This window comes from Peromyscus leucopus, chromosome 4, assembly GCF_004664715.2.
Source record: "Peromyscus leucopus breed LL Stock chromosome 4, UCI_PerLeu_2.1, whole genome shotgun sequence".
Classification (NCBI taxonomy): Eukaryota; Metazoa; Chordata; class Mammalia; order Rodentia; family Cricetidae; genus Peromyscus; species Peromyscus leucopus.
Window position 1 is genome coordinate 120,666,585 of NC_051066.1, and position 72,089 is coordinate 120,738,673.

At 44.5% G+C, this 72,089-nt stretch overlaps 2 protein-coding genes across 3 annotated transcripts in view; one reads left to right on the forward strand and one right to left on the reverse strand.

Moving 5' to 3' along the window:
• The first annotated feature begins 21,675 nt into the window (after positions 1 to 21,675).
• Znf133 (zinc finger protein 133) lies at positions 21,676 to 42,416 on the forward strand. Its single transcript, XM_028893262.2, is given in 6 exon segments — positions 21,676 to 21,988; positions 27,625 to 27,703; positions 35,202 to 35,328; positions 36,330 to 36,425; positions 39,285 to 39,446; positions 39,449 to 42,416. Coding segments are annotated over 4 exon segments (1,947 nt in total). The 5' UTR covers positions 21,676 to 21,988; positions 27,625 to 27,703; positions 35,202 to 35,207; the 3' UTR covers positions 41,017 to 42,416.
• A 6,959-nt stretch (positions 42,417 to 49,375) lies between these two features.
• Positions 49,376 to 72,089, reverse strand: part of Dzank1 (double zinc ribbon and ankyrin repeat domains 1) — a 52,430-nt gene continuing 29,716 nt past the window's right edge. For both annotated transcript variants that reach the window (XM_028893266.2, XM_028893265.2), the window contains exons 11-21: positions 65,861 to 65,986; positions 64,509 to 64,673; positions 63,169 to 63,376; positions 58,575 to 58,678; positions 58,000 to 58,074; positions 57,274 to 57,370; positions 56,741 to 56,838; positions 53,965 to 54,045; positions 53,374 to 53,501; positions 50,394 to 50,468; positions 49,376 to 49,999 (exon numbers count right to left, since the gene is read on the reverse strand). In XM_028893266.2, coding sequence (XP_028749099.1) covers positions 49,834 to 49,999; positions 50,394 to 50,468; positions 53,374 to 53,501; positions 53,965 to 54,045; positions 56,741 to 56,838; positions 57,274 to 57,370; positions 58,000 to 58,074; positions 58,575 to 58,678; positions 63,169 to 63,376; positions 64,509 to 64,673; positions 65,861 to 65,986 — 1,323 coding nt within the window. In that variant the 3' untranslated portion in view covers positions 49,376 to 49,833. The remainder of the gene's footprint in view (positions 50,000 to 50,393; positions 50,469 to 53,373; positions 53,502 to 53,964; positions 54,046 to 56,740; positions 56,839 to 57,273; positions 57,371 to 57,999; positions 58,075 to 58,574; positions 58,679 to 63,168; positions 63,377 to 64,508; positions 64,674 to 65,860; positions 65,987 to 72,089) is intronic.

Consider the following 72,089-nt stretch of genomic DNA (forward strand, 5'->3'; position numbering starts at 1 on the left):
CACGAGTGCAGCTGCCCTGCAGAGCCCCAGATTCCTCAGATTTCTTGGAAGCTGGAGTTACAGGCAGTGCTCTGAACCACTGGGCTGTCTCTCCAGCCCCATTTTAAAGTCCTTTAATTGGTCTCTAATAACTGTGCACACTTGTGGACTACATGTGATTGTAACACTGTATATGTAGTACTTCCAATGCCCTGTCATCAAATCATGGGAATCGGCATACCTAACGTTTTGTATGTTTATTATTGCTTTGCACTGAGAACTTTCCGAATCCCCTTTTCTGTAATATATAGTAAGTCGTTGTTAGTTATCGTCTCCTTCCTCGGTCTCCTATCCAGGCGAATCCTCGTACCCATCAACCACCTTGCCTCTCCATTTCTTGTCCCTGCTCCTCCCTTCTCGTCACTCATTACTGCTGTTTATTCATGTTCTGTGAGGTCAGCCTTTTATTTCCAGGGCGTGTTGGTGCATGCATGTGATCCCAGCGTTTGAAAGGTAGAGGCAGAAGGATTGAGAGTTTAAGGCCATCCTTGTCTCCGTAGCAAGTTTGAGTTTATCCTGGGCTATATGAGACCCCCATCTGAAAAAGAAGAAACTGGGCTGATGAGATGGTTCAGAAGGGACAAGCACTTGCTGCACAGGCCTCTTGACCCGCTTTAATCCCTTGGGTTCCCATGGTGGAAGGAGAGAACTGAGCCTGAAAGTTGTTCTCAGACCTCCATGTATGTGCTTGAGGCATGTACACTCAAGTACACACACACACACACACACACACACACACATACTCATGAAAACAAGTTGAGGGGCCTGGGGAGATGGTTCAGTGGTTAAGAGCACTGGCTGCTCTTGCAGAGGTCCAGGGTTTTGTTTCGAGTACCCACATGGCTTCTCACAACCATCTATAATTCTTGTTCAGGACGATGTCTTTTCTGGTTCCACAGCACAACACACACACACACACACACACACACACACACACAGAGTAAGTACATATACATCTAGGCAAAATACTCATGTACATAAAATAAAAGTAAATTAATATTTAAAATATTTAAGTAGAAAAAAACATTTAAAAATCTTCTACAGATGAGTGAGAATATGTTGTATATGTCTTTCTGTGCCTGGCTTATTTCACTTGACCTAATGATGTCTACCATGGTTAGCCATGTTCTAACAGGCTGACAGGATTCTATTCTTCTTAAATAATTGATTAATATCCTATTATGTGCATATACTACTTTAAAATGCATTCATTAGGGATGGAGAGATGGCTCTGTGGTTAAGAGCATTGGCTGATCTTCCAGAGAAACCAAGTTCAATCCTGAGCACCCACATATTGGCTCACAAACAATCCGTAACTCCACCAGTCTCAGGGGATCTAACACCATCTTCTGCCCTCTGAAGGCACTGCATGTATGAAGTACACATATACACATGCAGGGAGAGCACCCATGCCCACAAACAAATACATTTTAAAAATGCATTCATCTATGAGTGGATGCCTCATTTCCCCACCTCAGTTAATGCTGTACTGAATAGGGAAATACATACAGTAAGACTGTTGGGTAAAATGTTGGATCTACTTTTCGTTCAGTGAGGAGAACCATTTTTATGTTTTGAAACAAGGTCTCATGTAGCCAGGCCTTGAACTCCTGATCCTCCTGCCTCAGCTTCCCAAGCGCTGGGATTACAACCTGTCTTGCCATGCTTGCCTTTGGCTGGGAACATTCTGGAAAAAAAAAATCTCTGATAGGCACGCAGCCTCAGCGTGTGTAAGAGTGGATGGAATTGCTGGGTCAGAAATGAGGCGTGCTCAGCCTGAGGAAAGCATGCCCTGCAGGTTTCTAGGTGGCTGTACCAGTTTCATCGCTGCCTGGAGCTAAACTGAAGGGTATGGACCTGTGTGTCATACCTGAGTAACTGCGGCGTTTCAATCATTCAAATGAGGCAGTGCCCAGTAGCGATTTGAACCACCTTCAGTTTCAACAAAGATTCAAAAAATGCCACTGAGGACTATAATTTATTTCCCCTTTGCTTATAACGAAAGATAGAAATAAAGTTGTTCACCAAAGCCCCAGAGCTTGACGAAAACAGCACTCTTGAATACCTTCTTTAAAAATTTTAAACAATGATTTTATTATTTTATGTGTATGGGTGTTTTACATGCATGTTTGCCTGGTACCCTCAGAGGCCTGAAGAAGGTGATGGATCCCTTGGATCTGGAGTTATGGACAGTTGTGAGCTGCCATGCAGGGAGCTGAAAACTGGACTCAGGTCCTCTGGAAAAGCAGCCAGTGCTCTTAACCAGGGAGCCATCTCTCCAGCCTTTTTGAACATCTTCTCACTGTGTTATTAGTTCATTAACAGATGCCGATTAGGGCGTAGGGCTCTTCAGCCAAGTCACAGGGTGCAGGGCTGTCTGTCCTGCCAGCTTCTGGACACCCAGGGCAGGTCCTCACCTGTCTGGCTCCTCATTTGTAACAAAGGATGTGATTTTAAGAGTAGCTGCTTCCTAGTGTCCCTGTGGAATTGGTTGATACAATGTATATAGAATGACCTGAAGGGATATAGTGTCCCACAGATGCTCAATAAATCTCAACTACTGTTGTTCTGATGTTAAAAAAAAAAAAAAAAAAAAAAAAAAAAAGTGATGTGTGGTGGTGCATATCTTGGGAGGCAAAGGCAGGTGGATCTCTGTGAGTTCAAGACCAGTTTGGTCTACATAGCAAGTTTGAGACCAGCCAGGGCTACATATGTCTCTCCACCCCCACCCCCCACTCCACCCACTCCACCCATATCCCCCCAAAGAAAAGAAAGACCAATACTTAAAAACCTGACTTGTAGGGAGTATATTCCGACAATACTATTAATACTATGGTCTGTTTTCCTTGCCTCTACACCCATCTCCCCCTGCCAGCTCCAGTTCCCAGATGCACCATCCAGGAGACCTAAGGCTGGGAGGCCAGGAGACACCAACCAAGTTAGGAGTCAGGCTCAGGTTTAAGATCGGAGCAAAGCCTCTTATGTACGTTTGCCCAGCACACTGGGTCCCAAGTGAGCAGCTCCTGCCTGCCCACTGCTGGCTAGGAGAGGAGGGTCACTGCAGGCAGGCCACCAGAGGCAGAACACACAAAGACCAGCAAAACCTCAGGCGGTAGCCGCTGGGACCCTGGAAGAATTTCCTGCTTAGCAGAGGTGGGAAGGAACACCCAGAAGACACTGGTGATGGGGGTCTCTCTAAAAAGGCTTGGCCCTTTTTAGTCTCCTGATGGAGAATTTAGGTCTCTTCAGAACAAAAATTATTTGAAGAAGGTCAAGACTAAAGGCAAAACTTTAGGACGTTTACAAATCATATCACGGCCGGAAAAATGACTCAGCGGGTTAAAAGGTCTTAGCGGTGCAAGTCTGAGGACCAGATTCAAATCCCCAGCACCCTTCTGTATCTGCTCACAGTCGGATACAGGGGGAACTCGGTGGGAACAGCCAAGGAGGAGGCCCCGAGGGTCCTTCCCAGCTTCTCAGACAGGCGAGGTATCGTGTTTGTCTTCCAAGGCTTGGTTTCTTCATCCACGCTTCCTGATTATCTGTGACAAACCGTGGGAGAGCCCGGGGCCCACCGCTTCTCGCTGAGGACGTTGCTAAGGGCTTAGTCATCCGAGGAGCCTTGGCCCGTTTGCGCAATAACTTCAACAAAGAATGGATCCCCGCCAGCCCCTTCTTCGGGGCTGCTGACTCTGTCATCTCGGAAAGCCACAGCAAGCAGTTTTGAGTCAGAGCAAAGAGCCAGAAACCTGGGCGGCGACCGGCGCGGGGCACGGGGCTGCAGTTCCCGAAGGCCTGGCACCGCTCAAACCCTTGCTGCCGTCATGCCTAGATACTTGGCTGGCTTTCTCAGCTTTGCAGGGAAAGGCTCCTTTCTGTTAATTGGCTTGGCAAATACTTCTTGGCTGGTGTTCAGAGATGAATGTAAGAAGTGTGTGGAGAAGTCAGATGTAGACCCCGGAGTGGCTCCGGAAGTTTCCCAAAGGCCTCAGGATTGGGCAGAAAGGGTGTGCAGGGCTGGGGTGGGTGAGTTCCGGCCCAAAGACCTGGGAGTAGACAAGCTGAGGGTCAAGTCACGAATCCGTGCCCCCCACGCCCCAGCCCTAGGCAGCAGGCAGCAGGCCGACTGTGAACGGACCTGAGCCTTTGGGTGCCTGCTGGAGAACTCCCTGCTGGAGAGAACCCTGCCTCCCTGCTGAGGCCATCGGTTATCAGTTGTAAAATTTCCAGAAATCTCGTGTCAACACCTCATTGGAAGCACACCTAAACCGTAATACAGGCCCGAGGAAAGACTCACAACTGGTTATCAGCAAAATGCAAATCAAAAAACCGGTGGGACAGCTATCAAAACCAAACAAAATTACCAGAGCTGAGGAGGAGGCAGAGAAACGGGAACCCAGACCGTAGCCTGGTCTACGGGAACCGTGTGCTCTCTTGGTTGGAATGTCAAAGGACCCAGCTGCTACGGAAAAGTGTCCCTGTTCAAAACAAAACGAAGGGTAGCATTATCTGGGGTCCAACAATTCTACTTTTGGATCCATACCCAAAAGAGTAAAAAACAGATTTGAAGATATATTTGTCTACCCATTTTCTTTATTTTTATTTTTTATTTATATATCTTTGTGTATGTTCCCACAGAGGCCAGAAGAGGGGGTCACCTCGGGAGCTGGAGTTACTAGTGGTTGTGGTGTGTGTGTGTGTGTGTGTGTGTGTGTGTGTGTGTGCGTGTGTGTGTGTGTGTGTGTTTGTCCACTGTGGAATATTATTCAGCCTTAAAAAGGAAAAGGATTCCAACACATGCTGTAACTTGAGGATATTATGTTAAGTGAAATAAGCCAGTCACAGAAGGACAAATACTACACAATTCTTTTTAAATAGGCCGCTACAGTACTAAAATTCACAAAGACACAAAGTAGATAGTGGTTGCTAGAGGCTTGGGGGAGCAAGAAGGAGAATTAGAGTTTCAGTTTGGGCAGATGAAAAAGTTCTGGAAACAGGAACAGCAATGCATGCATTTAATACCCCTGAATTAGAGATAAAAAACGGCAACCCATCACTTCTGTATTAATGAAGCTTACAGCCGTAGCAAAAACGTAAGAAGGAAAAACAGCTTTAGTGAACATGACCCAAACTCTTAGCCCCAGTGTGGCCTCAGGATGCTGGCCGGTCCCCTCTGCTGTGCCTCCGCGCTGGTCCACTGGCTGTGCCCACTTCCTGTGCAGCCCACTCGGCAATGTCTCAGCCGTTGGGCGCTTGGAGGTTTGAGTCCCGGGTCTGCTTCTCTCTGGCCGTGGAGGTCGGCGGGTCAGGGGTGAAAAGGGCTTTGTCACCAACTGTGGTTCCCACACGGAGGTCTCAAGAGCTACTGACCCTGAGTGTCTCAGCCCAGCGGCCTTGGATTCACTGTCCTGCAACTTCTGGTGTGCTGTATGATGCCAAAGCCCCGCTCCCCAGCGGATGGCACCCACGATGGGAAGTAGTGTTCCACTGTGAGGCCGCAAGGCTTTTGCTAGGAAAATTTAGCTCATTCACATGAAGTTTATGCTTGTCATTTTGTTTTTTGTGTTTTGTCTTTTTCATTCCTCAGTTCCTCTCTTACCATCCTATTTATGTTGAACAAATCCGTGTAGTGAAGCGTTTCAACTAAACTATTTGTTTCCAGCTTTTTGAAAAAAGATTATACTACTGTTTGCTATAGCTATTAAATATATATATTTTTAAAGTTATCATAACTGATTTCCAGTTAGTATTGATTTTATTCCTCTAAAATGTATCAATTCCATTCCAGGATACATCCATTCTCTCCCAATCTTTATATTAATGTTTTATGTATTACATTTCCATATGTTTGTATCTGTCAGCTTTCTTCACTGTGATGAGATCCCTGAGACAGACTCACTTAGAAAGAAAAGAAGGTTTGCGTAGTTCACAGTTGGGTGGTTTACAGCTCAATACTGACAAGCCCTGGAGCCTCTGGTGAGGATGATGGATGACATCATGTTATGAAAGAGCGAGGTCACATCTTAAAAGGGAGGTAAGGAGGGAGGGGCAGATTTTATAGATATATGTATTTATATATAAAACATACATGTATATGTATATATGTGTATTATACATGAAATTACATATAATTTTTTAAAAAAGGGTCTGGAGAGATGGCTCAGTGGTATGCCTTCTCAGAAGGTAATATATATATATTTTTTGGTAACATATATTATTAAATATAGAGAATAATGCCTTCTTAGAAGGTAATATATATTATTTTAATATATTTTTATAAATTATATATAAATATTTGTTTATTCTATATTTAAAGAGAATATTTTATAACTTTTTATATTTTATAATAATACATGTGTATATATATGATATATATATATATAGAGAGAGAGAGACAGAGAGAGAGAAAGACAGACAGAGACAGAGAGAGAGAGACAGAGAGAGACAGAGAATAATGCTCTTGTGGCTAGAGAGAACACTGGCTGCTCTCCCAGAGGACCTGGATTCAATTCCCAGCTCTCAGATGTTGGTTCACAACCATTTGTAATTCCTATTCCAAAAGACTTTGTGGTGGTTTGAATAGGAATGGCCACCATAGTGCTTGGTCTCAGGGAGTACTACTACATGAGAAGGATTAGGAGGTGTGGCCTTGCTGGAGGAAGTGTGTCACCTGGGTGGGCTTTTGGCTTTCACAAGCTCAAGCCTGGCCCAGTGTCTCTCTTCCTGCTGTCTGCGGATCCAGATGTAGAACTGTCAGCTACTTCTCCAGCACCATGTCTTTCTGTGTGTGGCCATGCTTCCCACCATGATGATAATAGACTAAACCTCTGAAACTGAAAGCAAACCCCCTGTTAAATGTTTTCTTTTATACAAGTTGCCGTGGTCATGGTGTCTCTTCACAGCAACAAAACAGTAACCAAGACAGACCTTCTTCTGGCCTCTGCTAGCACTAGGCACACATGTGATACATAGGTGTACATTCAGACAAAACACTCATACACATAAAAGTTATATATATAATTAGTTTAGATACTAAAAATAATTATATATATCACCTTCTGAGAAGGCATACAATTGAGCCACCTCTCCAGCCCTCTTTTTAAAAAATGTGTTTTTGTTTTGCAACAGGGTTTCTCTGTGTAGCTCTGGCTGCCCTGGAGCTCCCTATGTAGACCAGGCTAGCCTCGAACTCACAGAGATCCACTTCACCTGCTCTGCTTCTTGAATGCTAAGATTAAAGGCCTGTGCCATTACACTTGGCTTTTAAAAATATTTTTCTATCCCTTTTTTCCTTTCCTTAGGGAACTGCACACGTGTGTCCCGGGATGTTTCTCATTGTCCCAGTCACCTCTGAAGCTCTGTTCCTGTTTTTTTTTTTTTTTTTAGTATTTTCAGGATTTTGTCTCTTCCTCGTGTTGGAAGATTTCTACTGCTCTATCTTTACATGATTTCTGTTGTCTCAGTGTCCTTTAGGAATGAACTAGTTGAATTTTCATTTTCAGTATTAGGCTTTTAACTGTAAAATTTCCAGTGGTTCTCTTTGTGGTCCCTGTTTTCTACTGAAGTTATCTTTTTATTGAATGCTCTTTTTCACATCTCTCTTTAAATGTTTTTGCCATGATTTTCTTAGCTCTTTGTATACATGTATAGCAGCTGTTTAGAAGGCTGCTGAGTCCAACATTTGGGCCCACATTCACCATAATCAAGATAATGGATACATTGAGTGTTCCATGTGCCCCGTGACCCTTTGCAGGCCACTTCCCAACTGCCACTACCACCTGCCCCTTCAAAGCCAGCATCCTCTCTGCCACTGTAGACTGGTTAGCATCTTCTGTGCTTTTACATAAGTGGAACCAGGTTGAACCAGCCAGTGCACATTATTTTTGGTCTTCTTTTATATAATATCATTTTTTTTTAGATATTTTCATGTGTCTTTCCACCTAAGTATTTCATAAAAATAGCATATACACAAATGCTAATCCCACTGGTCAAGAATAAGACCACTACCACAATTTAAAGCAAGCTTTAATTAAATACTTGCTGTGGGATGGTCTGTATGTCAAATTGCTCTGATTGGTCAATAAATAAAACACTGATTGGCCAGTGGCCAGGCAGGAAGTATAGGCGGGACTAACAGAGAGGAGAAAAGAAAGAACAGGAAGGTGGAAGGAGTCACTGCCAGCCACTGCCATGACAAGCAGCATGTGAAGATGCCGGTAAGCCACGAGCCACGTGGCAAGGTATAGATTTATGGAAATGGGTTAATTTAAGCTATAAGAACAGTTAGCAAGACCTGCCACGGCCATACAGTTTGTAAGCAATATAAGTCTCTGTGTTTACTTGGTTGGGTCTGAGCAGCTGTGGGACTGGCGGGTGATAGAGATTTGTCCTGACTGTGGGCAAGGCAGGAAAACTCAAGTTACAAATACTGGCCAGGTTGATGGGCTCTCTGGCTAGGTTCATCTCTAGTTTCCCAGAAAATGGCCCAGAGTCATGTTTTGCAGTGGCTTAAGAAGGCCAAACCCACAATTTACATTTCCCAACAGATCCAATCAGGGGCAAGCATACATCCTGATGTATTTCCTGTCCGTGAACCACCTGCCCACATGTGATCAATCACATCTGGTGTAGTTGGGTCAAACAAACTTGCTTATGGGAGTGAAAACACATGGCTTGTTATCTCCCATAAACAATAACCTCCAGCATTTATTATTAAATGCTGTTATTAAAATGTGATAGCTGAGGCCAGGCAGTGGTGGCACACACCTTTAATCCTAGCACTCAGGAGGCAAAGGCAGGTGGATCTCTGTGAGTTCAAGGCCAGCCTGGTCTACAGAGTGAGATCCAGGACAGGCACCAAAACAACACAGAGAAACCCTGTCTTGAAAAAACAAACCAAAACCAAACCAAAACAAAACAAAAAAAGTGATAGCTGCCCAGGTGTGGTGGCACATGTCTTTAATTCCAGAGTTCAGGAGACAGGGACTGGAAGTTCTCTGTTAGTTCCAGGCCTGCCTGGCCTTTAGTTAGAGAAGAGGACCTTGTCTCATTTAGACTTTTCCCTTCCACCTGAGGACAGTTTGTAGGCGGAGTTTTCCTGTCCTGCAGCCGCTCTCAAATAAACACACTGAGGCTTATATTACTTACAAATGCTCAGCCCATAGCTCAGGCTTGTTATCAGCTAATTCTTACATTTAAATTAACCCATATTTCTTATTTACCCTCTGCCACGTGTATGGTGATATTTTATTTGTGCTGAAATGTGATTTTATTTGTATGTTAATAAATAAAGTTGGTCAGAACTAGTAGCAAGCCATTTAGCAGAAGTCTGGCAGTGGTAGCACACGCACTTAATCCAATCACATGGCAGGCAGAGTCTGTGTGTACAAAGACACAGCCAGCTTGGTGACAACAGCCTTTAATCCAAGTACCAACCATAGAGACCTGGAGGTCTGTATAGACAGGCAGTGAGAAAGAAGGCATGTGGTTGGGTTTACAACCAATGAGAAGGCAGAACAGAAAGTCAATAAAAAGACAGGCACACAGGAAGTAGGTCTCTTTCTCCAGGGAAGCATGACAGCAACAGCGGAGGGGTAAAAAGGTGGTCTTAGCTCTTGGCTGCTGCTTGATCCCTGGGCTTTTAACTCTGCATTTGGCTCTGTGTTTCTTATTTAATAAGACCATTCAGAATTACATCTACACACGTGGCTCATGGCTTGTTACCTCATTTTCTACATTTCCTGCTTCCTCTGCATCTGGCTGGCGTCTCTCTGACTCTACCCTTCTTCCCAGCATTCTGAGTTTGGGTCTTTCATCTAACCTTCTCCTGTTTAGCTACTGGCCAGTCAGCTTCTTTATTAAACCAATCACAGTGAAACGTATTCACAGTGTAAAGGGATAATCCACAGCAACAGTTGAGTCTATGCACTTTTATTGTTTGTTTGTTGTTTATGCTTTAAATTATTTTGGGTGTCTGTGTGTCTGTGTGTCTGTGTGTCTGGCTGCGTGTATGTCTGTGCACCATTCTTCTACACTGCCCAAGGGGGCCAGAAGATCCTTGCCTCCCCTGAGACTGGGGTTACAGATCCTTACAAGCAACCATGTGGGTGTTGGGAGTTGAACTTGGGTCCTCTGGAAGGGCAGCTGGTTTCCTTAACTCTCCAGACCCCAGAAGTGCTTTTTAAATATTCAAATATTTCGCTTTCAGAATTCTGTTGTTGGTTGCAAATTTAACTCCAACATGACTTGAGAGCTCATACTGTGTAATTTCTACTTTTATTTAAAAAAAAAAATTCTTGAGACAGGGTTTTACTATGTAGCTTTGTCTGGCCTGGAACTTGCTATGTAGCTCAAGCTGGCCTCACACTCACATAGATTCACCTGCCTCTGCCTCCCTGGGATCAAAGTCATGTGCCACTACCCCCAGATTGTAAATTGGTTAAAGTGTGTTTTGTGACCTGGTATGTGATCTACCTTGCTTAATGAGTATGATCTTGAAAGGGATGTGTTTTGCTGTTGGATGAAGTAATTCTATGGCTTATCCCTTAATTCCTCTTTCTATATAATGTAATTCTAAAAAGTAACTCTATGACTTATCCCTTAGTTCCTCTTTCTATATAATGGCTATTAGGGCAGAACATGTTCCTGAGGCATGATAAGAGATAAAAGGTAGATGATAATGCATTGTGTAAAATATCTAGATGTTGTTTGAATCTTAGAAGGTCTTTAAAAAAAAAAAAAAAACCCAGAGCCAAATATCAGGGTGAACGCTGAAAGATCAGAGAACGGCCAGCCACTAATTCTTACCTCTACAAAATCCTCAGCCTAAAAAGAGTGAATTCCTGTTTCCTCATGCCTTATATACCATTCTCTGCCCTGCCATATTACTTCCTGGGACTAAAGGTGTGTGTACTTCCCAAGCAAAGGCATGAGATCTCAAGTGCTGGGATCAAGGGTGTGTGCCACCAGTGTCTGACCTCTATATCTAATCTAGTGGCTGGCTCTGTCCTCTGATCCCCAGGCAAGTTTATTAGGGTACACAATATATCACCACACCTAGATAAAGCACTTTATACAAAATGAGATGTTATGAGAGAAAAATGCTGTGCTGTCCCACAAAGGGCATGTTCTAGAAGCAAAGAAACAGTAGTTTCTAGAGTCCAGGGGGCAGGGTGGGGAACACCCAGAGATACTGGCCAATGAGGACAATGCTTCTGTTAGACAAGACAAGGACGTTCTGGAGGTCTACACACACACACACACACACACACACACACACACACACAGTTTCTCCGTGTAAGTCCTGGCTGTCCTGGAATACCCTTTGTGGACCAGACTGGCCTCAAACTCACAGGGACGTCTGCCTCTGCCTCCAGAGTGCTGGGATTAAAGGCGTGCGCCACCATTGCCCAGCTGCATAGCATATATTTTATATTTGAAAATTGTGAGATGTTCTTACTCATTCTGTCCTCAGCCTAAGTATATATGTGAGGTCATGAATATGTTAATTAGCTGAATATAATCATTTCACAGTATATATATTATAGCTATAACATATATAAATATATATCAGCATCACGGTAAATATGATTAATGTTATATCTTGATAAAATTGGAGAAAATTAAAACTCAGTAAAATACCTAAATTATTAGATTTTAAGCTTCATATTTAATATTTCATTTTCAAAATTTGAGTTGGGGAAGCAACAATATGGTTAAAAGAGCTGCTTTTACACAGAGCTCTGCATTTGGACCCAAATGCAGTCCCAGTTACTAGTAAGATGCCCTCAGTACAGTCTTTAGTCAGCGTGTGGAATGGCTTCTGCTGCTGGTGCAGACTTCTGCCCTAAGACCCCTGGAGGTGTCTGCTGTGGACAGGTAAAGAAAGGGTCCCACCTAGGAGTTTAGAAATGTGTCTAGGGCTCCCTGATGGGGAGATTTCATTTTAGGGGCACAAGGCTAAGATACTCCACCCACTCCACAGAGGAGAGCGCTCTGCTCCAGGACACCACCAAGAGAAAAGTCTTGGCTTGCCCTAGACGGCGTATCAGTTGTTGTTAGGAAGAATGGGTGGTGGGGTATAACAAGAGATACCTATTAGGTCACTGTCCCAGTGGCTCCTGGTCCCTAAATTTCTTGCACATAGAGACACTGGAGAAATCTTTTGTTCTAACATGTGGCCTTTGCTCCTGGCTCTTGAGACCATTGAGATTTCCTGAGTGATAACACTCCAAGCAGAGCTTCTAACCCCTTGGAATTTCCTGGGTGATAGGAGCAGCCTTTGTTCCAGAGCAGTGGCTCTGGGTGGACTCCTGCACAGCCCAAGGGTGGGGTCTGCTTGCCAGGGAAATCAATTAATTTGAAGACTGGGACTTCCAGCCAAATACCAGATATACACTGCTGGATACTGGAGGGAGATAGAGGATGAATTGCTCACCAGTGTCCACTGATTAGGGGCTTTGTAATGAAACTTCCATGAAAACCCAGAAGACACACACACGCTGGGGGTGAAGCCTTGAATTTAATCTCCAGGTCCCCAGCACTGCATAAATGGTGCATGTCGGCACACACCTGAGGTCCTAGCACTCAGGAGATGGGGCAGAAGTATCACCCTCTGCTGCATACTGAGTTGGAGGCCAGCATGGGATAGAATACACGAGACCCTGTCTCAGAAAACTAGAGCAGCTGGATGTGGTGGTGCACGCCTTTAATCCCAGAATCTGGGGGGGGGGGCACAGTGCAGAGAGGGCATGGTCTGAAGGTCTGATGAGTAAGTGGAGGCACCTGGAGGCCTGTGCCTCTTAAGACTACATGGATGCAGCACATCCCAACCTTCCCACAAGCCTCACTCAGCATCTCTTCATCTTCATCTGGCTGCTATTCTATACCCTTTGTGATGTTCCTTTTCCCCTTCCTTCCTTCCTTCCTTCCTTCCTTCCTTCCTTCCTTCCTTCCTTCCTTCCTCCTCCCTCCCTCCCTCCCTCCCTCCCTCCCTCCTTCCTTTCTTTTTTTTTTTTTTTATTTTGAGACACGGTTTCTCTGTGTAGCCTGGCCGTCCTGGAACTTGCTCTGTAGTCCAGGCTGGCCTTGAACTCACAGAGATCCACCTGCCTCTGCCTCCCCAGTGCTGAGACTAAAGGCGTGTGCCACCCCATCTGGGTTGTTGATGACGTTCTTTATAAGTGGATTCAACACGTGTGCTAGGAGCTTCCCTAGCAAACCCACAGAGGGGACAGTGGAAGCCTTATGTCTGCATCTGAGCCGGTTGATCAGAAGCCTAAGTGATCAAGCCACTGGCATCTGAAGTAGAAGCAGTTTTGGGGCTGGTGTCCTGAACCTGTGGGACTTGACACTGTCTGCTGGTAGACAATCTCAGAATGGATGAATAGCCAGCAAGAGTCTACTGGAGAACTGATTGTGTGGGGACCCACCACCTCCCATCTGAAGTACTGTGTTGGATAGTGTGTGGACAAACACTGGGTTTTTCCTTATTATATCTTTATAGGGCATCTCTTATGTTTATTCCCTTTACCTTTCTTCCCATCTCCTTACCAGTAAACTGCAGACAACTAACTTCACCTGTCAGGATGGGTCTGCAGATTTAAGAAGACAGGGCCTGGTGCACGGGAAGTACTTAATTAGGGGTTTTCATGGAGGTGAGTTCAAGATGACTGTCGTGTAACTTTATTACAGACACACAATCTGGTACGGTTGATTCAAGATGCTTGCTGAAGCACCCCACAACACACTTTCAGGCCAAGGTACAGTGTTGTCTTAGCAGTGAAGCTTTCCTGGAAAGCCAGGCCATGTATTAAGGTGTGTAACCACCGTCTGAAGGGGATTCCGCACAGACTATAGCTGAAATGAAAGCATTCTAGGGTGGAAGCTGACAATAATGTGGTTTCCTTGGTCCACACTGACTTTCTTTATGCTCTAATTTCAAGACACTGGAGATAAGCATAACCTAGACGACAGAGTGCTAGACAGGCTCGTGAGGCATCCTCTGCCAGTGGGGATTTGATTGCTAAATACAGGAATGCTCGGACTGAGGGTGAGGCTGAGCAGTTGACCACAGCCTTGGTTTCTACTTCTCTCCCCCTCAAACAAACAAACAAAGGAGTTGCCCTCCTTGGGACATTGCAGGACCTCCTGAAGAGCATCAGGATGCTAGAGCCGATGTAAGGAGAAGGCATTCCACTGGACATGCTCAGGAGTCACCAACCTTGTGTGTGTTACTTTAGTGAATTACTGTTGAATAATAGAGTGGTTCACCACCCTCCATGTTCGTCAGTAATATTTTTAGTTAGAATACAATTAAAAGTTTCCATTCACAAATATTTGGAAAGTTGAAATGTCAGCTGACTCCTTAGAGTTCTTGGCTACCCATACAGCCCAGGGTAAAGCTAGATAATTGGTTCCTAATGGTTGACAATCAGTGCTGGACCTAGTCAGAGAAGCAACCACTGTGTGTAGGGCGACCCCTGCTGTTCACAGGGCAGACGCAGGAAAGAGAACCAAGTCGGGCACCATATGGAGCAGTGGTTCTCAACCTTCCGAACACTGCCACACTTTCACACAGTTCCTCATGTTGTGGTGACCCCAACCATAAAAAATTGTTTTCGTTGCTACTTCATAACTGTAATTTTGCTACTGTTACGAATCATAATGTGAACATCTGTGTTTTCTGTTGGCCCTTGGCTACCTCTGTGATATGGTCATTCACAAGGGGGTTGTGACCCCCAGGTTGAGAAACACTGACTGGAGGCTCTCACCTCAAACTGCAAAGAATCATGCTTGAGGGCCGAGAGATGGCTCCGTGGGTGACGGCGCTTGCTGAGTTCAGTGCATATGGTGGGGGGAGAGAACTTACTCTTCCTGCAAGTTGTCCTCTGACCACCACGCAAAACAAATAAATGAATGAATGAATGTGTGAGCGTGGGAGAGGAGCGAGAGAGACCCTACTTGCTCAAAGTTACATGTTATAGTTCAGAAGCTGAGACCCAGAGGTGAACCCAAAGAAGTCAAATGTTCTGTCTGCTTTCTCTCAAATAGTTCAGTCTTGGAGGAGAAGCAGCTGCATGCCCTGATGTGGACCTTCTTTGAGTGTCTTTCATCTTTGTATAAACTAGCAAGCACATCATAATTCCACTCTGCCCGTGTCTCTGAAATTTTTTAAATAAGTATTTGTGTGTGTTGCCGTGGCCTGTGGAGGTCAGAGGACAACTTGTGGGAGTCGGTTCTCCTCTTCTACCATGTGGTCCAGTGGATCAACTCAGGTCATCAGGCTTGGCAGCAAGTGCCAGTACACAACGAACCATCTTGTTCCAACTTTTCTTGTTAGGCATGAGTGTGCACATGTGTGTGTGTGTGTGTGTGTGTGTGTGTATGAATATGAATGCTGAAGCTGGAGATTAACATTGGGTATCTTCCTTGATCATTTTCCACCTTGTGTACACAGGCAAGGTCTTTCAGTTAACACGGGGCTGGCTCATTCAGCCAGCCTAGCCAGCCAGCCTGTTCCATAGATCTCCTGTCTCCATCTCCTGAGTGCTGGGATTACAGGTGGCCGAGATGCCTGCCTGGCTCTTATGTGGATACTGGGGCTCTGAGCTCAGACCTTTGTGTTTGCACAGTGTCTTAGTTAGGGTTTTTATTGCTGTGAAGAGACACCATGACCACGGCAACTCTTATAAAGAAAACATTTCATTGGGGGGTGGCTCACTTACAGTTCAGAGGTTCACTCCATTATTATCATGGTGGGAAGCATGACAACATGCAGGCAGACATGGTGCTGGAGCTGAGAGTCTGACATCTTGTAGGCAACAGGAAGTAGACTCACCAGTCACACTGAGGGAACCTTGAGCAAAGGAGACCTCAAAGCCCGCCCCCACAGTGACACACTTCCTCCAACAAGGCCACACCTCCTAATAGTGCCATTTCCGCTGGCGGCCATTTTCTTTCAAACCACCACAAACAGCAAGTGCTTTTCCCACTGAGCCATCCCCCTAGTCCTGAAAAAAATCTATTATTACAAAAAGTTATTATCAGCCAGGCAGTGGTGGCACTTGCCTTTAATCCCAGCACTCAGGTGGATCTCTGAGTTTGAGGCCAGCCTGGTCTAGAGAGTGAGTTCCAGGACAGTCAAGGCTACACAGAGAAACTCTGTCTCATAAAACAAAAAGAAAATTTTTAAAAAGTTATTATCAAAGAGAGCACTCTCCCATGTAACTCTAACTACTCATTTCCGCTTGCCTCTGGCCACAATTATGAAATTTGTGCTTAAAATAAAATGTGAGTTTAGATATAAAAAGAGAGATATTAAACTACCAAAAGGGATTCGGTTCTAAAAAAAAAATGCCATCAGAGAAGTAAAATAAAACAGAGGAACATTTCATATAGGAGCTGGGAGTGTGATAACTCACCCTAACCCCGGGCTGGGGTCTGTACTAGAAAGTAGAGGATCTTATAAAACACACTGTCAAGTCAATTGTGAAAACGGAATATTGGATTAGGCTCAGTAAAGGTATCGTCAGTATTCAAGCTTCTGCCCTTGATTGCTGTGGTCATACAATAAAATTCTTATTTTTAGGAAATACTTACTTGATGCACACGTATACCTTAGGGTGTGCACGATTTACCCTCAAGCAGTTCAGGGAGAAGCGTGGTTGTGTGTGTAGAGAGAGCTGGTCCACCTGAGCACAGATGGAAGGCTCCGGGGCAGGCACTGTACGGGTTCTCTGTTCCACTTTGCAAGTTTTTGTTAAGCTTGAAATTACTTCCAAAGAAATGATCTAAAGTAGATGGATGCAGCAGGCCTATGTAGTCTCAGCACTCAGAAGGCTGAGGCAGGAAGATCTCAATTACAGTGTCAGCCTGGGCTGCATAGTGAGGCCCTGTCACAAACAAAACAATACAAAACAGATCTTGTAACTTAAGGAACTAAAGTTTATGAAAAAATACTTTTCCAATTAAAAATAACCATTTTGACATATAAAAATTGTGTGTGTGTGTGTGTGTGTGTGTGTGTGTGTGTGTGTCTCGTGTGCATGTACACACAGAGGTGTGTCACATTGTCCCGGAGCTGCAAGTGGTTGCCATCTGTCTGCTCTTGGTGCTATGGACCAAATTCCAGTCCTCTACAAGAACAGTACACACTTTTAAGTGCTGAGCCATCTCTCTAGCCCTATATATTATTGTAAAAATTTACCCACTTTGTGGCATATTTTTTAAGCAAAGCATGCACTATCAAAAGAGGTTATGGGGCCACGAGGGAGAGGTGAGCTGGGGGATAAGGTGAAGTTTCTGTAAGTCCTATCTAACCTATTCATGCTCTTATATTTATTTCTGCTATCTCCCCCCCAATTTGGGTTAAGGACCTCCTTAAATTTTTTTTATGAATTAATAAAACCATTTAATGCTGTGAATTTGATATAAGAATTCTGGCCCTTATGAAAAATATTCTTGTCTGTGTTTTTAATGTGAAACAAAAGCTACTGGAACTTAAGAAAGGGTTGAGTTTACCACACACAGCTCAAAAGGTTTCCTGTTTGTTTGTGTTGGTGTGTTAAACTTGAAGACTGTGTTCATGAAGAATTGAAAGCTAGCACTTGTTATAGAATAATCTCTTTGTACACTGTAAAGATGTGTCTTTGCCAAGGTGCCTTCTGATTGGATCAATAAAGAGCTGACTGGTCAATAGCTAGGCAAAAAGAGGTTAGGTGGGAGAGCCAAATTGAGAAGATGCTGGGAAGAAGAGGGGCAGAATCACATGGAGTCACCAGGAGACACAGAGAAAAGCAAGATGAACATGCCATGCTGAAAAAAGGTATTGGCACAAAGTAGAGATAAGAAATATGAGTTAATTTATGTTGGCCCAGCTAGCTAGTAACAAGGCTAAGCTATCAGCAATCATTTATAATTAAGTCTCTTCATGTTTATTGAGGAAGCTGCAGTCCCAATGAAAAACTCCACCTACAAGCACTAGTTCTATAGAACTGCTAATAAGATTAGTTAAAAGGAACTCCATTTTGGAGGCCAGAAAAATTATTGAATTAGATCCCAGAAAGTCTGGCTTCTGAGGTCATTCAAAGTTCCTGATTCTTAATAGATAACAGTGGAAGGGGATGGCATTGCTTAATTATTTGACAAGTAAGGACTGCTGTGACTGAAATAGTGCCTATTTACTTTCCCTTTTGGGGGGCTTTTCCTGAAATAATGGGATGAGCACATAACACTCAGACTGTCAGTCTTCATTTAATACTCCCTACTGGGTTTATTGTGGTTCTCACAGGAATTCTTTGTTTCTGTTATAGTCTCCTTTTGATGAAGAATCATTTGGGGTTTGAAGTAATGGGTTGGCAGCTCAGCCCAAGTGTTAATGCCCTAATAACAATATACTTGACAACAACAACAATTGGGAACAAGGAGAATTACAAAATACATGGATAAAATGTATTACAAAATGTATGGCCAGCCTGGGCTACCAAGTGAGTCCCAGGAAAGGCGCAAAGCTACACAGAGAAACCCTGTCTCGAAAAAACCAAAAAAAAAAAAAAAAAAAATGTATGAAAGAAAATTCAACAGTTGGGTTTATCCTCCTTTGAGAACCAAATGACTTGCTCTTAAACTTACTATTCAGAGACAGTTATCTAAATACACCAGAAAGTGACAGCCTGCATATACATGCCACTGCTCAGCCCATAAATATCTTCATATAATTCCTTTTCCAGCAACTTGGAACATGGGACTTAAAAGCTTTTCTGTTCCATTTGCATGTAGGTGCCAATTACATGTGCCATGATTGCCACATTTAGCAACATTTTAAACGTATCCTGTGGAGTTTGTGGGTACAGCTAAGTGGTTAAGCATGAGCTTAGCATGTGGAAGGAATCGCTGGGTTTGGTTTCTATCACCCACAAATGAAGCAAAACCTGTATCCTATTAAATTCATGCATTCATCGCTAAGGAAGAAACATGGGCATAGAACCACATAAACTGATACCTAACCCTGGGAAGTCTCCACTTCCATGGGAATCAATGAGAGAGAAATAAGTTATTTGAGGTCTCACCAAAAAACATAGACACACTCAACTAAATAATGACAAAACTGATTCCTCAGGGACAGACTCCATCCTCTCTCCAAGGATGACATTGTGTTGTGATCATAATTGACAATGATACATCAAGTAAGGAAGGGTAAAACCAAAGTAAATTTCATACATTCTAGAAGTATGTGTCTCAGATATCAATATGACAAAGCACACTTATATAATTAAAAGGTAACTGCAAGCAATTCAGCCAGCACAAGGACATGCATTAATTCAGTATAAAGAATATAAATATGTCTATAATTTAACACAATTATGTTAGAAAGCTTTACAGAGAAGATAAAATAATGATAACTGAAACATTCATGGTGTATTTCCAAGAAAATCAGTAATACCAACCACATACCATTAGTACTTTTAAATCACTGAACCAGGTTCTGCTGCCATGCCATGCCTTCCACCATGGAACCCTAAACCAAAGTAGTTCATTCTTCCTTATGTTGCTATTGGCCATGGTATTTTTATTACAGCAACAGAAAACTGATCTACTAGGCAAGGACCACTACCATTTGAGCTACATCTATAGCCCCTCAAGTTAACTTAATTTTTTTTTTTGTTTTCTTTTTCTTTTACAGGGTTTCTCTGTGTAGCCTTGGCTGTCCTGGGGCTCACTCTATAGATCAGTTTGGACTTGAACTCAGAGATTCACCTGCCTCTGCCTCCTCAGTGCTGGGATTAAAGGTGCACACCACTACTGCCTGAACTTAATTCTCTAGATGAATTTTAGCACATTGTGGCTACTTTCTTTTTTGTAGGATACTCTTTTTGAAGGTATCTCACTGGTTATTTGGAGGGAGTAGGGAAAGGATAACAAATCCAATTCATTTAAAGTTCTGTATCCCATCTATGACCTTATTGACCTCACAAACTAGTTGCTATATAAGGACTAGTCTGAGCATCAGGATCATGAGAAAATAAATAAAAATGTTGTGATTTAAAGAAATCAGCCTGCTTCCATTTTTGGCTCAAAAGCCATCCTATAGTAAAGAAAAATGAGATTCACTCTTGTTTATGATTAAATCTGTTTCTCATGGATTGGGCTGTGCTCCATCTGCAACCTTAACTACAAATAGTTCTGTACAGCCTGTTCCAGGACTAGCAATCATGCCTTTGTTTCAAAAGGTTATTATGACCATCTGTTGTTATGACAACCTTGCATACATGTCTTTGTCAGAAAGTTGTTATAACCAACTTGTTATGCTTAAGTTCTGCTTCTGTAACCCCTATTTTGCCTGCCAAGTCCCCCATTTGGAAACCTCCACTCCTGAGTGATAAAAACCTTTATCTTCTCCATGTCCAATGCTGACCTCTTGAACCCTGATTTTAGGGAGAGACAGCCAATGTACATGAATAAAAAAGCCTTGCTTTGACTAATTTGGCCATGATGATTTGGGTGGGTTGTCTTTCTCCTCTCATCTGTGGGACTAACATGTCCTGGTTAGTTTTTATTGTGAACTTGGCACAACTAGAGACACTTGGGAAGAGGGAACCTCAATCAAAGAATTTCCTCAATCAGTTTGGCCTGTGGGCATGTCTGTACGGCATTTTCTTGATTGCTAATTGATGACAAAATTCTTTTTAAAATGTTGTGTGTATGAGTATTTTGTCTGTAAGTATGTGTGTAGAGCACATGTGTGCCTGGTGTCTGTGCAGGCCAGGAGTGAGATCTCTTGGGACTAGTTACAGATGGTTGTAAGTCACCATATGGGTGGGGGCTTGGAATTGAACTGAGGTCATCTGTGCTCCAACATTACTTCTCTATACAGGTCCTTTTGAGGAAGACCCCATAGCCTTCATAGTTTCTAAATGAAATCCAGAGTCATGGCCATGAGCATAATGAAAACCTGCTATGCTATGAACAGCTCTGCCCATTCTGCTGCGATTGTCCAAGGCTCAGAATGAGAGCTGGTGGTGCAGGACTGTACTCACAGCTACTCAAGGCTGACGCAAGAGGACCACAAGTTTACAGCCAGCCTGAGGAATACGGGGGAGTGACCACCACCTGATCTAGCCAAATAAGCCCAGGTTTTATTGGGTGTGAAGCAGCCATGTTGACCCAATCTTAGGGTCTCAGTTTATTGTCTCCTGGGCTTTGGAGAGGAGGCAGTCAAGCTGGGACACACTTTTAAGTTTTTCAAAGCATCCAAAGATTTAGTAACTACAAGAATCTCAGGATTTAAAATTCCTGGATACACAAGCCCTTCTGTATTAGGGTTCTTCTAGGTCCTGCCTGGGCAACTTACATGTTTCAAAAGAAAAAAGTAAAATGAGAGCAGAGAATACAGCTCACTCTTAGAGCTTTTGCCTAAAATATGCATGGCCCTGGCTTCAAACCTTCGCAGGTTCCCAACCCCACAGCATGTACTGAGAGACACCAAAGAATTCTGCTCCTCCACTGAATTACCAAGAAGCATCTCTAGGGCGCCATTTCCCCTGGCGGGTGTATTTGTGTGTGTATGGGGCAGGGGCGTAGAGGGGTGGCAGATGGCACCGGATGCGGAAATCGCTGCAGGGATCACTGGGGAGTGTAGTTCCTCGGGCAGAGGCGCTGAGAGGAGAATGACTACGATTTAGGAACGTGGTCTTTGGAAGGAGGATAAGGCCTCCAGGTGCCGCAGCGCTCACACTCCAGCTAAGCGTAGCACTCTGCCAGAAATGGACCGATCGGAGGACAATGGGAACTGCGGGCGGTACAAGCTAGTGGGTGGCGCGGGGCATGCCGGGAGGCGTGGTTCCTGCGCCTGGAGGATCCTGGGTGATGTAGTCCGGGCGCCTGCTGGGGTGGGCTGGGGGTCGCTCCTCAGCTGGTGGCCGGAGCAGCACCTTGTTCTTTGGTGGCGTTGGTGAGTGCCTCTCCCGCGGGGCCCTGTTCTGGACCGAGAGGAAGATCCTGCAGGGCTGGTCTAGGGTCTAGCCTGGGCACTGGGCAGTAGTGCTGGAATCTGGGAGCTGAGGGGATGCGCAGGCACGGGTGTGTTATCTTGGGGGTGTGGGCACGCACCTCTGAGGAAGTGGTGTGAGCCTCAGCTGTGAACCCCAGTGTTATGTGGGTGCAAGGCTTTTCTATGTTAGGATTGTTGCGGGTGGGGACAGGTTCAGCGTTGGTTGAAATCGCGGTATTGTTAGGAGCTCGCTCATGCTCTAAGTGCCCACGAAGGTGTGGCTTAAGTGAGGAGACTTTTAGGGGTGTGATATTTACTAGGTGTTGGCGTGGGACTGTCTAGGTCTTTTTTTTTTTTTTTTTTTTTTTTTTTTTTTTTGTGTGTTTTGGGGAGCTGGTGGTCTTTGGGTCCTACCACTCCTCAACTTTGCTGGAATGTGGTCAGGGCCCCCTGCCCCAGCCAAGTAAGTCCAGGTTTCACTGAGTGTCAAGTGGCTGTGTTGACCCATTCTTAGGGTCTCAGTTTAGTGTTCCCCACTCCAAGTTAGGGCTTTGGAGAGGAGGCGGTCAAACTGGGACCCATTCCTCAAGTTTTTTAAAGCATCCAAAGACTTAGTGACTGCAAGCACTTTTAAATTGCATTTTACTGTTTTTTTAAGGAGAAATTTCAAACAGCTGGAAAGATAAAAACTCCAAAGACCTGTCACTCAGATCCAACACTTGCCACCTTGTGGCTAACCACGATTCATCTCAAAGTGAACACACTAAGAATCCTTACAACCCTAAAGACTGGTCTTCACAGCTGTTTCACAAGCTGTCACTTCACAGTTTTGTCACCTTGACGAGGGCCTCATCTCATCGAGTCTCCAGTCTCATGTGTAAAATGATAGGTAGCAGCTACCCTGAGTTGTTGTAAGGCTAGCATGAAGGCTGCCTGGAACAGTCTCTGGAATGTTCCAAGTGTCCAGTAAGTGTTGACTTTCATTACTACTGGCAGAGAGGATTATCTTACACCTCCCACCAGCAGCATGCCAGGGAAGGCTGAGTTCTTAGGCTCCATCCCAGCTTGCTTTCTAGGAAGTACCCACAATTCTCCTCATCTTGTCTTCTGAGGCAGGTCCATTTCCAATGCCTTTAAGGAAGAAGAGGTGCACTGCCCTACTGGAGCTTGAGGATTTCCAAGGACTTTGCTGAACCTTTTGTGTGTTTGTTTGCTTGTTTGTTTTGTTTTTGTGCTTCCTGTGACCCCTGGCTGCCTACAGTACCTCCTGCTGGGGAGAATGCTTTTGGGTTCCTGACTGCCCAGCGTCAGGTGAGTCTCATTCATTTTTGCATCCTGAACCAGAAGTACGTGTCTGTTGCTCTCTTTCAACATCTTGTATCTCATGGTATCCCGCTGGGGATTAGAACCCCAGCTGGTTCCTCCAGGAAGATCACCTTGTTCCAAGGGTGACAGTTTTCACAGGGAATATCCAGGCCTTGTGTGCTCACTTATTACACCCCCATTCATTTCCCCTGCATTCCACCTCAGCATTTGTTTAGCCTAGGGCTTGTCAGGAGCCAGCCTGGGTCTGTCCTCATTTACTGTTTGTCCCGCTGGAATAGTCTTCAGGAATTTTCAGTTATTTTCCTGGCACCTACTTTATCTCTAACACCTAGTGACATCTGCACACACACACACAATTTTATTTTAAAAGATGTACAACTCTAGTGTGTACGATTTCATTGTTACACCCAGCAACATTAGTAACTTGTTAATATGATTTAATATTCAGTCCATATGGATTTGATTTTTGTTGTTTCTTTTTCTCTCCAGTCATAACATCTGTGACGAAAGGCAGGTAAAGGAGAAGTATGTGGAATTCAGCAAGCTGGCTTTCTCTTTCTATGCCCTTCCTCCTGTTTCTCTGGGCCTTGCTGGTCTGGGTTTAACAGCTGTAACTTCTAGCTGGCTGTCTGAGTTTGCCTCGCTCCTTTGTTCTTTCCAGATTCACTTCCTCTGTGATTGGCTGTGGAATCCTCTAGTTCCACACATGCTCACCTAACTCTGAGGACTGTAATTGTACTTTCCGCCCGCTTGTCTCTTGCACACTGCAGTAAGGCCTTTCATTTCCACACACCGGGATCTGGTCGGACTCCATCCTGCTCTTCTCCAGATACGCTCCACCCTACTGTGTTCCGGTAATTCTTTAAAGGGGAGCAGAGACCTGGCGACTCCTTTTTAGGTTGCCCAGACTCACAACCTTGGGGACATCCTTGATTCTTGTTTTTGCTGTCTACAGTAGCCAAATCTGAAATCCGATGACCTCTAACCCCTGCCGCTCCCACTGTGGTCTGGGTCACCATTTTCCACAGAAGATTATGGTCTCTTGACCTCTTCACGTGGTCTTTTACCCTGCCCCAAGACACGTTGGTACAGAAACCACAAGGATCTTTTCAGCTAAAAATCAAATTATGTCATCCATTTACAAAACCCCTTCCCAGTGGCTTTTCCTCCTAATCAAAGTTAAAACCAGTGTCCTCCAGCACTAGGTCTCATTGCCCCATATTTACGTTTGGACTTCATCTCCACTCTTCTGTCCTGATATACCACATCAGTTACATCCATTGCTCCTTTACTCTGGCAGCCTTTGTTCAGACTGTTCTCTTGTCTGAGATATTTACTCCCTCATACCTTTCAGATCCTCTGTGACCTTATAGAGCTCTCTCTAATCACTCTATTTAAAATCCCAGAGCCCAGCTACTTCTGTTACTACTTTTCTTCTGTGCCTATCCATGTTTGTTAAACTGTAGTCTTATTCATTCATCTATTCACCCAGACTGTGGTCATTTATGTTGAGCCATACAAGACAATACTCTCGACACCTTTGGTGCTTTAGTGGGTTCACAGGAAGACTGGGGTCAGCAAGGACCCCTGGTCTCACCCTCTTCGTGTAGCATGTGGTACCTGGCCCCCTGTCTCGGTGTGTTCTCTCCAGGAGGGTAATACATGGTATCTTAGGATTCCCAAGAGTGAAAGCTGTCTAGTGTTCTTCAGATGTAAGCTCGTGGCACAGTGTTACCTGAATCACATTTATTAGTTAAAGCAGAGGCAACCCAAAACCAAGGTTTAAATTTGGGATAATTTGAACAGGAGAAAATGTAGTGATAATATATTATATTATAATCCCACAGATAAGATAAGAACCCATCTAGACATAAATAAAAACTGAATTCAATAAACAGGGAGATGGGACAGCGGTTCTTGCAGAGTTCTAATTAATGAATTTAGGATGGGCAGGGGAAAGAGAACATTGTCATTTTGTACATACCACAATAACAACTAGTGTGGTGAGCTTCACACATGTCTCGTCAAGTCAGTGAGTGGAGGTTTGAAGAGACACAGGTTATTGGTATAATCTCTAGCTGTCCCTCAGTAGTGTGACTGATACTGTTATACATACCAGGGAACCAATACTCCAATAGCTCAGGTTACTGCTCTCCACGCTTTGCGTATATGTTCAGAGTAGCATGGTGGACCACACTGTCTTTTTGTGAGGAGCCACTGTATAATTTTGTGGCTGTGCCATTTTCCATTCTTACCTGTAATGTGCAGGGACAGAGTTGTGATTTTGAAAACTTGATCGGAGGCTGGTTTCTTTTGCTTAATGTCCTCTGTGTTCTTCCAGACTCCTGGGTTCTCTAGTGGATGTCTTGGAGTTGAGGCAGCTTTTCTCACCTGTCTCATATTACTTTCATATTTGATTCAGGTCAGTCATCTGTTCGGTTTTGCTTTGGAGACAGGGTCTCTCTGCATGGCCCTGGCTGTCCTAGAACTCACTGTATAGACCAGGCTGTCCTTAAAATCACAGAGATTCACCTGCCTCTGCTTTCCAAGGGCTGGGGTTAAAGGCTTGTGCCACCACATTCAGCCCCAGTCATATGTCTTAGAAATGCTTTCTTCTATCATACTTTCTATATTTGTTCTGCTCACTGTTTTTGTTTTTGCTTTCAGAAAGAGTAATTATATGAATTTATACTTTTGTCCACTTTCCTTCCTCACCTTTCTCTCTGGTCCTTTTGCATCTTTATTTTTTTTAAAGATTTGTTTATTTATTATGTATACAGCATGTATGCTTGCAGGCCAGAAGAGGGCACCAGATCTCATTACAGATGGTTGTGAGCCACCATGTGGGTGCTGGGAATTGAACTCAGGACCTCTGGAAGAGCAGCCAGTGGTCCTTAACTGCTGAGCCATCTCTCCAGCCCTTTTTTATACTATGAGGTTTTTTTCTGGTCATTTTTAAATGCCTGTCATTTTTATTTCAATCTATTTTTTTTGGATATCTTGTAATTTAGTCTTCACTTTTCATAAGCAATCCTACAAATAGGTTTATCTGTGTTTTCTTTCAGAAGTCCAGTCAAATCTTCTTGGTGTCTAGATTTTACCTGCCCATTTCTCAGTTTCTTAGTTTTTGAATTTTTGATTCTAGATGTTTCAAGATACTTAATTCAAGCTGGAGTTAGGATTTTGTTTGGTTCTTTTCTTCCTCAATATCTTTGAATGAGGTCATTTTTAGCTGAATTGTTTGGATTCTCATTTTCTGCTTTACATTTTAATTTTAAATGATTTTTGAGATTTACTTGTATTTTACATGTATGGTGGTTTGCCTGTACGTATGTCTGTGCACCACATTTCTACAGTGCCTGTGGAGACCAGAAGAGGGCATTGGATCCCCTGAGCTGCAGATGGTTGTGAGCTGCCATATGAGTGCTGGGAATTGAACCCTGTCCTCTGGAAGTACAAACAGTGCTCTTAACCCCTCCGCTGTGCATTTTAATAGATTCCTATGTACATGTAACGGTCTTATTAACTAAGAAACACAGAGTCAAATGCAGAGTTAAAAGCCCAAGAGGTCAGAGCTGAGACTAAAAATCCTTTCTTACCCCTCGCTGCCACTGCCCTCCTTCCCCTGAGAAAGAGGCCTGCCTACTTCCTGTGTCTATCTTTTATTGACTTTCTGTTCTGCCTTCTTATTGGTTGTAAACCCAACCACATGACCTCCTCGTCACTGCCTGTCTATACAGACCTCTAGGTCTCTATGGTTGGTATTGAGATTAAAGGTGTGTGTCTCCATGCTGGCTGTATCCTTGAACACACAGAGATCTGCCTGTTATGTGATCGGGATTAAAGGCGTGCGTCACCACCGCCCAGCTTCTGCTATGGCTTGCTATTAGCTCTGACCCCTGGGCAACTTTATTTATTAACATACAAATAAAATCACATTTCAGCACAAATATCACCATATTCCTGTTTACATGTCTGCATTTCTGTAAAGTGAACTGCCACATCCTAGTGTGTTTGAGGCCATCTCCCCACCCTAGCTTGAGAAAATGCTTTTGTAAACTTAAATGTGATTTCCATATGTGGTTGCTGAGGAGGGAGAGGTTTTAAGTCCTCCGGTATTTGTTTTCATCTGCTTTGCTTTGCAGGAACCCAGATTCCCCTGGCTTGTCTCCCCTTTACCTTGCTGTTTCCCAGAAGGTACTTTTCTTCACACTCCTTCTAGAGAAAGCATTTTCACCTGACACCCTCTCCTTTTGGTTTTCCTTTCCCAGATGTACTTTCAAGATACTGTCCTCCTTCGGGGAGGCTGGGAAGGTGGCTCCAGGGTTCCAGAGAGCCGAGAGAATAGTGGTGAGTGCCTCCTGTCTTCATTACTGGCTGTCGTGGGATGCACAGACTCTTCTCTTGTCCTGACTGTCGTATGGTGCTTACCAGGGTCCAGGGTCCTGTTCCATCTGAGTGATCGCATCTGCAGGCACCACTGAGCGTTCCTTTGTGCTTAGCCTGTGTGTCCGGTATTTACCCAATGATTAACTCTGCACCACACAGTTCTTCAGTGTGAAACAGTGTGCACATTCCTTTGTTCATCTTCAAACCTCCTCTTGGCTGAGAGTGACCCCACTGTAAAGAACAGGAAGAAGCGGGCATCTCTCTCCCTCACAGACAACAATTGGATTGCTGGAATATGTCAGCATACCTATTTCGATAGAGTTTAGCTCCAGCCTACAGATTCCATTGGGAAGACGTGAATGACATGCCAATTGGTTTCAGCTCTTGGTAGAGTAGTCTGCCCTTTTGCCCCTCATGGCCAGCAGCCGTGTCCATGTTACTGCAGCAGCTGGCATACAGCTGCTGGGAGCCTTCTATCCAGGTGTCAAGGGTATATGTTCTGGTGGTTGTTACTGATCTCATCTCCGCCAGCTACAGTGGCTACGTAAGAACTGGGAAGTTAGAAAGATTTGGAAGGCAACAGGAATGAGTCACTGGAACTGCAGATAGGACCACTGAAATTAAGTTTGGGGACCATGAAAAATATTACAGAAAATAAACAGAGACTTAGGGATCTGTTGGGACACCAGGTAAACCAGTATACACTGGTGGGGTTATCATCAGCTCTTATGTTTGTTTTCTGTTTTTTTGAGACAGGGACTCACTATATATCCCTGACTCACCTGGAATTCTCTGTGTAGACCACATTGGCCTCAAACTCATAGAGATCCACTTGCCTCTGCCTCCAGGTGCTGGGTCCTAATGGTGTGTGCCACCACTCCTGGCCACTGTGGGATTATGAAAAGGGGAAGAGGAGAGACATTTGAGGAAATAGTGGCCTCACATTTGCTGGGTGGCATGAATATGAACAGACAAGGCGCTGAGCAGCACAAGGTGGGACAGGCTGGGACATCTACACCGGGACACAGGATAGTGAAAGGATTAAACCAGACTTCAGAGACTATTTGGAAAAGAGCAAGAAGAAAGCAACCCTGAGTACCTGGGATCCTAAATGAGACTATCAGCAATATCTCATCGTCCATCTCCGAGGGCAGGAAGCAACAGGTTGGTAGTTCTGCTTTGATCATAGTGCATAAAGATGAACAAGGGTAAACCAACTAGATCTAACAGACATCCCAATGAAACCAGATAATTGCCCTCTCAAGTGCATATGGATAGCTTTCAGCATCCATATGCATTACATTGCACCACAGATTACCAGTAATCTTAGAAAGGTATATATCATACACCACAGTGAAATAAAACTATAAACCAGCAGCAGAAGGAAAACCAAAAAATCCTCACATACCTGGAAATTAAATAGTATATCCAAACCAATGTGTGAAAGAGGAAATCAGAAACTTCTAGAGACAAGTGAAGACAAAAACACAAATTATATGGTGGAATCAATGTTGAGCAACAGTTTGAAGCATAGTGCTTAGATTTAAGGAGATGAGGAGGCCAGGCGTTGGTGGCGCATGCCTTTATCCCAGCACTCGGGAGGCAGAAGCAGGTGGATCTCTGTGAGTTGAGGCCAGCCTGGTCTACAAAGTGAGTTCCAGGACAGCCAGGGCTGTTACACAAACTAACCCTGTCTGGAAAAAAAACAAACAAGCAAAAGAAGAGAAGGGGGAGGGGGAGGAGGAGGAGGAGGAGAAGACGACAACTAGGGCCTTGAATGCCACTCAGTTGACACAATGTTTTTCTAGCCTGCAAGTAGCCCTGGGTTGATCCTCAGCACCACATAATCCAAGTATGGTGGCCCAAACCTGTAACTCCAGCCTGTGTGGCGATGCAGAGAGCTCAGAAGTTCAGTCATTCTCAAGTACGTAGCAGATTTGAAGCCAGCTTAGGCTACATGAGAACCTGTCCTTAAAGAGAGACAGGGAAAAAGAAGAGTCTAGGGGAACAACTTAGAGCTGAAACACAAATTAAACTATTAAACCAAAGGTAATAGATAACAAAAATAATAAATATTACAATAAAAGCAAATGAAATAGAGAAGCTGGATTTATTGGTGCATACCAATATTTCCAGTACTTGGAGGGCTGAGGCAGGAGGTTTGCTTTAAATTGTAGGCCAGCCTGGGCTACATAGCAAGTCTAAAAACAACCCCCCCCCAAAAAAAGGAAAATTAATCAAACTTAAAGTTCTCCAGAGGCATCAAAATTTATAACTATATTAAAATGTGAATTATTCAAATAAGAAATGAAAAATGAGGTAGAAATTAAGAGGATTATAAGAGTACTATAAACTGTGCACCACCAAATGAAACAGACTTTGAAGAGGGGGTGGCAAAGAAATGGACATCCCAACTAAGACTTGACTCAATCATTGAGCCCTGTTCACCAAGAAGGGCTTGTGACCTGGTGGCTTCACTGGGAAATTCTACCAAACACTTAAAGAAGAGCTAATGCCAGCCCTCAAACTTTCCCCCAAATATGGAAAATTGGATAAATTATTCTTTGAAGTCAGTATTACTCTTGGTGCCCAAACCAGACAAGGACACCAAAAGAAGACTACAGATTTGTTACAGTGAGAAAAAGGAAGGAAAAAAAACCCTTCAAGAAAATGCTAACGGAATTGAAAAGCACATTAAAAGAATGATGTATTCTAGGAAGGATCGATTCTTGGGATGTAAAGATGATGGTTTAACATTAAAAAAAATCAGTGTATCACGTCACATTGTTAGTTGAAGGAAAAGCCACATGATCATTCTGCTGGATACAGAAATGTACTTGACAAATTAAATACCTTTATATGAAAACTACTTAAAGGAGAGGCCATATGAGAAAGTCTCACAGTGTGTGTATGCCAAGATGAAAGGCTAGATAGCCATAACACAGGGACAGGATAAAGATGCCCACTTTTGCCAGGCGGTGGTGGCACACACCTTTAATCCCAGTACTTGGGAGGCAGAGGCAGGCAGATCTCTGAGTTCAAGGCTACTCTGGCCTACAGAGCTAGTTCGGGACAATCAGGGATACACAGAGAAACCCTGATTGAAAAAACAACAACAAAGGAAGACCACTTTTGCACTTGCATCAACAGAGTATCAGAAGTTCTAGCCAGTGAAAAAGAAACACAAAGCATTGATTTCAGAAGAAAACAGTAAAATTACCTCTTTAGAAATGGTGTAATCTTACATGTTGAAGATCCTATAGATTACATGCATGTACACACCTATTAGAACAAATTTATAGCAACAACACACAAAACCAATTTGATATCTATAGACTAACAATGAGCAACACTAAAAGAGAATTAGAAAAAAACTCTATATGCATCAAAAGGAGTAAAATACTCAGAACTAACCAAGGATATGAAAATGAAAGAACATCGCTGAAAGAATTAAAGAAACAGAGCTTGGGGTGTATCTCAGAAGTAGAGAAAAAAAAACCCTTCAAGAAAATGCTAACGGAATTGAAAAGCACATTAAAATAATGATGTAATCTAGGAAAGATCGATTCTTGGGATGTAAAGATGATGGTTCAACATTTAAAAAATTATAAGAATTTATAAGCGTTTATGAGAATCTGACTTCAATCTTCAGTACCACCAGAGTGAAAAAAGAAAAAAGAAACGAAAGAAGTCACAAATAAATGGAAAGGTGCCATGTGCTATTGGACTGAAAACTTAAATACCACTGAAACCATCATTCAGGCTCAATGTAAACATCTATCAAAAGCTCAGTGACTTTTGTTTTACAGAAATAGAGTTCACCCTAAAGTTCATGTGGGATCTGAGGGACTCTGAGTACCTGGAGCCATCATGAAAGAGAACAAGGCTGAAGGACTTCAGCTGTAGATTTCATGAATTTCCAGAAAGTAATTCTAATCCCAGCTTCAGTCCTGGTATAGATAGACCGATGGACAGAAGAGAAGACATCAAAGTCAACCCTGGCACATGTGGCCAAATGGTTTTCATTAAGAGGGCAAAAGCATCCAGTGTGGAAAAGACAAGGTCTGTCAGAAAAGAGAAGGTGAACACTTAGCTTGCACCATGTGCAGGGGAAGGGAGGGAGGGAGTCAGGACCCAGCATGAGAGCCCCACTGTATACCTCTGAAAGGAAACAGGTGCATGGGATACTGGACTTGGTGATTTCTTGGAAATGGTATCAAAAGCACAGACAACAAAAGGAAAAGAAGTAGAAATACTGGGCTTCATTAGAACTTTACATTTTTTCATCAAAAGGAAAGAATCCTATTTGTAAGTTACCTAACTGAGAAGGAATGTCAAGAATATAGAAAGGACATATAACAAAAGATTCAGTGTGTTCAAATGGTATGTGTCAGCATTTTTGTAAAGAAAATGCAGACGTGACCAACATATTATCATTCTGTCACTGTAGTGCAATACCTGAAGTAATCGGCTTACAAATAAAAGCTTCATTCTGGCTCAGGGTTTGGAAGGTTCTAGTCTATGGTGGCTTTGGGCTTGTAGTAAGGCAGCAAATGGCCATGGAGTGAAGGGGGGAACAAAACCACTTACATGGAGAACCAGGGACCAGAGAGAAGTGAAATGGGCCGTGGTCTCAGAGTTCTCTTTGAGGGCCTGCTCCCACTGACTCACTTCTTAAAGGTTCTGCTCCCTCCCAGTAGTACCTTTCTGGGGTCAAGTCTGTAACCCATGATCCTTTAAAGGATACCTAGTATACACACTTGCCAGCCAGTGAGCACATAAAAAGTACATAAGCACATAAAAATATAACCAGTATTGAGATACACGTAAAGACTTTATTCCCATGTCTATAATTTTTTAAAAGATTTATTTATTTATTATGTATACAGTGTTCTGCCTGTGTGTATGCCTGCAGGTCAGAAGAGGGCACAGATCTTATTACAGATGGTTGTGAGCCACCATGTGGTTGATGGGAATTGAACTCAGGACCTCTGGAAGAGCAGCCAGTGCTCTTAACTGCTGAGCCATCTCTCCAGCTCTCCCCCATGTCTGTTATTAAAAAGGGATGGGGGATGGGGGATGGGGAGATGGCTCAGTTGCCAAAGTGCCTGCTGCACAGGCATGAGAAGCTGAGCTTAGATGTCCAGCACCCATATAAAGAGCTAGGCATAGCAACATGCATCTGCAAGCACAGCACTGGTAGGGAGGTGAGGGCCTAGGTGGATCCCTGGAGCTCATGGTCATCCAGCCTAGTGGATGAATGAGCTCTAGGTTCATCAAGAGATCCTGACTCAAAAAATCGGAAGAGTAGGCTGGGAGTAATGGCATATGCCTATAATCCCAGTACTCAAGAGGTAGAGGCAGGTGAACTCTCTGAGTTCAAGGCTAACTTGGCCTTCATAGTGAGTTCCAGGCCAGCCAAGGTTATATAGTGAGATCTTGTCATATAAATAGATAAATATTTGTCTGGCCTCCGTACACACAAATGCATGCTCCCACACACACCAACATACATATAAACCACACAGTAATGGTTTTAGAGAGGGTATGGAAAAACTAGAGCCCTTTGTATATTGTTAATGAAATGGATGTGGCACTGTGGACACAGAATTACCATTTGATCCAGTTAAGTCCACTTTGGGGTATGCACTCAAAAGAATTGAAGGTGCCAGGTGGTGTTGGTACAAACCTTTAATCCTAGCACTTGAAAGGCAGAGGCAGGTGGAGCTATGTGAGTTTGAGGCCAGCCTGGTCTATGAAGTAAGTCTCAGGACAGCCAGAGATTTTACACAGAGAAACTCTGTCTTGAAAAAACAAACAAACAAAAAGACTAACAAAAAGAAGGTAAGAACCCAGATATTGGGTGTACATAGCAATTATTCACAGTAGCTAGAAGCTATGTCCATCAATTACAGAAGAGATGTAACATACAAATGCAGTGAAATATTGCTTAGCTTTACAGAGGAATGACAAGAGTGTGTGTGTCTATGTGGATGAGCCTTAAAGGTGCGCTAACTGAAATAAGCCACACATTGTGTGATTCCCTTTATATAAAGGGACAGAAATGGCCTTTACTAGAGTTGGGAAGTTACTTTTCAAGACAGAGTTTCTGCAGGGAAGTGCTGAGAATGTTGTGGAGAGAGAAGTGGCCATGGTTGGCAGCACCCTTGATGCTACTCAGCTGCTTGCTTACTGGTAAAACAGTGACTTTTGCATTGTGTATATTTTACCACAGTAAAAGTTAATCATCTCCAGGCTGCTTCACTCCACTTACTTGGTTCCATTCTGGATAGTGAGCTCTTCCTGCCCATGGTTTGGGCCTCCCTTTTCCCTCTGCCTGTGCCCAGGATGCCCTAGGCTCTGCTCCCCATAGCCTTATCTGGAATACTAGTGCCTTGTTTTTCCCCCAGTTCCTTTCTGTCCAAAGGACTGAGTACCTGGGCCCGGGGTTAGCAAACCTCTTCACAGCGTGTTCTCAGTCGAGGAGCCAAGGAGAATGAATCTGGGTACAGGAGAATGGGGTGGACATGAGTAGCAAGAGGTCCCACTGTGGCACCCAGTGTGTGTGGGTTTAATTGCCATTAGCCATGTTTTCCATGTGAGAAAGCTGAAGCATTGGTTTATGACAGAGTTGGGCCTGAAACTTGGGGACTGTGGCTCAGATACCTCACCACCCCTCTGTGCCTCTCAGCTCGGGCTGAGTTGTAGCTTATTTAGGCTTTGGTGTTATGAAACTGTATGAATTTCAGATGCTTCAACATGAATATCATGTGGTAGACTATTTGGTCTCTTACATTTTTAAAACTTAGAAGTCTGGGGACTGGAGGAGTGACTCCATGGTTAGGAGAGTGCACTGCTCTTGCAGAGGACCAGCACCTTTCGGGTGGTTTACACTGCCTGTAACTCTAAGTCCAGGAGACCAGATGCCCTTTGTGTGTATCCTCTCTGTACACCTATATGTATGTGCATACACATAGACATGCGTGCATCTACACAAATAAAAACTGAAAAACAAACCCAGTAACTCAGAAAGGCTCTTAGGCCTTACTGGTTTTTTTGTTTGTTTGTTTGTTTTTTTCCCCTGAGACAGGTTTGTCTGTGTAGCCCTGGCTGGCCTGGAACTTGCTCTGTAGACCAGGCTGGCCTCAAACTTACAGAGATGAGACTGGGATTAAAGACGTGCACCATCACCACCGCTTGTTGTTTTATTTTTATGTGTTGACTTTTCTGCTAGATTTAAAATTCTCAGGACTTACAGTTTTACTTTTTGCATGAACAAACTAGCCTGCCAGAACTTTCAATCTCTAGGGTTAGAGGTCTCAGATCATATGGCATCAGGGTGGCAGCCAGAGCAGATGCAGTCTTTCTCACTGCCTCTGCTGGGGTAGCCTCTCAGTGCCCTCACCCTGTGCCACATCAGGGCTGGCTTGGGGCCAAGCAGGACCGTTCTGTGTTACAGGTGCACATGGCATTCAGAGATGTGGCTGTGGATTTCTCCCAGGAGGAGTGGAGCCTGCTGAACCCTGCTCAGAGGTCCCTGTACAAAGAGGTGATGTTGGAGAACTACAGCAACCTGGTCTCTCTGGGTAAGCCGAGTGTCTCTCAGGACTGACGTTCTCAATTAGTGCATGTATACACAGAAGTTTAGGCTGTACTTGCAGCAGCCATCTTACTTTTTGGCTTGTTTGACATGAGTAAAGACATTTTGTTCTCTGCTTTTCTAGGGAAGTCTGATTTTGTAGAGTTGAACGTCAGTGTGTGTGTGTGTGTGTGTGTGTGTGTGTGTGTGTGTGTGTGTGTGTATGTACTCTGCATCTCTAGGCTTTTCCCTCCAGTCTGGGTTTAAATAAGACAGGTGTGTCAGACTTGTCATTTTTGTGACAAACACCCATGAAAACAACTTAAAGGAATTACTTTTCTTGTTTTTGTTTTTGAGGCAGGGTCTCACTATATACCACCGGCTGTCATAGAATTCACTACATACACTAGGTTGTCCTCAAACTTGTAGAGGTCCATCTGCCTCTGCCTCCCAAGTGTTGGGATTAAAGGCGTGTGTCACCATGCTCAGAAGGAGGACTTAGGTATTTCAGCTCACAGTTCCAGTGTGTTGTGGTAGTGGGGCTTGATAGATCATAGCGGTATACTTCATGGCAGCTAGGAAGCAGAGAGAGGGAGGAGGGTAAACCTGTATGTGTGGACTTTCCCCCATCTCTCTTCTATTCAGGCCCAGCCTAGGGTGATGCCACCCCCTTTCAAGGTAGGTCTTTCTTCCTAGTGAGTCCTCTCTGGAACCTCTCACAGACCGTCTGAACGGTGCACTTTACTGATCTAGACATTTCTCTACCCAATCAGGTTGAGAGTCAGGATTCACTTTAATAGAGTTTTGCCCCCCCCCCCCAGCATGGAGTAGAATCAGTGTATCCTCCTCGAGATCACTGTCCCGATAATCTCAAGTAACTGTTAACCCTTGGCACTGCCCCCTGAAGCTCCTCCCTCAGTCTTTGCTTTTGAGTCTATTCCAAAGGCCAAGTCAGAATTCCTTCTACACCTAACCTACAGCCATCCTGTTTTCTTTTCTGGTGAGCAGGAATTCCATTTTCAAAACCAAAACTCATCACCCAGCTAGAGCAAGGGAAAGACACATGGCAAGAGGAGAGAACATGTCCACAGGTGGCCTGCCAAGGTGAGTGGGAAAGGCCTGAGCATATGGGATACAGGGCTGATAGCGGCCCAGGATGCTGAAGAGAAGAGGCAGAGATGAGGAACTGAGGATTTGACCCATAGGGCCACCCTGTCTTCATGCAGGAGCATTCCTGGGGTCTCTTGTCTCTTTTTCCTTGAAGCCTTTTGGCCTCCTGCCTCTGCTTTCTGAGTACTGGGATTAAAGTCATGCACCACCATGCCTGACTGAGTTTTTTTTTAAACTTATATTTATATTTAAACTTATATCAGTATTGATTAAAATCTGTGTAAACTATAAATACAGGAGCACCTGTAGACTTAAGATACTTTATAAATTAATTCGTTGACCTGATCATATTTTGTGTTCCATTTGTCCTGAGACTAAATAGTCCAAAGTGTACACATAATGGCAGATTCACAGTCAGTGGAAAAGATCATCCAGTGGAAAATTGAAATTTGTCTTCCTGTCACTCCATATAGATGTTAAAATAATGTTGAACTTTCTTTGAAGGGGCCAGTTTAATTCTGAGTTGTGTTGACTACAAATAAAAGCCAGCCACTTTGTGTGTACCCACAGAAGTTAGAAGACCATAAATAGGGCCATAAATAGAAACCCAGACTCAGCTATGATGTGAGTTGTGTAACACCTTAGATTACACAAACCAAAGCTGGTAAAAGCAGCCAGGCTTCAGATACACCCAAGAAACAGGCCCGAGGCACTGCTGGCTGCCTAGGCGGGGTGTTCCATAGAAGTGGGGCTGGGGAGGGATGGGTATCGGGTTGGATCAGAGGCTCCCAGACTGTCAATCACACCTGTAGTGACAACCAGTGGAGCCGCTGATGGGAAAGAATTGCACCCAGGTGCTGGAGAGATGACGCAGCAGTTAGGAGTTGTCTTGCTAAGGACCCAGGTCAGTTCTCAGCACCCACATGGTGGCTCACCATCACTGAACTCTACAGGCACCAGGCACACATGTGGTGCACATACATACATATATGCAGACAAAGCATTCGGACACATAAAAAATTTCACTAAAAAAGAATTGTACCTAGTTACTTATGACATACTGAAAGATAAAAGGGAAGGTATTTCTTTAGTAGTCTGCCATGTAGAAAGAGTAAAAGACTTTCATGCTAGGAAAGGGTGGTTACTTTAATAATTAAGACAGTTGTTCTGATTGTGTTAATTCGTTTATGACTGAAAACTGCATTTGGTATAGGGTAGAATAGTGTAATTCTGATAACTGTGATTGTGCATTGGCTCAGGAAAAGAGTGTCTAGGCAGATTCGGTAAGATCTGTACTAATTGCTCAAATTGGTTGGTCATTGATTGCCTTCAGCTGACCAGAACCAGCACCGCTCACACAGTACAACAAGAGGTGTAGCATAGAGAATTGTTTTCTGGTTTTTGTTTTGGTTTCTTTTCAGCTTCAGTGGTCATTTGATGTTTGTTGCTGAGTCTTCTCGGGACCTAGCCCTTCTTTGTCACAAACTGTCTCTGCTGTTAGACCCGTGTCCAGGGTTGTCTTTGGTTCTGTTGACACCTAGGCAGTGTGTCCTGTAGTTTTGTTCTTATAAACATGCTCTTGCTATGTGGTCCAGCTGGCCTTAAACTCGATGTGTATATCAGGCCTCAAATTCCTGATCCTCCTGCCTCAGCCTACCAGTCTTTCCTCTCCCCGTCAGTATCCCCTCATGTTTTCTGCCTGCCTGCTTGCCTCTCTCTCTCTCTCTCCCTATGTTTCTAGGGATCAATCCAAGGCTTGTGAGAGCTAGGCAAGCACTCTTTCATTCAGCTATATTTCTTTCTTTTTTAAAAAATAACATTTATTTTATTTCATGTGCATTTATGTTTTGCCTGCATGTATGTCTCTGTGAGAATGTCAGGTCCCTTGGAACTGGAGCTACAGACAGTTATGAGCTGCCATGTGGGTGCTGGGAATTGAACCCAGGTCCTCTGGAAGAGCAGTCAGTGCTCTTAACCGCTGAGCCATCTCTCCAGCGCCATTCAGCTCTTATTTCTAACCCTCATGTTTATTGTTTTAACTGATTCTTGGGGACATTTTTATTTAAACTAATTCTGGAAATTAACAGGGCTGCGAGGTTGGTAAGGGGCATCTTTTACAGTGCTGGGCACCTGGACTATGGTTGTGCTGTTCCCTGCCTTGTAGAAATTCTCACAAAGTAGTCCACTGATCGGTGTCTGTCGAGTGGGGACACTCTAGTTCAAGTGTGTCATGCATTTCTGTTGAACCCTTCTTTCTCTTCTCTAAAACACTTGTTGGCTGGAGCGGGGCATTCACATGCTGTGGTGCCCGTACAGAGGCCAGAGGACAACTCGTGGACTAAGTTCTCTCCTAACACGTGTGCAGATTTGGTGGCAGGCACCTCGACCCACTAACACCATCTGGGCTACCCACTCATCTCCTGTGCTGTCTTGCACTCAAGTTGGGATGATGCTTTCTCAGCCTGCCTACTTCATCCTCCAGAACGTCAGGAGATGTTTCCACGTGGGTTTTGTTAATAGCTCTCTGTCAAAAGCACAGCTACACAGTACACAGCGGATGTAGTTTCTGTCTCGGTGTGGTTGTGAGTCAGGGGTATTGTAGTAGTAACTGTGTGGAGACTTGTGTATTGGCCTGATTCACATATCTGTTAACTGTGGTGCTTTTGGTAGCCTCGCGTCTGTAGTGCTTATCCGGATGGAGTAGGAGATGTGAGATGTGGTGATGGGCTGGGGAGGAAGTCGTGTAGAGGAAGTCTTGAGGTGGCACTGAAGGACAAGGTGCAGTCACCGTTAGGTTGGGTAGGATTGCTTGGGCCGTCCAGACTCCATTCTGACTCATTTTTGTCTCTGCAGCACAGGCAAAGCGGGAACTCTGCCCCGGTCCTGTCTGCCCTCCAGATCTCACCAATCAGAAACTCCCTGTGCAGCACGTGCTGAGTGATCGCGCCCCATGGATCTTCACACGCCTATGTGACCCAGGGGACTTCTGTGACGGGGCCCAGGAGAAGCGCAGGGAGTCTCTGATAAGAGCTCCTGCAGAGAGAAATCAGAAGGTGGAGAGAGAGAAGGTGCCAGGCCTCCATCTAGAAGGACAAAGAAAAGGGGTTTGGGAGCCCTCTGCAGGCCATCCCAAAGGCAGCCAGTCAGCTCTCGGAATGGCATCAGATGGGTAGGGGTGGAGGCCAGTTCAGCTCAAGCTGGGAGCACGGAAGAGCCCGAAAAGCTGCTGAAGCGGATAGAAGTCTTGGGATTTGGACCGGTCAACTGCGGAGAGTGTGGGCTGGGCTTCCGCAAGATGACGAACCTGCTTAGTCACCAGAGGGTCCATTCAGGAGAGAAGCCATATGTGTGTGGGGTGTGTGAGAAGGGCTTCAGTCTGAAGAAGAGCCTTGCCAGACACCAGAAGGCACACTCTGGGGAAAAACCCGTGGTGTGCAGGGAGTGTGGGCGGGGTTTTAACCGGAAGTCGACACTCATCATTCATGAGAGGACGCACTCGGGCGAGAAGCCTTACATGTGCCGTGAGTGTGGACGAGGCTTTAGCCAGAAGTCAAACCTCATCATCCATCAGAGGACACATTCAGGGGAGAAGCCGTATGTGTGCAGGGAGTGTGGCAAAGGCTTCAGCCAGAAGTCAGCTGTTGTGAGGCACCAGAGGACACACTTGGAGGAGAAGACCATTGTGTGCAGTGACTGTGGCCTTGGCTTCAGCGACAGGTCAAACCTCATCTCCCACCAACGGACGCACTCAGGGGAAAAGCCTTATGCCTGCCAGGAGTGCGGGCGGTGCTTCAGGCAGAGGACAACCCTTGTCAATCACCAGAGGACTCACTCAAAGGAGAAGCCTTACGTGTGTGGCGTCTGCGGGCACAGCTTTAGCCAGAATTCAACTCTCATTTCTCACAGGAGGACGCACACTGGGGAGAAGCCATACGTGTGTGGGGTGTGTGGACGAGGCTTTAGTTTGAAGTCGCACCTCAACAGACACCAGAACATCCACTCAGGGGAGAAGCCCATTGTGTGCAAGGATTGCGGCCGAGGCTTCAGCCAGCAGTCAAATCTCATCCGGCACCAGAGGACGCACTCCGGGGAGAAGCCCATGGTGTGTGAGGAATGTGGACGAGGCTTCAGCCAGAAGTCAAACCTCATCGCACACCAGAGGACACACTCGGGAGAAAAGCCGTACGTGTGCCGAGACTGTGGGCGAGGCTTCAGTCACCAGGCTGGGCTCATCAGACACAAGAGGAAGCATTCGAGGGAGAAGCCATACGTGTGCAGGCAGTGTGGCCTGGGTTTTGTCAACAAGTCGGCTCTGATCACACATAAGCGGGCCCACTTGGAAGAGAAGCTTCGTGGGTGCAGGGAGTGTGGTCAAAGCTTCGTCCAGAAGTCACACCTCACCCTGCATCAGATGGCACACAAGAGGGAGGAGACTCACACATGCAGGACCTGCGGGCAAGGCTCTAGGCAAAGGTCTCACCTTAGCAGACACAGGAAGATGAAATGTGCCCACCACCAACTGCCCCTGCAGCCTGACTCTGAAGCCTATTTGGGGCAGCCGTCTGACCCCTTCTGTTCCCTTTGAAAATGAAGATTTTCAAAGAAAGGATTCATTGTCCAAACTCTTACACTTCCATGAAGTAGGAAAATGGACTTCATAAGACCTGTGGACAGCAACTCAGCCTACTTCCTTTCCAGTCTCATGTTGTGTGGCCTTTTGTCTAGTAAACTCGGCTTCTTTACAGATTTGCAACCTGATCTGTGATTCTCATTCTCTTGGGAAGGTGGACCTTTCAGGTATCGTGAACTCACTGTTCACAAAAGATCCATTGCTTGGATGATAAAGGCACAGTTGCAAGGCTGTTAAGGCTTCGGAAAGATTAAATGTGTGGCTCAGCAACCACGCCAGGTGCTTTCAGGGAATATCAAGGCAGTCATTCCACAACATTTTGATACTTCAATCCACTTTGTGGATGTGGTTTTATCTAATAGAATGCAATTCCATTAAAAGTATTGGAAACCCAATAGAAATACCAACTGAGAAATGTGATTTTCTTTTTCATCCAAATTCACTCCAAAAGTTGTTTTTATACCTAAATGTGCATACCCGATTTTTATAAGATGGCCCAGAAATGCAGTTAGGTTTTTCTTTTTCGTTTTGATTTCATGTAGTTAGGTGGTTTGCCTGCATGTATCACATGCATGCTTGAGCCTCTGGAGGCCGGAACTTAAAGCAACATCAGCTGCCTTATAACTGGAGTTGCAGATGGTTGTGCACCACCACGTGGGTGCTGGGAACTGAACCTGGTTCTCTGCAGGAGCAGCCATTGATTGCACTTTGCCTCCAAGACATCGCCTCAGTCCCCAAGCGCAGTTTTTCATCCAAATTTGCATACTAGGATTATCTGGATACAACAGCTTATTATAGTTTCCTTTCAAAATGCTCCTGAAACTAGGATTTTTTTCATCCAAATCCATTAGTTCTTGTAGTCTTTAGGAAATAATTGTGCCAGATTTAAAGAAAGTGACTCAGGTATGTGATTTTTTTCCTTAGGTTTTTCAAGTGTTCATAAATGATGTGCTACATTATTTACAAACTATCAAGAAGTAAATGGTTCATATCCTTCCACTCAAGTGTAGGGTTTTGGGGGACACAAGTGTGTTGTCAGGCTTCCCTCTGGGTGATCAAGAAACAAATTAAAAACCAAATTTATGTAAATAGTGTGGACTTGGGGGAGGGAAAAACCATACTTCTTCCCAGATTTCCTAGAAATGTGGTATTTTCATTTACATCTGCTCAAGTGTGGAGGTTTATAGAAACTAAATCTTTTAAGATATGCAGAAAATGTAACTTCTTACCAAATTCACTGAAATAGTGGAGGTTTTTTTTTTGTTACATATCCTTTGCAAGAGTTTTCTTCTAAATGGCATTGAAGTATGATTTTCTAGTCAAACTGGCTCAAATAGAGAAGCTGTGAGAAATAATTTTTATGCCAGAATTTTCTTCCAGTGTGGCTTAAAGACTTTATATTTCATCCAAACTTCTTGACTTGATGGGTACTGGGGTGGGGTGCGGGAAATAAGCCCTGTTACACACAAATAGTAAGAAAATACTTGTTAAATTTTGTAACTTCCTAACTGTTAGACATGAAATCTGTGCTATATTTCTCCACAATGGTTCCTAAACATGATTTTTAAGTAATCAAATTCAGAGCCGGGCAGTATTGGCGCATGCCTTTAATCCTAGCACTCAGGAGGCAGAGCCAGGCGGATCTCTGTGAGTTCTAGGCCAGCCTGGTCTACAGAGTGAGATCCAGGACAGGCCCCAAAACTACAAGGAGAAACCCTGTCTGAAAAATAAAACAAAACAAAACAACAATAGCAAAATCAAATTCAGAGCAGTGTACATGTTTGTTTTGTTTTTTCCATATCGGCCCTTTGCTAGGTTTGCTAGCTAGTGAGTTTTTTTGTTCAAAGCATTTTGGGGTGGGGGTCCAAAGTGATGAAAAAAGGTTACCTTTTACCCAAACTTGCCCGAAGTGAAACTGTGGACACAGGTGCATGCCGTATCGTCCCCACGAATGATGTAAGTTTATGTCCAAATTTGCATAACATTAGGTTGAGGCAGTCAACGTGAGTTATTTACCACAATTTTATCCCAAACAGCATGCAAATGCATCTTTTTAATTTTTATTTTTATTTTAGTTTTTCAAGACAAGGTTTCTTTATATAGCCCCAGCAGTCCTGGAACTAGCTCTGTAGACCAGGCTGGCCTCAAACTCACAGAGATCTATCTGCCTGCCTCTGCCTCCTGAGCGCTGGGATTAAAGGTGTGCACCACCACCGCCTGGCACAAATGCCTTTTTTTTGGATCCATATTCATTCAGATTGTGGTTTTCTTTATGTTTTTTTTTTTTTTTAACCCAATTCTTACAGCAGTTTCTTTGTCCTAGACTAGCCCAGAAACATGATTATTCACTCACATTGGCTTGGGCTATGGATTATTTTGGATATACTTCTGTGCCAGACCTTCAAAAATGGCCCTGAACTAGGGTTTTTAAAAATCCAAATTGAGCAAGGTGTGGTGGCACACACCTTGAATTCCAGCGCTGGAGAGGCAGAGGCCAAAAAAAAAAACTGGAGATGTCCAGTGAAGAGATCTGTGTCATGGAATAAGATGAAAGAATGATACACAGATCAGGATGCCTGATGTATCCTCCTCTGGCTTCTGCACAGCCATACCTACATACACTACACACACACCCTCAGATCCTCATGCTTAGGCAGCCAGTGCTCTCACCCACTGAGTCATTCCCCGGCACCACCCCCATTTCACAACTTTTAAATATGAAATATGAGAAACATGAGAAGCAACTATTAGCCCGAAGCTTGTCCATGATGCAAACAAGTCTCGTGTCTGGGTGCCATTTATCCAGGTCTCATTTTAAAAACATCTTTGGGGTTGGGGATTTAGCTCAGTGGTAGAGCACCTGCCTAGCAAGTGCAAGGCCCTGGATTCGGTCCTCAGCTCCGGAAAAAAACAATCTTTGAAAGGCCAATGATGTAGCTCAGTGGTAGAGCACTTGCCTCCCACAAGAAGGGCCCTGAATTTGATCCCTAGTACCACTAAGTTGATACATTAATATTTTTGTGATCTGAATATTTGTGTTGTAACTTAACCCTTCATAGAGTAGTGTTCAAATTCGCTTCAAAGGAAGGGAGTGATGGTCAAAGTCACAGGCAGTTCAGTCAAGGCTGAAATTCCAAAGGTACATGAAGCTGGCTGTCATTTTAAGTTGGGTATCCTAGAGAGGCCTCACAGTCCACTAGACAGCAAACACAGGTCGACTGGTATTTGCTTAGTTCCCTCTTTCTCTTCCAAGATCACAGCAAATCCTCACATGCTGAGATCACATTTTATTCTATTCTTTATTTTTAGGCATGTATTAAAAATAAAGATTGTTTTTATTTCCTTGATTTTAAGGAATTCAAGGAAGGAAGAACATAGAAGCAGGTGGTATAATCTTTTTTTTTTTTTGGTATAATCCTTTTTTAAAACAGCAAGTAGCATTATTTCTTAGTAGATTATGATGGTTAGTTTTAACTGTTAACCTGGGAAGCGTCTCAGTGAGGCTCTGTCTACATCAGGTTGGACTGTGGGCATGCGATGGTGGGGATTGTCTAGATTATGCTAATTTGAGGTGGAAAGACAAACCCACTGTGGGTGGCACTATTCCCTAAGCAGGGATCCTGGACTACAGAAGAGTGGACAAAGTGAGCTGAGCACTAGCATGCAGGCATCCACTGCTCTTTGTTCCTGATTATGGGTGTGCCATGACCCATTCCCTCAAGCTCTTGCCACATATGAGCTAAACTGGCTTTGTCAGGATATTTTATCGCAGCAACCAGAAAAGAAACCAAAACACATACCAATCAAAACCAGAATATTAGGGTTGGAGGGGTGTTTCAGGGGTTAAGAGAGTCTGCTCTGTAATCAGGAAGAATGGAGTTCTGATTGCAGCATCGTTTAACAAGCCAGGAGTTTCCCAAAAACATCTGTAACCCCAGCTGAGGCTCAAGTTTGCTTGCTTCCAGCTTAGCTGAGACATGAGCCCTGAAGTCAAGAAGAGGCCCTGTTTCAGAGGAAGAGGCAGAGTGATGGAGGACACCTGGTGCCCTCTGCTGGTCTTCGTGAGCATACACAGGAATGTGAACCACCCCACACACCTGCATACACTCAGATACCACAAGCGCGCACGCACGCACGCACACACACACACACACACACACACACACACACACACACACACACCTTTTTTTTTAAATCATAATATTTTATAAGGAAATAGATATTATCTAACAAAACTAGTTACTTAAAATAGTCCATGCACAGAAACCTTGAAAAAACTGACACTCTAAGAATGTGATAGTTCAGGAATTTTTCCTTTATTTAGATTTTCTGTTGCTTTAATTTCTTATAACACACATGAAATGTTTTATGAAGTAGTTACTTGTCTGCACAGGATAGGCAGTGAGTCATTCTGCTGAGTCCTGAATGTCCATCTTGACTGTACACATGTCTAGAAGGCAAAACCCGCACCAGCATTTCTAATCTCACAGCATATAAACCCATACAACCAAGATATCAGCTCATTCTAGAAATTTGCTGACATACATATTTGCATTTTGAGCACAACCTTTTATCAGAAAATAAGTGTTTTCCAAACTTAATAGCCAAGATATCTATTTTGCAAAGCTGTCCTTTAGGCTCATTGACCATTCAAAAAACCATAAAGTGAATTTTCACAACTTTCCTAAGAACCCACCTGTGCCAGGAACTATAATTAAACATAAGACTTACAGTCTCAGGCATGGACGTTGGGTGTGTAGGCATGCAGGTACAACACTGTGCTGGTCAGCTTTTTATCACTATAACACATCACCAAGACAATCAACTTATAAACAAAAAGGTTTGTGTTGGCTCACAGTTTTGAACTTTTGAGTTCATGATCATTTGGTTCCATGCCATTGGGCACATGGCAAGACAATACATCATACCAAGACAAAATCATTCACTGCATCACCAGGAAGCAAAAGAGAATGTGATCCTGCAAGTCCCTTCAAAGACCTGCCTTCAACCACTGAAAGACATCTTACTAACCCAACCCACACTTCTTACAGGTTTATTTTGGGGACTCCCCTATTCTCACCCATTCTCTTAGGTGAACTTCAAGACTTGTTCAACTCTGTGGTCAAACCACTTTGAAATGAAAAGACACATCCAGGACTTTGGCCATCAGGAACATAACACAGAAACAACCCATATGGTCACATCACTGAAGAAGCTTCCTGAAGGGAAACAGACTACTTATACTGACACATCACAGGATAAGACACAACCAAAAATCCTCTTTCAACATGCTAACCTTGAGGATATGCAAGGGATCACCAACTCTGCTGTCTGTCATGCAGATGACCCAGGTAGGCAGGAAGGTGCAGCCTCATTCCCAACAGGGTACCAATGAATGGTACATGGCGGATGAGCTGGTCTAAGTGCTGCCTACACTTTAAAAAGATTTGCATTCAATGGATCTAGAGCACAGGGAAGGCTTGTGGTCACTGCTGTTGATCTATGTACAAAAGCTGGACTGACTGCCTAGACAGTTTTCAGACTCTCAGACTTGAAAATTTTTTTGTGGATATTATTTTGGCCCATCACTTTGGGTGAATCTAATTCAAACCTACAGACTGCATGCTGCCAACCAAGATAACCTACAGCTCCTCCTGGGTTCTTTTTTTTTTTTTTTTTTTTTTTTTTTTTTTTTTGGTTTTTCGAGACAGGGTTTCTCTGTGTAGCTTTGTGCCTTTCCTGGGACTCACTTGGTAGCCCAGGCTGGCCTCGAACTCACAGAGATCCGCCTGCCTCTGCCTCCCGAGTGCTGGGATTAAAGGCGTGCGCCACCACCGCCCGGCTTTGGGTTCTTATAATAGATACAGAGACCTGGAGATGGCAAGATCCAGACTGGGGCAAATAGGAACAGATTAAAAACAACGAAGTGCTTTACTTTAGTGGGTGCAGGAGACAATTGCTGTCATCTGCTGTTAGTGAGTGCCAACTTGGTAAAGATGGAGGACTCTGGGAGTGGTCAAGGGTATCAGCCCCTGAAGCTTGCTGAGGCCTTCAGGGACTTTTTGTAGGGAAAGGGCTGCATTCTGTCTTCCAGCAGGAGCCAGCTCACTGCACCATGAATTTACATGACATCAGACAGTGTAGGCTGTGGAGAATGTCCTATCAGTTGGCCTGCCCTCACCAATCAGTGAAGAACTCGAGACTCCTCTGAGTGCACTAATGCCCTAGACAGACACCAGTCGGGGGGAGTTTCCTGCTGGACAGAGGCTCCTCTCTTGAACTATGCAAGTCCATCCTTCAGATGATCACTCCACAAGAGAACATTCCATCCCATCAACTGGCCTCCACTATCTTCCACTCACGAATGGCTACCGAACCTCTCTCTGCTAGACTGGACTTATCATTCTCTGCCCACATACCCTCTTTTGTATGTACCAAGAATCATATCCATGCCATTACCATAACATTCCAACACCTTCAGCGAACCTAATTTCTCGGTCTTCTCTTGCCACTCTCTGCCCATGCTCCCCGAGTGCTGTATCTAAGTTATGCCAACTCCATGAGTGTGCCAGCATGTGTGTCTGAGCGGGAAGAGTTCCCCGGTGTTTAGACATGCTTTCTTACAGAACCTCTGCAAAAGATCGGGGACTTTAAACCACCCCCGTGTGTTTTCCAGGGACATACGCAGAACAGATATCTTGGCAGAACATTTTGGTTTCAAGTTGGTCATCAGGATTTGTAGAGTGACTGCTGGCAAAAGTAGCTCTGAGGACTGTGGGGTCATAATTACTATTGGGACACTGATTGTGACCAACTGTGTCACCTGTTATACAGAGAAGCAGGCAAGATGGCAGCCACCCTCTCTGTCCAAGCAGACTCATATACTATCCTTAAATAAAAAGGAGAGCTAGAGCGGCTGGAGGCCCACGCACAATGCTCCGATACAATGAAAAGTTTCCTCCAAAGGAGGGGCTGAGTGCTACTCTTTTTGCCCAGGAAGGTAGAAAACCAAACACCTGTAAGACTGCAGTCACAGAAGCATCTGATGCCACTTCCCAGATGCCCACATAGCTGTAGGAAGTGCCCCAGGTCTCCTACAGACAGGGGCTCTCCTCCCCTGATGGATGTCCTGAACATCACATCAAGGGTGAGGACATGAGCTGAGGGAAGAGGAACAGCCAGTAACACAATGTCATGCTGAGTAAGTGTAGTTTTGCTTTCAGCAGACTTAGTAGAATCTAAGATACACTGATATGGAACCCATTCCTAGGAGCATACTTCTGCGAAGTCCCCTTTGTAGGAAGGAAAGAGCCATCTGTAAAGCTCACATCCAAATACAATTGTTTTCAGGCACCTCTCTGCTGTGGGTGAGGGGTCACCAGCATGCAGGGAGAACTGCGGGGTGGAGGGAGAAGAGCCTGGATGGACTGAGTCCAGCCTGAGGGACTATGAGACAGGGTCATCTAGTTCTGAATCCTGGGAAGAGGCCTTTCAGACACACTGTGTTTTCTGCTAAGATAAGGACAGTCATTCCACTATGAGTTCTTATAAACTATTTGATTAAGCTGTATATATATACGTCCAATAAAAGCAGGGGAGGATATATACGTGCTATACTCCTTGTGTACACATACACATGTGATTACATAATGTATCACCCTACAGAGACATGGCTGACTCTAAGCGTGAAGCAGTGGCTGAAGAATCTGGATGAGAAGAGCTTTACTATGTAGCACTTTATACTTTCTGACTTTGAACTACATGTAACTACTATCTATTGAAAAATTAGTAACTGGGTTGGGAGCACACTTCAGTTGGTAGAGTATTTGGTTAGCATGCATGAAGCCCTGGGTTCAATCCCCTGTACCACATAAAATCTAATGTAGTGGTACAAGTCTGTGATCCCAGTACTCAGGAGGTGGAGGGAGCGGGATCAGAAGTTCAAGGTCAAACTCAACTACATAGCAAGTTCAAGGACAGGACACATGAGACCCTGTCTCAAAAACAACAATAAAGAAGAAAAACAAAAATTAAAAACCAAACTTCAAAATTATCAATAAAACATCAAAAGGTATCTGGACATAGTGGCACATGCCTTTAATTTCAGCATTTGGGAGACAGAGACAGCTCTCCGTGAGTTCAAGGACAGCCTGGTCTACATAGCAAATTCTAGTCTGGCCATGGCTGTATAGTGAGAACCTGTCTCAAAAAAACAAAAAACAATAACAAAACAGAAAATAAAACATTAAAAAGCATATGTTAATTTTACCATAACCAAGGGACATGTGGTATTGGGTAGTTATACCACTTTAAAAAAAAAAAAGGAAAGAAAAAAAGGAAAGAAAAAAAGCTGGGTCTGCTGGTCCCAGCCTGTATGTACTCTCAGCTACTTGGGAGGCTGAGGTGGGAAGATCCCAAGTTATTCAAGGCCTTTCTATGTTACAGAGTGAGTTCAAGGCCAGACTGAGCAACTTTATGAGTTCAAAATAAAGAAGGCTAGGAATATAGCACAGTGGTACAACACTTGCCTAGCCTTGCCTAGGTTCAATCCCTTCTACCACAGTACATGCGTGCACGCACGCGCATACACACACACACACATAGACACACACACACAGACACACACAGACACAGACACACAGACACACACACACACACTCACAAATCTTATAAGTTCCTTTCAACCCTAATTCTTACATTTAAATACACATTCCAAAAGTAAGACCAGTTATAGCTGGGTAGTCTGTCTGCAGCCTTGTGAATACCTCAGATCTAATTGTCACCTAGGGTGTGGTTCCCAGATGGGGAAAGTTGGTCTTCAAGACCTTGGCTGAATTTAGCGGCCAAGAGCGAAATGGTGGGGTCATCTCCAATCTCAAGAGCGATGTCATATGCTGTCTGGCCTCTTGTGTTCTTCTTCTGGATGTTTGCATTGCACCTGTGAAGTGTGAGGTGGAGAAACAGTCACTCAAGGCCCTCAGGCACATGACTCTCAGGGCTTGACTATTCCTTGCCACAGAGGCCAATGTAGGTACATCCTGGTCCTACCTCCCCAAACATGTCCCCAAAAGACCACTATGGCTTCAACTCTCAGAGTGACTCTACCTTTTAAGGGACCATGTGATTTCAAATACTCAATTGCCTGTCCTGGTCATTGGTTCCAACTGTATCAAAGACCTATAACCATGTTCAATGAGGGTAACACTCATTGTGTGATAGTGGCCTTCCCTGACACTATGGGTAGCAGTTCAGAAGGTAGGGCCTGTCTAACACCACTGAATGTCAGTAGAGATGTCACTGGGATCCTCAGTGGTGTAAGCCTTTGAACATACCCCAGTAAAATGGCGATGCTCTCCCTTCCTTCCAGGCCAAGTAGAGATGCTTCATGAAGAGCTGTATTTCTGAACCTATTTGTGGGGGGAAAAATTCTGGGTAAATCTTTAGTGTTATCAGGAAAATGAAAAGGGACTAAACTCAGGTCCTCGGGTTTGGTGACAGGTACCTTTACCTGCTGGGTCATCTTGCTGGCCCTAACTCTGGTTGGCTAAGGAACAACTTGCCAAGCCTCTCTGTGCAGGAAAGCAGGGGTCTGAATGGCTGATGTCTAAGAGTAGAAAAATGGAGGGAACGTGACATGGTTCCTTGGAGGCACTGAGCCCAGCTGCACGGCAGAGGCCATGTTGAAAGGGCTACACTTTTTAGATGAACATATTTGAGCTAGATTTAGTAGCATCTGGCTCTCTGGGGGCAAGTCTGCTTCCCTTTCCTGGAAACTACTAGAAAGGTGGCCTCCAGCCTGGCTGGCTTTCTCTCCCCAAGTTTCCCACCTATAAGTTAAACACTGTTCAGGACAACCTTGATAATGCAGTGGAGTGGCATGTCACACCGTTCAGATGGACAGGCACAACCACAATGCTGGGATTCGGTGGACCTGCAGTGGCATGTCACACCATTCAGATGGACAGGCACAACCACAATGCTGGGATTCTGTGGACCTGCAGTGGTACTATTGCAGCAGTCAGCTGGACGGACATAACCAAGCGCAGGCCTTAGTATACCGGCAGTGAAATCCCATGTGCCCCGTGGCGCTGTGGCACTGTGGCACTGTAGCACTGTGGCACTGTGGCACTGTGGCATGCTGATGAAGTATATAAGGAAACTAAGGAAGGCCACATTAAAATGGCAACTGCTCTATGTCCAGAGTAGCTTCAGACTCTCAGTTGGACTGAGAGTTCATGAATCCAGGACTTACTTTATTAAAGAATCATTCAAAAAGTGGCTTGCATATCAACCACAAGGCATCATGCTTAAATGCTATGAAAAGCTTGCCTGAACTATAAAAATATAAAATATATTATAAAGCAAATAGCATCACAGGGTACGGTGGTACACCACCTTGGATCCCAATACTCAATGCAGGGGCAGGTGGATCTTTGTGAATTCAAGGTCAGCCAGGACTATACAGTGAGTCCTTATTAAAAAAACATGCATAAGCAAATAGCATCATTTCACCATCAAGAAAACGATACAAAGGTGTGAGAAAATGAAGAGGGTGGTAGCATAGTCAATGTAAACCTTAAAAAAACTCAAGAAAGTCAACAGTGTTTTATAACTATATATCAAATATTCTGCTACAAAACAAAACTGAAAGGGAGCAGTGTCTTCTGATATAGTGTCTTATGGGAAATATTATAAAAATGCACCCAGAAAACAGGCTCCTGTTGTTATAGCTCTGTCCGGCCTCAAACTTCGGCTCCCCCTGCCATAGCCCCCTAAGTGCTGAGACTGCAGGTGTGTGCACCAACAGTCCTGGTGACAAATTCTACAAGCACACACGACTATTTGAAAGAATAAAAAACCAAAATGAGCGGTAGTCATAAGGAATATATTTTGAATAAAAACAGAGGGAACTTGGAACAGATAATAGAGGTAAAGCTATGGGAATTCTGCTCCCTCCTCCGCAGTGGCCGGAATATCCAACAACACATCTCACTAAGCCAGGTCTTGAACTTGTCTGTGAGAGTCCAGGAGGCAAGAGATCTAGATACCTGTAGCATCTTTGGAGATTTCTACTTGGACATCTCATCCAGAGATGAGCATTGCCACAAATGATACATACTCCGGGAACTTCTGAACCCAGTTTCCAAATTTGGAGGCAGACAACAGAATTGCAGATAGGGATTAGGGTGTGAGTCAAGATGGCATTCAGGTTGGACAGAAAGTAATTTCACATAGAACCTCTCCATCCTCAGATGGGGAAGCCAAGGGACCAAGAGACTATGTGGTGAACTCGCCAGCTCCTCCCCACCAGGGTCAGCACCCGCAGGCAGCTTGTAATGCTCTCTTTCTGCATTAACTTCATAGATTTTCACAAGGATACTCTGAGACCTCGCTTTACGTGGTATAGGTCTTAACAGTTTGGATCATGACAAAAACTTTGCCCAATATCCTAAGAGTTAAAGATTCACTAGATCCAGAAAAGTACAAGTTCACATTGGATGTGGTAGCATACACCTATAATCCCAGCACTCAGGAAGCAAAGACAGAAGGATTGCAAATTCAAGGCCAGATGGTCTACATTAGCAAGTTTTAGGTTGGCCATGCCTAAATAAAAAGTACACAAAAAGAACAAATTAATAGGTTAGCAAAAGCATTACCATCTATAAAGCACATGCTTTTAATCTCAGCTCTTGGGAGGCAGATGGATCTCCGAGTTTGAGGCCAGCCTGATCTACAGAGTTTCAGGACAGCTAGGGCTACACAGAGAAACCCTGATTAAAAAAAAAAATTAAGTTAGGCAACCCAAGAGAGTATCTTAAAATTTGTTTCACTCAGTGTTGTGATTTCAATAAGAACTGTCCCTTGAGTCATTGTTCTAGAAGGTTGTAGAACTTTTAGGAGGTGGAGATTCACTAGGGGAAGGTCCCTGGGGATGGGCTTGGATGTTTTATAGCCCTGTCCCACTTCTTATTCCTGAGTGCAGATACAACGTGAGCAGTGAACCTCCTGGTCCTGACCATGCCTTCCCTGCCTGCTGCCATTTTGGACTGCATCCCTCCAGAACCGTAAGCCCAGTCAGACCCTTTCTCCCTTAAGTTGCTTTTTATTACAGGAATAACAAAGTAAGTAAGGCACCCAGCTTTGGAAAACACCCCAGTAAGCCTCTTACTAAGGCTGAAATAGAGTAAAACAGTTCTACGGAGTTCTCATTGAACAGGGCACTTGCATGGACTGATTCTACCATGACAGAATCCCGTGAGCTATACCGAGTCACAACAGGGTGCCCTGCTGTCCCTTCAACGTTTCACTTACGGTCCCCACTGCTGGTCGAGGTCTGCTCCTCTCTGAGCGAGAACTGGAATGGCTTCATGATGTCTATTCACAACAGCCACGGTAATAGCAGGTCGACCTTGACTATCACAACAGTTAGGGTCTGCTCCCTGTGGGTCACGGAAAGGGACAAACTTGCCACAAACTCCTGAACTCAACATTGCCCAACTGCCATCCCACCATGAATGACAAATGTCCTAGACAGGGATGATGGCATGAAGTTGAGTATAAATCAATGGGAAGGAGAATGAGCAATCTCATGAACACAGCTGTCAAGCCCCCAGATGTTTAAGACATTTCCCCACATGGGGAAGGGCAAGCACCCAGCCACCTTGCTTTGTTAGGAAAGCAGGCGGAAAGTAAACGTGGCCACATTCTGTGCAGCTCGTGGACATCACTTGGGTCCACATGTGCTTGTCTATATGATTCCTTGCCATCAAAACCGGCAGAGGAACATCGAGTCTAAATCCCTTGACCAGTCACTGACCCCATTTGCATGCAGTGTTTAGTTAACAGGCAGCAGGCACAAACCAGGCTGATCCCTGCAGAGAGGCCCGTTCTGCAGGCACTCACTTCATCTAGCAGCTGCTCCAGCACAGACAGTCTTCCTTTCCCTGTGGGGCCAACTTCCTCCAGCAGGAGTCTGTTTTCAGGCTGTGGAATGACAGAACGTGGTCATCTTCAGCGCTGCTGTGTGTCTGTGTTGCAGGGTCCCAGCCCCATGCTCGAGACACAAGCCTTCTCCCAGTTTAGTAGTGAACAACAAGGATGAGTGTGAGTGTGTGTGCGAGTGTGTGTGTGTGTGTGTTTCTCCGAGTGTTTTTGTGTGCACACAGTCTTCCATATGCAGTAGTACAGGCATACATACATGTGTAACTGTAACGTGTAATCTGTGCTCAACTCCCAAGCCCTGTTGTAGGTAAGGACACTGCCTTGACATTATTTTATACAATCAAGGGCAAGGAGGCACACAAGAGACCTCATGAAACCTCAGAAACTTTGCTAGTTTTGTAATGAATATCTCCAGGAAGAGCAGCTAGGGTGTGAAACCTAGAATCCACTCTGCATGCTTACTAAAGCGCTTGAGGCCACCCAATAAGACAGACCACACATTCACCCAAGCAATGGAGCCTGTCTCTTGCATAGGAAAAAAATACTTTCATCGGTCCATAGACATCTGAAGAATTTATGTTTTCAAGATGCTATGAAATTTACCTTTTTCTGTCTTCAGTATCATTTTCTATAAAAAGGACTTCCAATACTAGGAGACTGAAGGAAGTAGGCCCCAAGCACGCACTTTGCTTATCATGCTTCTGCCACCGGTCCTCAGGCACGCCTTGGGTGATCACAGAGACCCCGCTGCCCTTTGTAAAAGTGTTTACAAAACCTACTCCCCCTGCCTTCCTGGGCTGCTAAGCCTTTCAGAAGATATGGGGTTCAGGCTACGTCACCCCTCATTTGCCACCCCACCTCTCTGGTGAGCTTCTTGGAACAAGGTACTGTATCCTAGATAGAAAACCCCAGCATGGTCTTGGGTATGGTACCTAGTCACAGTGAATTCTGTTCCTTATGGGAAAATGAATTAGAACGTCAGCTTCCTGAACTCTGGAGCCACATCCGGGTATGCTCAAAATAATCACTACATAGCGAATGAATGCTGGAGCTGGTAAGTGCAAATGAGAAAGCAGAGGCACACAGCAGCGGGAGATTTGGGTCACACACAGACTAACAAGGCACTGTGAACTATTAATTTGGGGAACTCTATTCTTCTCTTATACTCACTAGTTCAAACTGGGGGACGGTGGGGAGCACACGCAACAATCATAAAATCTTCCCCCCAAATTGACTAGTGCATGTGAGGCCGGTGCTGCAGGAGTCACATGCAAATGCAAAGAACAGTCCCTGCCTTCAGAGCAACTGAGAGGCAAGCAAGGGCGTTAGAGCATGCCCACCGTGGAAGCCCAAGGACCTGGCAGAACCCAGGGAGGAGGGGAGCACCACACACGCCCATCTCTATGTCTGGCTTGCTGTTCCTCACAGTTGTCCTCTGTGCTGCAGCCCAAGAGGGCCAGGGACAGGCAGGCTGGGGAGGGCAGTGGGGCACTCGGTCCCTCTCTCCAAAGCTCCCTTCGGGATTATTCATGGCATGTATTTTAAAAGAGAAAACCTTAAAGCTGAAGGAAATCCTGAAGAGGTGCCCACTGTTGGCGGACTAGTGATTTTGAGGGATTTCAAAGAAGACTAAAGTAGACGAAAGCAAAGCAAAACAAACAAACAAACAAACAGAAAACAACCTGAGACCCAGAGATCTGAGTGTTTTCTCTCTAGCTGAACGCTCGGATTCTAAGTAAGGAGGGTAGCTACTGGGTTCAGGCTGCAGGCAAGACTGTGAATGGCCGAGACAGCTGGCACCCGCCCCCTCCGCTCCTCTGCGAGGGTAGAGAAACCATGCTTTCTGTCTAAACCCGTTACTATTTTCTAGAAATCACATGATCTACCCAGCAAAGGCTTCTGATGGGTGAAGGGCAGAGCACAGTCACAAGGGAGGGTAGAAGAGGAAGAGAACAAACACAGCTTCACGCAGAACTGAAATATACACGAGCACATCACACCATTAACACCCTTGCCCCCAGAGGAAAGACCCTAACGATTCTCCTGCCCAGTAACTCTGGGGAATCCCACTGTGGTGGTTTGAAAGAGAATGTCCCCCATAGGCTCCCATGGCAGGTCCAGTGTCTTTCTCTCTGTCTGCAATGTGCAGATCAGATGTGTGAACTCTTACTTATTTCTCCAGTACCATGCCTGCCTGCCACCATGCTCTCTGACATGATGATCATGGACTAGCCCTCTACAATTGTAAGCAAGCCCCCAGTTAAATTCTTTCTTTTATAAGCTGCCTGGGTCACGTTGTATCTTCACAGCAGTACAACAGTAACAAAGAAACCCATCCATAAGCACCCACCCACAAAGGGACTTCAACTCACAAACCTATTCATGCTTGGCGCTCACACTGGACACCCTTGCCAGGCACCAGTGCTGATCCGACTAAGCCCTTCATTTGTTAAGTGATGAGACAATGAAGGATCATCATGTATCCAGCCAAACCAAATACAAGACAGAGAAAGATGAGCACTCAGAACTGACCCCAGAGGAAACAGAGATGATCCAGGAAATTGATGGACTTTAAAAATAGTCCTAGTTCGCCATCTTGAGAAATTTGCCACAAAATAAACAACACTATTGTTTAAAAAGGAGGAGAAAATGAGAAAGCATTCCATTACAAAATGTCCAAATAAACATTGATGCAACAGGCTGCAGAGGAGCTAGGGAGACCAAGAAGTGCACCTACCGTAGGCATCTCTGGGTTTCTGTAGAAGCTTTTGGCCTTGAGATTCTTCATCTTGACACTTTCGGGGGTGTCTGAGGCGCTCTGGCTATAGGCACTCACTGAAGTGACAAAGAGTTGGAGACCAAAATGACCCTGCCTTACTTCCCACACGTGAGGAGGCACTTGGGTCATGTGCCTCAAAAGCCATAAAGGACAAAATGGATTTTCTAGAAATCTTTATTAAACCTGGCAGGTGGGACCCTTGACCACCCCTCCGGGAACCAGAAAATGTGGAGCAGTGAAAATAAGGGATTTTAATTTAGGTTATAAAGAACGTGCATACCTCCCGCCAGCTACAGCAAATAAACCTCCCAAGCCCTGTGAAGGACTTCAAAAGTCATATCCCAACTCCAGAGAAACCAGACAAATAAACTGCCTGGAACATGTTGAGATTTGTGACTTAGCTTCAAATTTTATACAAGTCTTATCAATCTTTGCCCACTCTATGTGTTCTTGGTTAATTATCAAAAACTCACCAGAAGGGTATAACTCACCCAAGCTGGACCTGCTGTCATACAGCCCATTGCCACCTTCGGTGACACTGCTCAGAAAGTGGTCACTGAGACTCACCGACTTGTTGATGTACAGGTTCTGGCCAATGAAAACATTCCAAGCATCACTAATGAAGGGGCTTCCATGTCTCAACAGAGAGACCTACTGCTAGCCTGTTCCTCAGGAGGGACACTAACAGTGCAGCCTGAGGCTGGGAACCCTGCACACGGTAGGCAAGCCCTCTACCACTCAGCTATATCCCCAGGGCGCTTTCTACTTTTAAGACAGTGTCTCACAAAGTTGTCCCAGATGGCCCTGAACTTGCTCTGGCCTTTACTTTGAGATCCTCATGCCTCAGCTTTCCAAGTGGTTTATTTTGTAGAAAACAAATAAGTCAAGGTGAACTCAGTAAACATTTTGTGTTAGTGTTTTTCCAAATTCATTGTATCCCAGGCATATAATCATTTCAGTGAGTTGTAAACCACCCCAAAGAGCACCAAAGCAGGGGGCGGGTGGCAATTCCTGTTCCTACCACATCCTCTGGGCTGGAGAGAGGGTCTCTCTGGTAGTTAGCACGGCTAGTTATATAGTCTCCTGGAATTTCTTGTCTAGGTCAGGTTTCTTACTATTTGAAACTTTTCCTTTCTAGTCATTACACAAAAGTATTCCTGTAAACTGTCGGCCAATAGTACAATCAGTTTGTGAATAGCCTCTAAAGGATTACATACCTTGTTGGAGACTTGAATGTAGTTCAGCCTGATGCTAACTTCGTAGCCGTCTTCATGGACAGTAGCAGAGACAAGCTTTTAAAGAAATTTAAAGAATATTCTCAACTGTGGTGTAGGACTAAATACCTAGGAATTCTGAGATGTTATACTCTATACTTAATAAAATAATAATCACAAAAAAGGTTAGAATAGAGAAAGAAAAGGAGAAATGGGATAAATAGGAAACAAAGAACAAAGAAGCAGACTCAAAAAACAACTGACCTATATTCCTAATTATAAAGGAACTAAATACTTCAATCCAGGGCAGAGGTTCTCAGACTGAATAAGAACAAGATCCAAATTTATATTTTCTTCAAGAGACTTCCTTCAGTCAGCCATATGGCTGTGTCATTATTTTTGAAAAGGTGTCCTGGTGAATGGGGGGTGGGGCAGCTAGTCAATGGAGGGGCTCAGGAGTGAGCAGCTTTCTCTGTAAGCTGCAGAACAAATATAAACAGGGCAGCAAAATGAACAAGCAAAGTCTTGGGGAAGCTGGATCCCAGGGATGCTCTGAGTGGTAGCTTCATCTTACCCACCTTTCCCATCCTGGGTTCTGCAATCAAGGCCCGAAAATCAGGGTTGTTCTGAGCATAGGATCTGAGGTGAGCAGAGATGTGATCCAACTGTTTTCTCCAGTAGCCTAGAAAGGGAGAGAACCCCAAACACATGGATAATTCTTCCACATTTAAGAAAGAAAGAAGCAAGCGTGGAACATACATTCTCAGGTTATTTTTCTTGGCCAGCTGTGTTGGGTTTTCCTTACAGAACCTCAAGTACATACTAAAGTAGGTGCTACAACCACCCCCAGGCTGGCACACACGATTATCACAGATCATCACTTCAAAAGAATGTGCCTTGATTGCTGCAAGTGTAGCCTTTTATTCTTATATTATTCTATCTCACGTATAAATTACACTGTCTTAAATGAATGGTTTGACAACTGTGTTCATCCCAGTCAACATCCAGAACATTTCCACTACTCCAGAAAGTTTCTGGTGCCCTTTCTAGTCTACATAGGGGTTTAAACGCATTTGAATTAGAAATCAGCGCGGGTTTGTTTGGTTTCTCACGTGTGGGAGAGAGACTGAGTGGGCCCCCACCTTTCTGCCCAGACTGCAGGCGCTCAACAAGGAGAAGCAGACTGGGGTGGGATCTCAGCTGAGATGGCAGAGCCAGTCAGGTACTGGCAGGAAGATTTAGCCCTTCTTTTCTCTTAGCTATGTGGGTTCATTAAATGACTGAGTTTGTTGGTACACAGTACCCTTGTTCTCCTCTAGCAGGTCTCTTTCATCCAGGAACACACAGTGAATTTCTTTATCTGGTGCTGACCTTCTAGCAAGTACACTGACCTTCGTCCTTCTTAAAGCTTAAGGTCAGAACTGTCAGGGCATCTTATCTATCTTGTTCCACTGGCCAGCAAGTGACCATCAAGATTCCAAGAGACAGAAAACAGCCTCTTCCTCTTGAGGACAGGAGGGATATTAGGAATCATTCTGGAAATGATTGTAGACGATCTCCTTAGGGCTAATGCCACACTCAAGTCTATAAGAGTCAATCAAACTGTAGCTGAGTTCTAACTTCTAGTAGGGAAACTTGGGGAGCAGGGTAGAGCTGGGGGGCCACTATGATGACAGCCTGAGGATCTTGGCGCTCCCTTTCCCCAGAGAAACCAGTTTTGAAAGGCTGGAGAGGTTGTTCAGTGGTTAGAGCACTTGCTTCCCGCAGAGGACCTGGATTTGATATCCAGGACTCACATGGTGGCTCACAAACATCATTAACTATTTCTGTGGAGACCCACAGAGGTTTCCTAGTGAGAACTTACTCAGGGTCTGAGAATCTGAGCTTGCTCTACCCAGCAGGGCTGCATAAGGGAATGGTTTGGCCACGGGCGTGGTTCTCAGGTCTTTGGAAGGGTCTACACTTGGCTGTGTGGTGTGCTTTGATCTAGCAAGGGAGAGGTCTTTTGCTCCACCCTTTGGAATTGTTATATAAAGCCCTTTTGAATAAATGGAAAAGGCCATTGGGTATTGACCCAGCCCTCCCAAAGCTATCCTGTGTTTCTGTCGTTCTCCTCTTTGTTATCTTTCTATCTAATATTTTCTTATCCCTCTCTCCTCCTCATAAGAACCCTGGAAAAGGTGGGAGCTGCCCCCCCACAGTTCCAGGGGATTTGATGCCCTCTTCTGACCTCTATGGCAGGCACCAGCACACATGTAATGCAGACACATATATGCAGGCAAACACTCACATACATAAAATAAGTAAACCTCAAAACAATCAATGATCTAAATTCTCTAGAAGTGTTTCTAAAGTATTTAATGAAGAAAATGTACTGAAACTCAGAATAGTAAGTGGGTGGTGTCTGAATAAAAATCCACCTCCCTCTTGCCAAATATGATGGAAACTCCAGTCTAGGTATGCACAGTCAGGAACACAGTCCTGTCATTCTTGGTTCTAAGTTCCACCTCACTGTCTTCTCAGAATAAACAGGACTTCCCTATTTCTCATCCTGCCCCAACTGCCTAGTACATAGCCTAAGTTCTTGGCAAGTGTGGTCACAAGGTGTTCTCCCTGTTCCTGTCCACCCATTGCTCACAGAACGGAGGCTCTACCTTGATCTGATGTATTGTTGATACTGGGTACCCAGATCACCTATTCTTGGTTCACTTATCAAAGGTCTATTTTGAGAGAGGTAACAACAGAAAACCATATATGATTGCTGTATTCCCTGGGATGAATGTCATTCTGAAAGAAGAGTACCAATGTCCATGCCCGAACATATTTCTGCCCAAGGCGGAAAGAGGGCCAGGAAGCAGAGAGTTCAGAAGCTCTTCCCAAAGGAACTGACTTCATTTTAACAGAGTGTGGAAGAGTTCAAACTCAGAACAATGGAGGAGGATGATGCCAGGCAATTATAAGGGGCTGGGCATTTAGTTCAGTGGCGGAGTGTTTGCCTAGCATGCACAAGGCCCTGAGTTCAATACCAGCACCTAAAGAAGGAAGCGGGAGCAATCACAATTCTGGTGAGTTCACTACAGGTAAGAGCTACAGCATAGGTTGGCCACTTTACATAGATGGGGGGGGGGAATGGAGGGGGGAACAGCTGATTAGAGCCCTTCTGAAGTCAGAAAATTATTCAAGTACTGACCTGTGAAAATACTGCTGTAAAAGACCCCACGTTTAATTAGATCAGTGAAAGGATTGATGATGACCTAGAACATGGCTGAAAACAATAAAATGACAAAACTAGCAGTGATTAAAACTCAATGGTGGGAGTGGTCCGGGAGGGAGGGGGAAGGAGAGGGGGAGGGAGGGAGGGAGAGGGGGAGGGAGGGAGGGAGCCTTCCAAAACCACCCGAACCACCATCTTCCTAGGCCACAGAGTGCAAGCCAAGGGTGTACCCCCTAAAGTGCAGCCTCAGAGGCTTCACACAGCAGGACGAACTACAGTTCACCAGGAAGACTGGGCTAGCTGCCAGGCAGAGAAATGTGCAAATAGCAATAACAAGCCTGGAGGGGAAACCAGACTAGAGCTGAGATAATCAATTATTTAAAATCTCCAGTGCCGGAGATTTTAAACAGTCTCAAACTGTTACCTGCTGCTGGGACCCTTTCCTCCCACTGGGTTGCCTCGTCCAGCCTTAATATGAGGGGAGGTGCCTAGTCTTAACTGCAACTTGATATGACGTGTTTGGTTTCTATCCCAGGGGAGGCCTGTCCTTTTCTGAGGGGAAACAGAGGAGGAATGGATTGGGAGTGGGAGGTGTGGGGTGGGGAAGTGTTGGAGGGACTGAGAATGGAGAGAATAAATTAAAAAATGTAAAAAAAAAAAACCAACAAAAAATTATGAAAGAGGAAAGTTCAACTAAAACATAAGAATAAAGGGCAGGGCTGGAGAGATGGCTCAGCGGTTAAGAGCACTAGCTGCTCTTCCAGAGGTCATGAGTTCAATTCCCAGCAACCACATGGTGGCTCACAACCATCTGTAATGATATCTGGCGCCCTCTTCTGGCCTGCAGGGACACATGCAGACAGAACACTATATACATAATAAATAAACCTTAAAAAAAAAAAAAGGTTTTATTTCCCTAATTTCAAAAAAAAAAAAAAAAAAAAAAAAGAATAAAAGGCAGGTGAGAGCCACGTGGTGGTGACATAAGCCTTAATCCCAGCACTTGGGAGGCACAGGCAGGAGGATCTCTGAGTTTGAGGCCAGCCTGGTCTACAGAGAAGACAGCCAGGGCTACATAGATAAACCCTGTCTCAAAACAAAACAAACCAACAAAAAAGTCAGGTGAGAAAAACTGCCTTTGACAGCAACTGCAAGTTGGGGCTTTAACAAAACTCCAGAGCAGCCATTATAAACGTGTTCAAGGTGTTAGTTAGATTGCAGATCCTATAGATGTCCCTCTCTCCCAGAAACAAAGCCCCCCACAGTTCTCTCTCTCTCTCTCTCTCTCTCTCTCTCTCTCTCTCTCTCCCTCCCCCCCTCCCTCTCCCCCCCCCTCCCCCCCCCCTCTCTCTCGGCCACTAAGTGGCAGAAGGGCCAGAGAAACGTCAAGAAGTGGCAAGGCCACAGACAGGCAGGGCAGTGGCTGACAGGCACCCTGGCATAGGGAGAGGGCACACCAGGGAAGGGTGTGGGCGTGACCATTTGAGAAGCACAAGCTTGCTACTGGACTGATGACTGTGCTCACTCCTGGAGAGGGTGACGATGGCTGTGTACGATCATTAATGAATGTGCTTGACGTCCTTCAATCGCACACTTAAACATAGTTAAAATAGTGAATTGTATGCTACGTGAGTTTTATGCACTAAAAAGCCATAATGACAGGCGGCAATGAGGACACTGACTAAGCCTGTCTACACAGCAGAATGAACCCTGTGGTTCTGTCTACACAGCAGAATGAACCCTGCACCATGAGACTGGTGGAGCAGACAGCAGGCCAGGAGTTAGAGTACTGGAGGAGTAAAAGTCTCAGGAAAAGCTACTGTTCATACCAAGAGTGACTTGAACAAAGAAAAAGGAACATATTTCTCGTCCATGAAAATAAATCTAAAAGGGAGGGAAACAGGGGAGGTTCTCCAGAGAGAGGGGTTCCTCCTGCCAGGAGCAGGTGCCCTCCTTACCTCTTCCTGGGCTGACGGCTGTGAGGACCGGCCTGTGGTCACTCATCTTCTCCTGCCTCTGCCTGTGAGAAGCCGCCTCCAGCTCCTTCTTTGCCAGGAGCTTGCCAGATGGGTAGAACAGGCCCGAGGTCTGTGTGCCGGTGTCCTTCTTAGACCCAAAAGCAGAAGTGGGCAAAGGGACACTTAGGGACTGCCAGGCAGATCGGGGCTATGGGCAAGGGAGAATACACTTGAAGATTAGAGTCTAATTCAACTAACCCCATCTCCAACCACAAAATACAATTTAAATCAGAATAAAAAACACAGAACTAAAGGTATTTGTTGGGGTTGGGGACAGGGTTCTTGCCTCCACTGTTTATCTTCCTTGCTCCTGTCTTTCCCAGCAACTCCTACCTTGATCCATGAAGGCAGCCCCTCCCCTTGGTCATTTATTGTCCCTAGTTCAGCCAATTAATGATGCTTCTTCTATCCTGCCTGGGCCTGGAAGACATCTACCCTCTCAGTTCTATGATGTAATGGAACACAGTCTTGACTGCACAACCACGTTCAACGGCTGAGAATGCACATTTCTTTGACAGGCCTAAGAAAATCACCGCGGAAAGCTGTGTGGCTGTATGGTGTCACTGCATCTAAAAGGACAGCGTTCACATGGCAGGCAATGCATGTTTCTATATTTATTAGGATCAACTTCCTGTCAGAGAGAAGAAAATGTCTAAGACACCTTACAGAGCTGATGGATCAGGGCAGGGAGGAAGGTTCTTGGACTGCTACTGGGAAAACGCAAGAGCAGTTCACTCTGCCGCACGCAAAGAAAGCTCCTTCTCTCTGGGGCACTGTGTCCACTGCCTCGTAGATGCTATCAGACACAAATCTCCATCAGAACAATGCCATGTTAGTTTCCTCATTGTTTTTTTGAAGCAAGGATTTGCTTTCTACCCTAGGCTAGAGTTTTACCCTAGAACTTGCATAAATATGTAATTTTTGAAGAAATCATTCAAAAGTTTAATTTCTTTTTGGTTTTGATTTTTTGAGACAGGGTTTCTCTGTGTAAGTCTTAGCTGTCCTGGATCTCACTCTGTAGACCAGGATGTCTTCTAACTCACAGAGATCCACCTGTCTCTGCCTCCCAAGTGCTAGGATTAAAGGCTTATGTCACCACCACCCGGCGCATTCAAGAGTTTAAAACCTAAATTGAATTTATTTACATACCTAGTTCAAAGTCCATGTGCAATGTCTACATATTTTGGTTCTGGTCTCCTGGACTGATTCATAGGGCAGGGGACACAAAGCCAGTTAAACCTGGAAACAGTTCTTACCACCATGCAGCATGCAGGCCTTACCTCAGAAAATGGGCGATGTCCGCCAGCAACCAGGGCCAAGCTGTTGTTCATTCTAAATCTTGCTATGGACTTCACATAAATACCACAGGTGCCACAGAATCGGGCAGACAGATGATTGTTGGCCCCGCATTTTGGGCAGACAGAGTAGCTGCTAGAAATGCCAAGCTAGAGAATAGAAATACTTTTATGATTTTAGAGTTTTAACTTGCTCATGCAAAACTATTCTCACGCCATATAGTCTCTAATCATCAAAATAACATATGTTCCTGCCCTCTGACCTAACAGTTCTACCTCTAGACTTTCTCTTACACATGGACAAGCACTTCAAGAAATATATCCCAGATTATCTTTTGTAGTATTATAGGTGTTTAAAAATTACATTTTAAATTTATTTTGTGCGTGCGTGCGTGCGTGCGTGCGTGCGTGTGTGTGTGTGTGTGTGTGTGTGTGTGTGTGTGTACTACAGTGCCTCTGTGGAGATCAGAAGACAACTTTGGAGAGCTGGTTGTCTCTTTCCACCAGGTGGATCCCAAGAATTGAATTCATAATGTAAGATATCCAAGAGAGTCTGCTTAAGGCATCTTCAGGTTTGGTGGAAGGTCCTTCCACCCTGACCCATCTTTCCAGCCCAGCAGTGGCAGCCTAGAGGAAATAAGTGTCCAGCAGGGGGAGAGATTGCCTAAATTAAACCATGGTATGTGCATATAGCGTCTCAGATGATGGCTTGTGAAGCCACAGGAAGCAAGGTACACTGCCAGGTGGAAAGAGTGGGTCAGTAAGTGCCGGTTCACTGGGGACCTGAGAGAACCCGGGGTCTCAGAAGCAGGCGTGCTTCTGAGCAGAGGTGCTGCGGGCTGAGATGAAGGAGACAGCCATTCACTCTTTTGTTACTCACATGTGGTATCAAGTAAACATAAACATAAATAAATACTTGATTAAAAAATAGGCAAACTCCATTCAAAGAATAAATTACAGTGGTCAGTAAATTAGTGAAAAGGGTTAACCTAAAAAAATGCAAATCAAATGTCAGTGAGAAGGGCTTCTCAGTTCCAGCCTATGAAACTATTATTTCTACCTCCAAAATTTTGATACAGAAACCATAAGAAGGATCTCCTGCAAGGCCATGGGGAGACTTTAGCTCTCCAGGGTGCCCAGAACAAAGGAATTGGTCTTTGTTGCTGTTTTTTCATTACAGGGTTTGTTTATGTAGCTCTGGCAGTCCTGAAGCTTGCTCTGTAGACCAGGCTGGCCTTGAACTCACAGAGATCTGTCTGCCTCTATCTCCTAAGTGCTGGGATTAAAGGTGTGCGCTACCACTGCCTGGTGACGAGGCTCAGTCTTTAGGTGCCTACCGCGGATCCACACCAGTCGCAGAAGGACGCCTCCCAGTTGTTCTGGCAGCCACATCTGGAGCAGGAAATGGTCTCCCCATTCCGAGTAGGCGGGCGAAGGACTTCATTTCCATTGCACAGCCACGGCTGGACAAAGCAGCATTGACAGTCAGAGTCACAACTATGTTCTCCAGTTCCCACTCCATCCAAATAAGCGAACAAAAGCCCAAACAACAGAAACTGGAACTATCCTCTGTGGTGATATTGTGTTCCCCAATATATCGTGCACCCTAATAAATTTATCTGGGGTCAGAGAACAGAACAGCCACTAGACAGACATAGAGGCCAGAAAACGGTGGCACTCACACCTTTAATCCTATCGCTTGGGAGGCAGAGATCCCTCTGGATCTCTGTGAGTTCAAAGCCACACTGGAAACAGCCAGGCATGGTGACTCACGCCTTTAATCTCAGGAAGTGGTGGCAGAAAGGTTTATAAGGTGTGAGGACCAGGAACTAGTGCTGGTTAAGCTTTCAGGCTTTCGAGCAACAGTTCATCTGAGATTCATTTTGGATGAGGACTCAGAGGCATCCAGTCTGAGGAAACAGGATCAGCTGAGGAACTGGCAAGGTGAGGTGACTGTGGCTTGTTCTGCTTCTCTTATCTTCCAGCATTCACCCCAATATCTGGCTCTGAGTTTATTTTTATTAATATGGCCAATTAAGGTTCGTGCTACAATCCTCCCCCCCCCCCCCCCCCGCCCACTTTTCTTTTGACAAAATGGGTAAAAGTATGATAGATTCACCTATCTTTGTTTGCTTTCTTGAGACAGGGTCTCTCTCTACATAGTCCTAGCTGTCCTGGAACTTGCTATGTAGACCAAGCTGGCCTTGAATTCACAGAGATTCCCCTGTCTCTGCCTCCCGAGTATAGGGATTAAAGGTATGTGTCACTAAGCCTGACCCAGATTCATAAATTTTTAAGTTCACATTCCTTGCTGCAAATCATAGGAAGTCAATGAAAATGGAGTCTCCTACATCTCCATACCCCTCTATATCATTGGTATCATGGGTTGAGTGAGCCAACTAGTATTACTAGAACATTACTAATAAACCAAGCTGAGCCACATAGGGTCATGACTGGGACTTATCTTCTCCCTTCTGCCCTTGGGAAACGTTGATTTATTCTTCAGCCTGGGCATGGGAAGATAGGGTGAGGAAATGGCCACTTTTATTCTACATTGTAAGACCACATTTAGGGGCTGGAAAGATGGCCCTGTGGCTAAGAGACCTTTGTCACCCTTTCAGAGGATCTGGGCTTGATTCCCAGCACCCATATGGTAGTTCACAACTGTCTGTAACTCTAATTCCAGGGGATCTGACACTCTCTTCTGACTCTGAGGGCATGAGACACACAACAGGTGCACAGAAATACATGCAGACAAAACACCCATATATATATAAAATAAATCATAAAATTAAAAAAACAAGAGCACATTTGTACTTCACACTGCAGGACAGAACCCGCAGCTCCACACTGGACGTAGTCCAGCATGGACACCTGCCAGCTGCTAACCGCTTGCTTGTTTGGAGCTAGCCTTAAATACAGGGATCTCCAGAAGGCTCTGTGGGAGGAAGGTGGACTACATCACTGGGACTATGTGAACCTTGACTACACAGAGACAATAATGAGGGGAAAGGACTCGGAGCAACAGGGAGAGAAGTACACCACCAGGAGGCAAGCGCCAACGCCTGCCAGAGGTGAGGCTGCTGAGGACCAGAGAGAAAACCTTTGCAATGAGTCGCTGCTTCTCTTCAGATTCCCCGTAAAGTATGTCAGCTGGGATGGGATGGGGAGAGCAGGCTGAGGGAGGTTCCCTGGCTTCCCAGGTTGCCAGATCTCTAAATAAAGTACAGTTTCAAGACTCAGTTCCTCTCTCTGGTCCCTGGCTCCAGTATTCTAGTTATGAAAGGAATTCTTTTATTGTGGAGAGGGAAATGGTGGTTTCTTGAGGAATTTCTGAAACTGTTAGGTAGACCTGGGTTAGAATCTTGGCTCGTGCTGCTTATTCACTGTGTGATGTGACAGCTTCTCACTTTCCAAATGGGGATGGTGGTAAAAGTGGCAGTTCTGTGACTGTCTGTGCAGGAACTGTTCCAAGAACTTGCCTGTAACCTTATGCCAACTCACACAACCTGTGAGATAGGTGTCATCACTGAGCCCAGGCCAACTGAATTTACAGCCTCTTGTTCAGGATTTCACACGGTCCCTGGGCAGCATCCCCACAGGTCTGTAGTGGGTTTGGGTGAATGCCAAGTGAGTACAAAGGAATACTCAGCACAGGCAGGGTCAAGTTCTCTTCCTCAAGCTTCTCTCTCTGGGCTTTCTATTAGATGCTGACTTATGCACACGAAAGGACTATAATTCTATATTTCAGCCCCTAACCCAGAAAGCTGAAGAAGGAGAGAGGCCATGCCAGACCCTAGCCCAGGGAGCAGAGGAAGGAATCTTTCCATGATTATTAACCTAGTTTCTGTGCAATCAGAGACAGGCTCTTTGGAGTACTCTGAAAGACATTCTTTGGAAACTTTTGCTTCAGATTTTACATTTCAATTGTCCTAGTATTAATTTTTTTCCTTCTTAAAAGAAAAAGATTTATTTGTTTTACTTTATTTGAGATTTTGCCTATATGTATGTGTGTACACCATGTGCATGCCTTGTGCCAGAGCAAGTCAGAAGAGGGCACTGGATTCCCTGCAACTGAAATTATAGATGGTTGTGAGCCACCATGTGGGTGTTGGAACTGAAACCATGTTGTCTGCAGAAGCAATAAATGTTCCCAATTGTTGAGCCACTAAAATAAAAATTTGACAGGGATTTTGCCAACTTGTGGTTCTAAATACGAAGGAAGCCTTCAGATCTTTCATTGAGGATGAAAGTCCAAGTGCACTTTAAAATATAAAGTTGCTTTAAAGAAAGAAAAATTCTCTTACCCCATCATATCAATGCTGCTAAACAAAGAAAGACATGGAGCTGCCAGACTGAACATGCATTGCTACTTTCTGCCCCTTCCATAAACACTATCATTCTAATACCTACATGCTGATACACCATTCAGATACAAACGCATCTTTAAAAACATTCACTTTTGGGGCCTGGGGAGATGGCTCAGTAGTTAAGAGGACTTGCTGCTCTTGCAGAAGACCAAGGTTTGATTCTTAGCACCTACATGGTGGCTCATAGTCATCTCTAACTCCAGTTCCAGGAGATCCAATGACCTCTTCTGACAGCTATGGTTATCAGACATACACATGATGCACATACATGCACACAGGCAAAAACGCTCATACATGTAAAATAATTTTTTTTCAATTTTGGTATTGTTCCTAAACAGTTTTGTTGACAGATAAAAAACAGAAATGGAAGAATCATATCATTAGCAGTTAATATAATCAATTTAAAATGTCTTACTTTTTATATATAAGAAGTTCAGAAGACCAAAGGAAAGGATAAAAGGATGAAGGGCTGAAAATCTTTTATATTATTATTATTATTTAGTTATTATTTTGAGACAGGGTTTCTCTCTTTAACAGCCCTGGCTGTCCTGGAACTCACTTTGTAGACCAGGCTGGCCTGAACTCAGAGATTCACCTGCCTCTGCCTCCAGGTGCTGGGATTCAACATGTGCACCATCACGCCCTGATTTAAATTATTTTTGAGACAGGGTTTTGCTCTTATAATATAGGATAGCCTCAAATTCACAATCTCCCTGCTTCAGCTTTCCAAGTATTGCTGTTACAATAGTGTGCCACCACACTCAGGGCTTCATGTAGCCCATGCTGTCTTCAGACCTTTCTGGTGTGGGATATTTGTACAATGTGTGAAGATGTATTGCTGTGATTGGTTCAATAAAGAGCTGAATGGCCAATAGCTAGGCAGGAGAGACTGGGTGGGACTTCCAGGGAGAGAGAGGAACATCTGGGGCATGTGGGAGACACCAGTGAGACACTGAGAAAGTCGGACATATGGAATGAAAGGAAAGATAAAAGCTACATGACAGAATGTAGATTAATAGAAACAGGTTAATTTAGGTTAGAAGAGCTAGTTGGAAACAAGCCTAAGCTAAAGGCCAAGCTTTTACAATTAAAAATGCCCCCATGTCATTATTGTTCAACAAGAAAGACCAACTACACCCTTCTGCCTCCACCTCCTAATGCTGAGATTATGGGTGTGTGCCACCACCCTCAGTTTATATATGGCGCTGCCAATCAAACTCAGAGCCTGAGGCAAATACTTTACCAAATGAGCTATCTCTAGTCAAAAATTAATCTTTTGATGACAAGTTTACTTGAGTCTACGGGAATAGTCACTCCAAGAATGATTTCCATGAGTGGCACCATTTTCTCCTGATATGTCTTCTCAACCTCACCATCATTCTCTCAGCGCTTTGGAAAACGACAATGCAACTTTGTGGTGGGAGAACACTTTAACTCTGAACCTATCCTCCCAGACAAACAGCTACAAATACAAGATTCCTTCAGTTTACAACAGATTTGATTTGGGAATGCTGTGGATATTGCTTTGTGTAAATAAAATGCTGATTGGCCACTAGCCAGGCAGGAAGTATAGGCAGGACAAGCAGAGAAGAGAATTCTGGGAAGTGGAAGGCTGAGTCAGAGAGACACTGCCAGCCACTGCCATGACAAGCAACATGTGAAGATGCCGGTAAGCCACGAGCCATGTGGCAAGGTATAGATTAATAGAAATGGGTTAACTTAAGATATAAGAACAGTAATCAAGAAGCCTGCCACGGCCATACAGTTTGTAAATAATATAAGCGTCTGTGTGTTTATTTTATAAGTGGGCTGTTGGGACTGCTGGAACTTGGCAGGACCCGGAAAGAAAACTCCAGCTACATGGGAATGTGTGCATGTTCTAGTTAACTTTGCCAGTCTCATTAGACTATTTCCATACTTGGTTTTGAAAATACATCTTATGTAATAGGAATAATTTTTTTAACTTACACAGATTTTCCTTTTGGTAGCAATGGAGTAAGACTACACAGCCATAAAACCTATTTCTAACGCATGAAGGCTCTGGAGAGTGGATCAGTACACACAAGTGGAAGGTGATATATGCAAATTTAGTTCCTATCTTAGCCTTTGGCCTGGGGCTAAGGGCACAACACACAGTGCATGCCAAGTGGGAGGCAAGAGGCAGTATTTCTGGTCAGGGGAGCCAGAAATCTAAAACTAAATGCAAGTACTATTTTTGCCCTGACTTTTCTTAAGGCAGAGGTTCTCACAGTCTCACAGGGTTTGCACATACATGTGCAGGATCTATGTAACTATAATAGGAAGGATGAGGCAAGGGGGATCTGACCTATTGGATGGCTTACTTTCACAACTACAAAATACATGAAGCAAAACTGTATCTGAATCATATCTGGAGGGGTTTCCCCACATGGGAGCCTTTAACAAATGATAATTGACAAGAATAATATATACAGAGGGCTGGAGAGATAGTTCTGCAGTTAAAAACACTGGCTGCTCTTCCCTAGGTCCAGTTCCCAACACCCATATGGCAGCTAACAACAGACCCAGAGGATCCCTCGCCCTCTTCTGACCTCTGCAGGCACTGCATGCATGTATTGTACATGCATTCGGACAAAAATCAAACACATAAACAATAAAATATAAAAAGAGAGAGAGAAAGAGAGTCATTTTTATGTTTTGTGCATGGTATGATGTATTGTGGAATGGTCAAATCTATACCACTGATCATATGCATTACTTCATGTACCTATCCTTTTTCGATGGTAAGAACACAACATTTAGTCTCTTAGAAAGTTTCAAAGATATAGTGAATAATTATGTACAATAACACAAGTAAGAAGAACTAATTGGTCATCATGATGAACAACAGAGCTCTTGAATGTATTCTCAGAAGTATAATGTATCTTTCACCAACTTCTTCCCAGAGCACCACCAATGGGTCTCTGGTACCCATTGGTTTCTGTGGTTTTCTGGTGTCATTACACTCGGCATGTATGTGAGACTACTCAGTATCTGACTCTGTGCCTGGATTATTTCACACTCAACATAATGTCTCCGCGTTACAGGTGAAAGGATACCCTCCTTTTCAAGGGCTGAATGGTATTCTACTCAGTGTGCATACCATGTTTTCTTGATCTTGTTCCTCTGTTGATAAACTCAGGTTGGTGTTGCATCGTGGCTACTGTGAATCACAATG